Source organism: Varroa destructor, unplaced genomic scaffold (genome assembly GCF_002443255.2).
Source record: "Varroa destructor unplaced genomic scaffold, Vdes_3.0 BEIS01000007.1, whole genome shotgun sequence".
NCBI classification, from domain to species: domain Eukaryota; kingdom Metazoa; phylum Arthropoda; class Arachnida; order Mesostigmata; family Varroidae; genus Varroa; species Varroa destructor.
This window is the reverse complement of record NW_019211460.1, coordinates 25,675,096-25,747,184: the sequence shown is the minus strand read 5'-3', so window position 1 is coordinate 25,747,184 and position 72,089 is coordinate 25,675,096. Positions and strand designations below refer to the sequence as shown.

The window sequence follows — 72,089 nt, the reverse complement described above, 5'->3', positions numbered from 1 at the left end:
TATACGAGCGGAAATGCGCTTCGAGACATCGCAAAAGGAACATCGCCCTCTGTCTATTTCCATTGCAAAAGCCACTAACCACTGCAGTAAAATACTCTTTTTACGGTAGTCAATGACACCATACCATAGATGATCTACGCATAGAATCGCTTGTTTCTAATAAATGTTTATATATATGGAATACCAGCTCGTATCTAGAGCCCTAGGCAAACATGACTTATTCTATTGCAACAAAATAGTTTTATGTGAAAATGAGACTCTTTGTAATCGAAATAAAAAACGAAACAGAAGATTACGGCTAGCATCGTAATTAGATGAAATGGTCAAGCTAAGGTTTATGTTATCTTGTGGTGTTTGATACCGCTATTATAGTGTCTAATACAAATTTTTCAATGCCGTAATCCGCGATCCATATCGGCAAAGGTACCAACATAGCTTATAAGTAAAATTTAGGTTTTTGCTGGTACTAGTAAAGATAACTTTCTGTTTACTTCAATGAGCAACGCAAATTTAACCGGAATGTATATCCTATTGCGACATTACTGCTACTATCCGCTGCGAGAAAATACGAGTTCGAAGAAGAAACGAATGGTCTGTCGCGTATCGGCCACCTCTGGTTGAACTTTTTTCCTATAGGGTTTACGAATGAACCTGATACTTTTAAATGGTTGAAAGAATCGTTTCGTAACGCTTAACTTTTCCTCTATGATTACTTACATAACATGACTGGTTGCCGTAAGGGCTCTCTGCTATGGAAAATGGGTGTACTCAATTACACCCCTGTACCGCGCTATTCCTCCTCCACGCTCGTAGTTCACTTCGACCCACCTGCTAACGTGAATGTCGTAGTGCGGTTTGTTACTTAAACCGAGTCAATTACTAGCAAATCTTCGGTTTCCGATTTGCCTCTGCCAACCCGCTATTCTGCAAAGGAGGCACATTGTGGGCGAAATCAAGCTCATTTTCGTGAAAAGGGTGCTTGAGTGTTATTAGTGGCGTGCATTGGTTATCCGATACGTTGCCGGTTCATTTAGAGAGTACTGATTGTCGCAGATATCTAAATACGTGGCGAGCAATCGCAGAGATAGAAAACAAGCTAGAGAAAGGAGTCAGTAAATGACGACAACCATCTCCCAGCTCGCCTTCCCTATTGCATACTGCAATGTAGCAATCCGACTACCGACAATAAAACATCTGCGACAAACAACAAGCAAACCGACGCTGTTTATAGCACAGTGCGTTTGCCAGATGATAGCCAATTTAAATAGGTGCGGTTAGATCCGTATGCTGTTTCGTGGTCCAGGCGACTGTGAGCCCCTGCGGTGCAGCACGGTGCGCCTAATTTTCATGAGCGTGCAAGAGCAAGCGAAGCGACGTTGAATTTGAGCGGAACAGTTCGTTGTCTTCCTACTACGACTACTATGTTCCTCGCTACTTCACAGTCTAGACAAGGTATGAGGATGGGAGGAGAAGATATCTTTGAGGCGAAGTCTTTAAATACGGCACAATGGAACGCGTGTGAAGCTCAGCCTGAGCTCGCATGTGAAACACGTCCCCACCGAGAAGCTGCTGTTCTCCGACTGTTCCGTCCGATCAACAGACGCGAAAAAGCTAACTACGCGTTTCGGTTGTCTGCCGCGCACTTCTGCATCTGCAAGCGGTCGTGCCTGTTAGATTTTTCCCGCTGTTGCTGCCTCTAAATTAAGGATTTGTCTAAGATAACTGGAAAATGGTTAGGTAGGCTCTGAGTAGTATGGGCCGCAGGCTAGGTGAGACTAGGAAAAGAGAAACATTGTGGCTGCTTAAGCTATTCGATTCGAGACATACTGTTTTCCATGCTCAAATATCGGGGGCGAAGCGATTTTGGTTCAAGGATAGGACTCGTGTGTGGATACGTAGGATTCTAGTAAACGGCTAGCGCCTGCAAAAATTGGTAAAGCGTTGCGGCAGGCTCGTTTATGGTCCGAGCACCTATTGTATTATTATTATCGAATATAATTTATTGAACCGATGTGTTTAGCACTTATAGAATCTAAATGTTGTACTTTTGCAATGGTAGGGCGCCAGAGTGTATGGGGGAATAACGATTATTAAAGTACGTATTATTGGAATTCACATTATCTTAGCAGTCGAGTTTTGTAATCCTTAGAGAAATAAATTCAGATTTGGGTAAACATTCGATGAACCGCAACCTTTACATACACCCGTCCTTTTAAATACTGTGCACATACATCATCTTATGTTCAGCTGCATGTGAAACGGCAGATTTGTTTGTATAAATTGCATCATAGTCCATATCAGGCCGTCCTCTCACGTAGCCAAAAGATTCCATTGTATATAAGAATATCATTCCATTGAAAAGCCGAAATTCTACAGAGGCAGCATTTAGATTACATGCTTCGTTCACGTTGTAAAGGAATCGAGGAAGACTCCTCATCAGTCGTGTGCTAAAGTCGACGACGTAGACTGGCCTGATTGGCATTTTGGCGGCGGTGTGCCAACTTTAACTTGGACAAGAGCAAGCTGCCGACCTAACCCGGTTTGGTTATTTAGCTACCCCCTTGGCGCGGAAACTGAATGAGGTGGCGATGTTTGCTTCTAATTTGGCCACCACTCCCTCATGAAGTGAGCTGTTGGGCTCTGCTTTGAGGGGAAAAAGGAAGCCGTTTTCCAACTCATCTCATGAGCAGAATCCTCAAATCTGTTAGGCTCGTCCATGGAGTCTTGTAGCATGCTGCTTCCCAGCTCTTCTGCCTACCTCTATCACAGGAGCCTTGGATATCATGATAAACTCATGCGACAAGCCAACAGGATGGCGGCCTGGGCCGGAGGTCCTGTTCGTCTCTCTTCTCTTTACTAACTGATCCCTCACCAGGGTGAAGGCCAAAAAAAATCAGCCTTTTGATCTCTTTGAAAGCTAAACGTTCATCCTTCCCTCCAGCGTCGCCGCTTCAGTAGTGCTGTATCTTTTTGGATGAATTCAAGAAGCTTGGCGAGTTGCTCGTTCGCTTGGCCTATCTTGTCAAGACGTTCGAGAAATCAGGGGAAGTAAAGAGGGACAGGAAACGTATCGCGCAGGCTTAGTACCTTTGACAGAAGTAGACTCAAAGACACAGCCAGTGACCGGGAAGAGACGGCCAATCACGAAGCAGACAGGCCTTTAACGATATTTTTCTACTGCATTGATCGCGACGGTTGTTTCTCAACTACACATACATGGCCACTAAATCGAATGATGGTTTTTTTTTCTTGCTAAGGCCGAGTTTTGTATAGCAAACTTAAATGCAGTACTAAAAACGTCTCAACAGGTGGCAAACAGAACCGAAGAGATCAGTGATCACCAGCAGACTATCATAATCAGCGCTCAGACAAACACTCAGGTCTGTGCAGGTGAGGTTATAGGGATGGTTACTCAGTGTGACAGAGCAAGCAGTAAACATGTACGCTGAACACAGTTTGCGTTTGTTCCTCCCACACAATATGCAGCCTCTATTCGAATTTAAATCAATGCTGCAAACGATTATAAAAATAGCCAAATGATTTCTAGGACACGATAGAAAGTGCATACGTATATTCAGTTGCTCCGGTTGACCAGCGTCGACAAAGGAGACGATACTTTGTCATCGTTCCTGAATATGGCTTATATCTTAATTGTAGTCAAAAACAAAATTATACCTGCCCAAATTATAAATATAAAATGATCGCCGATATATACTCTATGATCAATGTTTGTTATACTTTGAGGGATTATAAATTAGCTATCTTAAATAGGCTGTCTCCAATGTGGACGTCAAGGACAAGTATTAGAACGTACTTTCTAAATTTGTCCCGGTGCTTATAAATTCGCCCGAAGGCAGACTTCTCTGCCCGTCGTAGACGGGTACCAAGCTCAGCCAAAAAGGGGTGTAATTTTGCTGCGAAATTGATTATTTTCATCCAAGTCGCGTTTATTTGAATGGGTGAGCAGGTCAACCCTTGAGATCGGTTAAAGCCGCTGAAAAGTGAGGAACGTAGCTGAGCACGACGGATATACTGGTTTCTGATGAGTCTGCAGGAAATGCACGCACAACTGGTTCCTCGGTAGGAACCGAAGAAGCGGAGATTCGCCGACCAATTTGCCACAGTTTCCATTGGCTTGAGCAAGCGGCGACACTGATGTGAAGCGTTTTAACTTTGTTAATAGTAAATAGCCTGCAGCTTGTCGTTAGCAAACAGCATTTCAAGACACTTCTTAAGCAAACCATTCGAAATAGGCTAAAGAAGCGACAAAAAACATGCATGATATTGTAGGGAAAAGACTAAACACACCTAAAACTACAGCATTATCGTAAGTGAAAAACAACATATTGTTTTTATGGTGTAACTTATTTTCTACAAGTATAAACAACTCTTGTTACAGTTTGATACTGAAATTCATGGTGGTAAAATTACGATCTGATGATCGTGCAGCGGGCCGTTTTTGTCTGAGATTAAATGAAGTGCGTCTACGATCAGAATAAACTATGGAAGTTGCATTGAAAAGTTCGAAAAAGTACACATCACAATATATTTATCGATGACTTACATTCATCCGTACCAGCGTCTGTCGTATGTGAGTCAAGGCGGTTCATAATGGACTCTCTATACTGATTAATAACTTTTAAGTTTAGTCCGAGACGTACTACTGCCTACGAACACTACATTATTGATACCCAATCCTTTAGCATGAAACCTACCAGAAATCAATTTTAATTCGAATTAAAGGATATTAGATGTTATTACTGTGGGTATCGGCTAAGCCGAAGTAAAGGTCGAATAAAGGTTGCAGGAAAGGTATAATAATACTTAACAGTTGGCCTTCTGTTTTGTTATTGCAATTTATAGGAATGACCCTATAATTAAAACGACCTTGTCAACGTATGTAACAAGAGTATACATAAGTAAATCGGGAGAACTGGTACATTCACAGATAAAACAAAAAGGAGATTTACAGTTGAAGCGGAGAACCCTACGGTTGATTCGTAGGTCTCAGATGCACTGCGCGAATGATAATTTCATTTCAAAGTTCTTCCTTCGCCCGCTACTCGAAATGGTTTAAACGCTGTCACATTGTCGTCTTCAGCAGGCAGATGAGATACAATTGCACAGTTTTTCTCCCACGAACGTCTTTTCTTTCCCAGCTCCCTAAAGGCTTCGTACATCTTTCCCTTAGCAGCTGCACGAAGTCTCCTTATAGTGGCATTAATATCAGTGACTGCACAGCCCTTCCTTTCTACTATGTTGCTACCTCTATACCTGCCAACTGATACATCCCGTTCCGTCGAATAATCATTGCGCTGCTGGTGACGCAGGGAACTGTCACCATGACAATTTCGCCCTAAGCGTCCCACTAGATCCAGCGCGTGCCCTCTCCTTGTCTCTGAGACAGAAGTTTTGATGACAAAGGGCCTTCTATTTTTCTGTTGGGTTTTTAGTCGTCGCCGATCGCTAGCTGGCTTTTGAACATCCGTGGTCCTCCTTAACCTCATCCCTCATTGCATACGCCCCACATCAGATCCCCTTTCAGCGTCCACAAGCCCGTTCCAAAGAGCTTCAGTTTCTAGCCTGGGGCGCCATGGAAGGAGGTCTTTCCACCAGCACCAACCAATGGAAGCGGGTAGCAGCAAGCCTCGGTGCTGTACTACGTAGCTGCTTTTGTCTTGGGTCTTTGTTCACTGAACGACCGCGACCAGCGGGTCGGCCGAAGAACGTTTCCCCTCCGCCTCTTAATGGAGAGCGTTAACCGTTCAGACTAGCTAGGCCTTTGATCGCCCCAAGACCAGTTTTCTGTTAGCTCTCTTTTTGCCCCTTTCTCTTTCTCGGTCGTGCTTTTTCTTCGAACGCGTCAGAGAACATAGCGACGTCCGTCCTTAAGGTGGCCTGCTGGTCCGTATCCGGTAGCTTGTACACCGAGCTTTGTACCACCACCATCCAGGGCAAGGATACCTACGTGCATTTAGTATGGCAGCCGGCAAGGTACATCACGCCTTCTAGATGGTTCCAAAGAGGGGTGGTTTTGCTTAATTGTAGGTATTTGGAAAGAAGAAAGTAGAAGATGGAGAAAATGTTCCGAAAGAAAAAAGTTCGACGGAGGGCTTTTTTTACTTGTGGCTAAATAAAATGAACAACCAGGTTCGGTCCGCGTTCGTTGAAGCGAAGCTCGTTCACTTCTCTATCGTATACGTACAACTGTAGCTGTAGAACGTATTTTTTTAGATAGATATCAGTGTGCGAATGTTCTCAGATCAAACGCCTGTTGCCCAAGGTGCGTACAATTTTCCGGCCATCCGACCAGTCTTTTGGTCAGTTGATCAACGGGCCTGTTGTTCTACAAAAAGGACAAAGTTATCGAGTTAAACACTATCTATATGATTATAGGCTTTTCACCTGTTACAGAACCATGTTTTATCGAACAACTAAGATAATAGAAAGTCATCTTATATTTGTGATCTGTCATTTACGTTTTTTTTTTCATGTTCTTAATTCGCATTTTAAATCTAGCTATACTCTGCTTTTTATTTGTCCATCCTTTGTTCGTACTCTTCCGACTCTTGTGTAATATTTTCACGTCTTTGGCCCGTATTATGTAAGCTGCAAACTTGAGCTGTTATTTGAAATAATCGTCTTTCCAGGTAAACCTGTAACCTACAAACTATCACAGTGATTTTACAGGACCTATATACGTCACTGCCTTGCTTGTTAACATCTAGTCCCGTCAACATATGTTTTTCGACGACGACGACGACGACGACGACGCTGCATATTACGGCTTGGTACGTTCCGTTGCCGCGCTATGAATTGCTTTGTCAAGCGTAGATAAGCTTCCGCTACCCGAAATCATGGTGGGACGCGATATTGGGGAACGTTCTTCCAGTGGGAAAGGCCGGCTACTTACATAGCAACGGATAGCGACAACGCCTAGCCTTCTAGAGAGCTAAGTTACTTATACTGCTGTGACGGCCGTTGCTCATATAGTAAACCCTGCTGTTTCTTCGCTTCGAAAATCAAATTATGTCCGTCAGTGAATTAATACAACCGATACTCAGTGACGTGCTTCAGAGTTGACAGTCGTCAGTAAAACGCATTAGAGTAACACGCAGGCATGCTGTTATAACGGGTTTTCATAGGTGTAATGACTACGTTCATTTTGGTTTAGATAAGCATCTAGTGTACTCGACTAATAAGAGAACGTATTTTGTAACTTTCCCACTCCGTTCCTGTGTATAAACATAACCTCACGTAAGGTCACCATCGGATACTTACTGTGCCTGATCGCTCTAGTAAATTGTTATCCAGCTTTATTTGACATAATTATTCCTAGAACTTGTTTTGACGGTGAAAAAGCCCTCGTTTATCGACATCGACTTGTAGCAAAGAAGTTGGAATTGGAAGTCCAATAAAATTCATAATAAATGTGTTTTTGACTAAATGGAGAATTCCAGAATGCAGTTCATCAAGAAGATATGCGAGTGTGTAATTACGATCGAACTTAGCAAGGGTTTCAGCCGATGCATACACCGCAGTTAGTCTTAGAAATAATTCCTAATATTTTTCGGTAAGGGTACTCAAAAGTTACTGCTGATTCGAGATACGATGTTTACCTTTTAAATATTAATGCAGGAAACTAGTAAATCCTTATAATTAGATTTGCACGTTCTTGGTTTCGATGTTTTTCTTCTTCTTCTTCCATCGCACCACATATTATATGGCTTCGCTTAGTAAGTACCTATGTCCAATGCCGTCTGCTCTCTATGCCAGTTGAGCTTTCCGGAATGAAAAAAACTACCGGTGTATATCAACGCGTACGTTATTGCAGGATAATTATGGCCGGCAACTTAGAAACGCTGCAATCAGAAGCAGTTTTACCGGGTCTAGAACAGTTAATCTGCGAGTACATGATAAATACAGAGCTTGTCGGGCGAACGCTTGTTCGAAAAGCGCCGTCGACGACAGCGCGGAAGGCGAAGCAGCAAAAGACCGGAGGCTTTTGCCTTAAAAATATATACAGCATTTAAGACTTCTTTCGTTCGAACGCCTCCTTCTGAAGGTTTTCACTCGAACTTCTCTTTCTTCCTACCACTACTAAATCGCTACTCTCCCGAGGTCTCTCTCGCCCTTTCTCCCACATTGCTAAAGGTTAAAGATAAGCGACATGGTTTGCTGCTGCGTCTTTTTGGCGGGCTGACGGCCTGCAATGTTCGCTGTTCAAAACGCCATCGGCACGGCGCCGCGTCACCGGGCACGCAACTACAGACGCGTGTGCGTATTCCGCTACAGCTGCTGCGTGCAGTAGCGTGCCGTGGCACACGCTCAGCTATACACACTTTTATCGCTTCTCGTCTAGCGGTTGGCGTCTTCCGCCAATGCTACGCGAGGCAGTCGATTTAGTAAAGGAGCAAGAAGCAGATCAGAAGAAGGAAGCGGAGACGGCCGCGGCTGTGAGAGGAGAATGGCAAAAGCATCGAAGGAAAAAGACCCCTAGTCCATCCGCGCGAACAAGAGCACGCAAGCTCTCGCCTCTGAGCTGAGCGATACTCTTTGGTCCGCTGCCAGCAGCAGGAGCACCATCACCAATATCGCAGTTTGATACCCCCGACTCGCGGTTCTTGTTCCCTGTATTATCCTCATTCCCAAATTTCCCTCAATCTCTAAAACCTCGTTTTGGTAGTCAGTTTCGTTGGTTGGTCCTTGGTATTTCGTTTTCGATCGCCGCCGAAAGGTCTTCAGGCTTTGGCGTTATGGCACCGTTCGTGAGAGAAGGCGAAAGAGCGAGTGGAGCGGTGAAACGTGCAGCAGTGCACGAGACTCGTAGCAGCGCCATTAAACTAATTTAGCAGCCATTTGGCGCGCTATCGTGCTGGCACGCTCTCACAGCAGCTTAGACGCTGGTTACAGCAGTAAAGAAGATTTCGCCTTTACATTGCCTTTCCGACAGAGCCTACGAGTAGGACAGATACGGCAGAAGGCAACTAAGGTAAAGAGCAAGCAACCGAACGAATAAAGGAAAGGCAGAGCACCAAGGGCTACGAAGCTGGACGAGAGAGCGGCGGCCATAGTTTATAATTTGTGCGCTCTTCCTGAGCTGCGGCTACCAAAATATTCTCTCACTTTGCCACGCTAAAATCGTGGACCTTTTGCGTCCGAGCTAACATTGAAAGTAATGAAAAAATAGTCGACATATATCATAACGGCGGGCACTGAAGTTCTTTTTTTTGGGGGGGGGGGGGGGGAGGGGCAAAGGAAAGCTCAAAAGTAGACCGGGAATGAAAAATCCAACTAGTTTTCTCACTCAGCACTAGATATCATCGTTTTAAGGCAGCCGAAAGAGAAAATCGAATAAGAAAGACTCGAGCTCATAAGCTAAAAGCGGTGTTTTGTCATCTGGCCAAGTACTCTTTCGCCGAAATCGCCTTCCTCAAGCGGCTCTGTAGATGGGCCGCCTACCAACGCGTTCTTCGTTTGAAATTCTCCTAAAAGAAATGTTTAAAAGAAAAATGGCATCATTGGATTAAATGTGTATGATTAGGTAAGCATATATGAACGGACTTGTTGCATTGTAAGCAAGAAAATTATATTGATATGTTTATCTTAATTTGTAACAAGCGTAACAATGTGTAGCGTGTTGTAGACTTCGTCGCAGTCGCAGTTTTCAATTCTTCAAACCCTATACGAGAATGCGAAGAGCGAAAGTAGCGTTAAAACCATCGAGTGGTAAATATGCTCACCCCGTGAGTTAAATGCTCCTCATGTTATAAACGTTGCAAGTAATGCGATTGTTACCAACTCTTATCGTTTTCTGAGGAATAAAGAACAATTCTCCATATTTCATCAAAAAGCACAATAGAACCGCCGGGCTCTCATCGGCGAGTCGTTACTGCATCATATCGGGATACTTTTTCGTGATTTTAACGATTAGACGTGAAATACCCTGCGTTTATTTCACCCCTTTTTTTGTAGAGTTCTTGTTCGTGGTATTATAAGATAATAGCCGCGTTATGGATGTTCCAGGGATTTTCCTGCTGTATAAAGTTTTTCCTCAAATCCTGTTCCGCGCACCGACGCACCAGTTATAGCCGGCGCTTTGGTTTGAAGACCTGAGCCACAAATCGGGCTTAACTGCAACATATGCGAGCCGAGAATTATATTGAATGATATTTAAATGAATACGTATAATTATCTCGAACAAAATTCATTATTAGCGAGCTAAAAAGATCTCTCTGAGTTTACAGTGTGCTAGATTATCGTGTGAATCATCGTGGCTATGCGAATATTTCTAACTAATTCAGGTTTTCAGAAAACAGTTGCCTGATGAAAAGGAAACTTTCCTTTAACATTGAACGTTCCTTGCGTTTCTTTGTACGAGCGATTATATGCCTAAGGTAACGAACAACGACAATAGTAGTTGTTTTAACAATATCAATCATCTGGCCATACACCGAACCGATGTAAGTTATAGGTGCTTAACTGATTGCCCTACGGACTTCATGCTTCAATCTTTTTCTAACGTCCTTCTTTTCGTAAACATAACGATACTGAAAGCCAGCCGAAATAATTACAAGCCTCGATGCATCTCCTCCCCGGCGTCAAGCTGAATCGTGGCTCAGCTCTTACTGAAGAGGCAAAATAATCATACATTTTATGGTAGGTTATATGTATCCATGTGCTGTTTTTAAAGGCCGCTCCTAGAAGATGGTCGCGTAACTGTTGCTGTTGTACTATTTTCAGCTAGCAGAATAACTGTACGTGCGAAAGGTGCTGACGCCTCAGTGGCCTTGACGGACGTTATTCCGAGTATGTCGGCGAGGTGTACTGAGGCGTGGTGGAGTGAACCCGAGCAGCTCTTCATTAGAAGGTTTTCGATAGGCCTTACATGTCGCTCTTGTTTAGGCCAGTCGGCGTGAACGTTTACTGACTTTCGGCTCTAATGACGCTAATGTGTACGCATAGTGAGAGTATATGAAAAAGTAGGCCTGATATGTGTGAGGGAAACAGGTCACAGAAAAATAACAATATCCTGAAAATGTAAGTTAATTGAATGACACAGAAAAGATATCCACTCTACTATGATGATCGTAATAACAATAGTAGTAACTTTGACAACGTAAACAACACCAGTTAACAAGCGCAAAATCAAGTATGAGCCATCTGTTAGCAGGAATACCGATATATCATCTATTCGGAGAATAACTATCGTGTTGGATTATATAAAAAATGAATAAATACATGTACAAGCAACACGAGCGCCCTTATTTCGTAATTACTGTTAAGGTAATACTTCGTGTTATTTAGGCTTCGGCTGAACGGAACGACCGGATCGAACAATCTTAATGATTCATTGCGTGAATAACTTAGAACTATAACCTGACTCCCTCGTTTATCTCGACAGTATTCTAAAGAGGATATTGTGGGGGTCATTGAATCCAGACGCTGCTGATACACAATCAAATTCATCGCTTACAATAACGTTACTGCGGTAAATAAAGCAGCCAATGATGAAGGCAAGGCACAACTATACTTTGCGTTGAGGCGTAATTATATGCGGTGGAACATTGTTCAACGGCGCGAACGCTTACGGTGACTATCAACACGTAATTACCCGGAGGGCTAACCTTCGCAACCGAAGAAAGTTCTGACTATTATAAAAGACAAGAAGATGTATAGTTGAATTTTTTTAAATAACATTAGTGCACATATTCAACGTAATTCAATTGATTATATGCAATATTATTATATGTAATATTTATGTACGATATTTTCCCTAAAAATTCAGATAATGTTTCGAGGGTTTGTGGTTCAAGATGCTGTCAACATAACCTACGAAAATTCACTGACTCATCGTAAGCGATATTAAGCTAGTTAACCACTCGTTAACGTTTGACCGATATGACCTAATCTAAAATGAGGTCGACCTGCAAACAAATAAAATTAGGGATAGATAATTACTCACTATGGCTAAGTTTATTATTGCTAAACCCTCAAATTTCATGTCTTTGTATAATACTAGTGAAAAAATAGCCTATGCTGCTCCAGTGGCCGATGCTGTGTTTTTTTCCAATGCCATTTTAAATTTCGTTTTATTCTATGCGGGTCTGAAGAAACTGTTTGCCGCACTTTCAGCTAGGACGGTGGTTGAAAGCTGGGATTTTGCCAAGCCCTGAACTCAAGCTGGTTCCTATCATCATTCAACTCTATGAAAAAGAAAATGTGGCATGGCATGTTGCTAATTTAAGCAACTTCATTTAAGATTACGTAAACTGTCGACTCGAAGACAAGGGGGGTGGAACTAATTAGAATAGGTCCACCTTTATGTTTACAGCATAGTTTACTAGGGCAAAGCTGATAGGCCCTGCGACGGCCTTGCTCAGCTTCAGTGTGTCCGCAGCGTAAAAGATGAGACAAAACAAGCATCGTAAGAGACAATATGATTCGGGAGATCAGATATGTACTACGATTCCATTTGCCCTGTCAGAGATATTTATGCTTTTAGCTTGACATAGTTTGAGGAGCACAGCCTATCAAAAAGTCTCAGTTTGGCAGCCCTTAAGGATCTGACTCATCACATAAAGCATAAGCAATGAGGCATGACTTATGTATCGTGTTGACGTAAAACAGTTGATTTGTTCCCAAGCTGAAGATGGCTTTAGGCCCTACAAATGATTAGAAGAAAGACTATTACCCATTAGTTTGTGATCGTTCACCACAGCGTATCTCTGCAACCAAAATTCCTAGCTCCTGGTTTTCATGTTGTGTTTAGTACTGAATCTGTGTGTGTTTTTTATTAAGAGATAGAGTACGCCTCAAACCTCAACAAAACACGCAAATGTAACAAGAACGATATATATATATATATATGTATATATTTTTTTTTTTCAGTGGCGTTGCAGCTTGCTAAACTATGATTCACCTAGGAACATTGAGCGAATCAGCTGAACGAATTACTATTTACCGGCGCCGACGGAACCGCTGAAATTAAACAGTTACCTAATTTTTTAATCAATGTTCAAACCGAAGATAAGATGGCTTCTTACATTTTTAAAACATGGCCGGAAGCTCGCATAAGTTATTACTTCGTCAAGTAGAGTTATTGACAACAATAATGACAGTGATTTTTATTATGATATAATCTTTGACAAACCTATAATCTCTAAACAGGGTTATATGCAATATAAAATAATACTATTTCTTAAATAAATCTATTTTAACAATGCTCTTTATTCATAATGTAGGTCAAATCTACGATTTTGTAGGTGAAAGTATTTGTATATTTATTTAGGGCTATAAAAAATGTAGTGTTTAAAAGGTGTGAGAAGAACGCTGTGACGAAAATTTAACAAAATTGAATAGCATAACTTAATAAAATGCTGTTGTGGATAAGTTGAGGGAATAGCAGCTAGATAGAAACGTTTTTGCTTTGTCAAATCACACTCTAACATTTCAACCTCGCCGGAGACTAAATTCCTGTCTCTCAGTTAAACCCGAGAAAAACGGCGCTCACCGCTAATCTCACCGTAAGCGCTAACGAAGTCGCTAGGACGATAACAACACACACCTGATTTTGCTTATGATCTCAAGCCATTGCGATTTTGCTCTCAATCTGCTCTCAAAAAAAACGGATTTCGATTATCTGTGTCTTACTGAAAGAGCTGCGCGCCATAGCTACGTCTGCAGCCTCGTTCAGGACAACAATCGCCCACACGCATGAACACCTAGCTTTGAAGGACCCGAATTCATTGTATTGCCTAGACCTTTATCAGCACGAATCAGCACTAAGGTAAATGTTCAGGTTAGCCTTAATTCTCTTAACTTCCTAGCTAGAAGGCGTTAGTTGTGCCTTCGATTGACTATCCATGAGATGGTTTTAGGTTGTTCAAGCAAACCCTTTACGAATCAACTCCTGCTATAAGGTTAGTACACGAAAAGCTTTTCAGTTTCTTCTATTGAGAAGTTGAAAGAAGTACAGAATGGTAAAACCTCATGGGATTTATTTCACGAGTCGCGCTTTTCAAGTGTGGTCTCAAGCTGTCGTTTTGAAATGGTTAGGTCATTCCTTCCCGCCTTGTGACGTTTGCTGTTCGACGCAGAGCCGTAAGGTACGACTCGCACATTTATTCCAATACAAGCGCGAAACTTGTATTGAAAACAGTGGGACACTGGTCTAATTGTGTTGAATCTTTAGCACACAATCGATGCTGGAAGCAGGCTTCAACTTCCGTCCTGAGAATCAACTTGCACGTAGATGTTTAACTGGAGCTTGCAGACTCCAGGTGACGCTCCCGGACGAGTACTTCTTATAGGAGCGTATCTAAGATTAGAGGATTTGATAGATCGGCTTACTTTCGTAATGGCATCCCATGATAGGGTATTATCTGCAGCTGAAAAAAGCTCTCACGATGTACTAATTACAAGCAGCATTGACAGACCGAAAATTTGAGTATTAAGGAATATTATTTGATTGTTTCGTGCATTTTGACGTTTTAATAAGCCAGAAGTCAGTTTTGTTCCCAAAAAATATCCTTACTTTATTACGGCTGGATGACCTTTGCGTGGGTTACCTTGGCGTGTCTTGTCCTGAAATTGTCCAAGTACCTAAATTATAAGGGGCCCGCTCTAGATTATTTTTAGCAAAAGCTTCACCACCGGGCAAATTATACGTACCGGCCACGTCAACTCAACTCGAGCCTTCTATGAAAATCAAACCCCCGTTCAGTACAATGGGTGTTGTAAAGTCACTTTTCCTGTCACAGAAGGAAGAACCTTTCCTTCAGCTGGTTTTTTTTTTATTAGGCGAGACAAACAATCTATACACATATACGCTGTTAGGAATAGAATATTGATTAGTAGCAATTGGAAATGTTAAGCGCACCAAAAATTTACTAAGCTCATCTCCTAGTTTCGCACGAAGCTAACATGTAAACAATAGTCTGGGTGCTATTTTACTAATCGTGACAACATCGTTCATTGCTGTTTGGAAAAAGTAAAATTTATCAGAAACTTTTCTTAACTGTGATCAATATCTTTCAGTGATAACCTGAAACTTTTCCGTGGCTCGCATCTACAACAATCTACATTTTCTAATGAGAACTTTTAGAATTATAATATTCGTTGCTGTCTGCTGTAAACCGCAGGACATATACGCCAACCACTACCGCTTGCAGAGTACCAGAATGGCGAGCGCTAGCGTCCAGTACGTAAAAACAAAAGTTCATATTTCGTATTGCTTTTAGGCAATAAGACGACACCATATAAGATAACATAGAATGCTGAACGTACCAACGTTTCGGTATGGTCAAGGCCGACAGCTTGCACGTTTTAACGTACACATCACTATGAACAGGGCCTTTTCACGAAACACATTCAGTTTTGACGAGGCACTAGAGAAGAACTATATAAGAATTACCTACAAATTCATACGTCGAATAACTTCGTTATCGACTCTGAGCCGTTTATGAATACTACCTCATTAATACCAAGTCGACTAGATCAGCCAAACGTCAGACCGCTCCGAACTTCTGTAAGTCGAACTCTTAACTAAAACAGACTTATGCCTTTCTCGAATATAAATCCTTCAGCTTTACGGCCTTCAAAACTAGCACTGTGGCTGATTTAATAAAACGCATTAATTAAGAACACGCTTCACGATTCTCCAACTTTTCGTGGACTTGAAACAACCGATAACGTATCAACGCCAGCATTGTTTGTAGCGTTCTATACTGAATCACCTTTGAACACGCGAGTCAACTCTTCCCAACTCACTATTTGTATCCGGGGATGGGTCCCCATACCGTCGTGGATCGATCATGCAATAGTCTTCGCCCTGTTCCAGTGGACGAGATACGACCGGCATAGGCGTACAACGTATCCTATTCAATAATGCTTCCGCATGCACGTCCTTCACTCAGATATAACGTCCGCACAACACTTCAGCCGTGCGGAAAGCATACGTGTGTCTCCTATATTTCGATGCTGCCTGCCGATAAACAACTGCCAGAGCTATGTCGGTCCACTAATCGTTTGCGATGCCTTCATATAACTACAGACCTACTAAGCATGTAGTCGTTCAGTTGTCTAGTGGGATTTAGAGTGAGCTTAAGCGCGTAACTCATGAATTTCATATGCTTTGCACATGGATTTATCTACATTTAGGAGCCTATATAACATCGTGTCGATGAAAACCAATTCCCGCGAAGCGTCACAGGGCGACCGGTCCTTCAATCTAGCAACAACACTGGTACACGCTCAGCCGAATTCATGCGATACCGCCAGCAAGCTGTAAAAGTCTTACTCGACTTTTACTCGAGTTGCAATCAAATTCGAAATCCAAAATACAAGGACCTTCGATTATAATGTCGCTACGTGTAGAACTTGGCTTCAGCAAATTACAACATCCACCTGTATCTTCTCTGATTATATAAGTTAATTGGTTACTAAAGAATCGAAGACGATGGCGACGTGTTCTTGCATTAGTGTGAACATATGCATTGTTATTTATATCTGTCTTTACGAATGTTTTTGAACAGATCATTCAAATTTCCATCTTTTCACTCATTTTAATGTATTTTATAGCAAAAAATTACTGCGGTCCCTAACAAAATCTATAGAAACCGAGTTAATGCAGAACCTTCGGCCGAACGGCGTAGGTCCACCGTCGAAGATGTACCCTAAATGACATTCACATAAGATCTCCGCCATGTTGCGCTCCTTGTTAACGCCATCGGCTCGTTAAGGTAAAAGTATGTATTATACAAAGTGATTTCAGAGTGATATTTTAAATGAACTTAAACCTCACAAACATTGAAAAAGTACACATATATATATATATATATATATATATATATATGTGTGTGTGTGTGTGTATTGAGCAACATATGCCGAAAGGCAAAAAAACTTAAAAAACAATGCTACTAGCTAACCCAAAGGCCTTGAAAAGAATCTAAAGGAACTTGCCATTGTAGTCTTATTTGTGGCCTATCAGAGCTCGTCTACCCAATAGATAATTTTACGCACGTTTGCAGTACGGCGCAGTTTTACGATTGACTCGAAAGGAGACTATCGTTTTACAGCTTCGGCAAAATTTCCAGCGCTGGCAACGATACATTTTGCGGTGAAATTATTCGAGGTTACCTTTGTTACATTATATTGTAGTTAAATATGAGCCACCGGTCCGATTTAACTAACTTCGAATCCCTAACAACGTTACCTAGTCCTGTTAATACTAAAATTCTTTCTCACTTCTTGGTTACCAAGAATCGGTACGCCTTCCATTACCTTCAAGTTCATCAAATATTTTTATTGATAGTTTTGCATTGTCGCAGATGCGTATGAAGCAGAGAAACGCCAACATCTAATTCAATTGGTATGCCTTATGAAGCTTTTGGATTACTCGCTACAAAGTTAATGTTTACTTCTACATTTATCACATTTCGACGCTAAAGACTTGCAAGCATTCTGTTATAGTTTGAAATACCATGTCGTTATATAGATATATATATATGTGTAAGGACCGACGACTATTAAAATAACGTTTTAGTAATACGGTGTTGCGTAAAAAGCCCGAGAGCTTCATGACGCGAACTCCACATATCCACTATGAATTGCTATCCTAAATATGTGATGTAGATATACATTACCCAAAATTACCATTACCGATTAAAGCCACAAACCTAGGCAGCCACGATGGTAAATAAATGTAAGAAATAGAACGCTAGATAAAACAGCAAGTAGCTCCGATAGATCTGAGTGTTCTCTTCGGAACGGTCATTACGAGTCCCAATCGCTTGTCGAAAGCCCGGCAATGGCAAAATTGATCCTCTGAACGAAACTAGGGCGTCCCATAACAACCAATGCGTATGTAGGTGCCCATTTCATTGCGGTCGAGATATTTTCCTAATTTTTGGTTATGTACAAAAACAAACAATAACCGGAAATTTAATATCGCACAAACAAAGCATACCAGTAGCTACCCGGAGATTAACAAAGAGCCTTACATGTATTTTCGTAGTCAACGCAATAACTTCGTAGCGTATATCAAGAACAAATATTTACTAAAATAGTTAACAGCGTCGAATATTAAATACTGTATCACAACTAGACACATTTGATTCCATATATAACTGAGAACTCCTGTGGCTGGTGGCGGTTACATCCTTTATTGAATAAGGATACACTAAAAATATTAAAAATACATTTTACTTACCCGACCCTTCGGTCTCTGTTCCCTTGAGGCAGCAGACCTGATAAGTCAGGTCAACCTTCGGTGGGGACATACGAGTTCTTTTGGGTGGGTACAACATGCTAGGGTGTATATATTGAAATTCGGAAGCATGTCATAGGGAACAAATGGAGCGTGAACATTTAATGTCTCTACGCACTTGTCCATAGCATACGCTTCAAGTAGATTTACAAATATGTGCATTTCTCTCACAAAAATACTCCTGTATGTTGATACATTATGAACCATAGTTCAACCAACCAATTATTGTTGCAACTAAATCTATAGTGTAAACATTTGAGGCTGAAGCTGGCTCGATAGCTGTTTTTTGACTCTTTTTTTTTTTTCGATTCAGCTTATTAATTAATAATAGAATAGTTCCCAAAAAAGTCGATTCGGGAAAGTTCAACAAAAAATCCAAACCCAAAAAAATAAATCAGAAACCTTAACAACTGAATAACCCACCAAAGAGGATTTGAAAAGCGCTCACTTGCATGAGTATTGGCAACAAAGATTCTACTAAATGAACCAAGACCCTCGGACCGTTTTGATCGAATCGCGGTGGGAGCACGCCGTTACGACAGCCAAAAGTGTCGCAGATCGGTTGATGTCCACGTGTTCGAGCCGTTGTGGCCGTCCGGCTTCACGCGTGCCAATATTTTTGCTATCCACGAAAGCAGCTTTCCTCTAGCGGAATGGGTAAAAGAAGGTTATGGACTGACGTAATCCACGGAATAGTCCCTTACACAGTGGCAGTAATAGAAACAACGCATGCTGACTGATACACATGTTGATAATTATAGGTAAAGACCAAGCCGTTGTTTGCATTTGCCTGTTTTAAATCGTCTGCCGACGGCTGTATTTGTCGTGTCCTGTTTATTGCTTGCTGTAGAAAAACGCCAAGTATTACCGTGGAGTATTTGCTTCAGCGACAGCTTGAATGCATCCAGCAGATGTTTTTGTGAAAACTTGAAAGACTCAAGTGTTTTCCTGTATTATCTATCCTGTAGTTCAGGTTTCTTTAGCGTAAGTACAACCTAGTTGGCATAGCGACTGTCGTTCAGCCAAGGAAAAGATCGCGGACTATAGTCCGAAAGTGAGCAAGTGAACAGTGCTTGCGTGCAGCGTCTTTCAAGATTGAAGTCACGAAAACAAACCGGCGTACTATTTTTACGGGCTAGATTACTTAGCGGAATTAAGTCTATGTGTTCCAAAGGAATAGTTCCTCAATGCGAGTTAGCGTACGTCCAGCGGTTCCAATAAAAACGTTCTAGATATGGACCTTTTAGTGAAATTTCATCTGTACTACATACTTTAAGCGACTAAATAACATTGCAGTACATGTGGGTACTAGTTAATTTGTAACTGACGTTTAGTCATTAATTATAATTAACTAGTTTCTCAGATGGTTTTTAAATAATCATGGCCGGCAAGCTTACGTAAGCGTATTTGAGGTGCCAATTCAATTGCTAGCGCTCAAATGAGCTCAGAAGAACGTACCTAAATGACCATATTGTCAAAGGATGGGTATCTGTGTGATCAGATCGAAGGGCATGTTCAGCAAAGCCACTGCTAGCATGAGAACTTTGCAGTGTATCTAAGTATACAATAGAAAGCTATCTATACCTTTATGGATTGCCAGTTACATCACTTTTAGAACTAGCCGACTCGATTGTATCGCGATAGATTACTCGTTCGTATAAAACTCGACTTAAATTCGATCTGGAAGCTTAGAAACCTAGAATGTGGCCTCGAGCTTTTTGCAATACTCAGCCTAGGTAACGGTGCATATTGCTAGCCAAGTGACAACGGCTAGCCATTAGACGCGCAAGTCTGCAAAGAAACAAACAAGAACTACTTTTATGACAAAAATACTGTAACTCAGAAAGTTGACACATTAAAGGAGGAAAACGTCTCTAACTTCTGCAGTTCAACTTGGGCATTCCTTTCACCGAGAAACCATAAGAAAAACTTGAATGATTCTAGTGTAGAAAGAACACATTGTAGACAAATGGATGGCTGCTTGTCTGGCGAGATCATAAACGTTTATTATGTATCTCGGCTGTTTCGCTTGACACCACGTGCAACTTACCATTATTCGACGTTAGACAAAGAACGTCAGGAGATGTAAGTTCACAGGTAAACTTCTGGTGTAACTCTCGGTCATTTTCGGCAGGCATAAGGCGCGATCCTCTCTTGTTCTTCTTAACTAACTACGACGAGCTTTAAGATCACTTGTAAGACGGTCGTCAATTGGCTTCTAGCGTGGTTTTAGACCCTAATCATTCTTTGGATCAAACATGATCATAAGTAACTCTATTTATCTGAATTCTGCGGTTACTTGTTGTAAACCGCATATAGAAGTTCAATTTGAGTCACAGTAAGAGTTTCGACAGTTGGCGGTGAAAAAAATAAATTAACAATGTGAGTTGCACGAAGTAAAATTTCGCAATAGGCTTACACAGATTCGTGCTGATGATATGAAGATCTTAATTTCCCTGACAACGCCATTTGGCTTATTTGGTTAACTAGTAGCAAAATCTCTATGGGTAGGTAGTAATAGATGTACGCTCGTTAAAGTCATGGCACTTTAATGCTCCTAGTTCAGAATTGTAACTAAGATTCGGGATGGTAAAATTTACCATCTTTAATTCGTTATTTTGTACCAGTTGCACAAATAATGGTTCATTATACTAGTCAAGCAGAGGCTCTCCTTCACTGTGCAATGGTATTTACGCCCAAATGAGTAGATCATAAATCGAAGGTTAAACCATTTGATATTTTGTATTGTACCTTATTATCATCAGTAATGTATCTTTTCCAGCGACGTTAAGCTTTTTGTATTCTTCGCAGACCTACAACGTATAGGTGCATATTAGGATCGTGATCCTGTATGACTCGCTGCAACAAACGTGAGACCCACACAGAGAAACCGTAGAACAGTTCCGCCACGACATGGCCTATCTCAGCTAGTACTCTAATTGTAGCATTATGCAAAGGTGTTCCTGCTCAAGGAAGCTATTTGAAAAGTATTAATTTCTCTGTCTTTCTGCACACATCTATTTCGAAAAATACCGGAACTCACCTTCGAAACACACAGGTCTCGTCGAGTGTTATTAATTACTCGTGTTAGCTTCGAAGCCGTTTCCAATTCTCTACTGCTGCATGCGTAGGAAAACATCCAGCTTTGGATTTCGCAGCTGCTTTGATTGATACTTTTCCAGCTACAGCTTTGGACAACGTTAGTAGAACGACACGTTTGGCGATCTAAAAATAAAGTCATGAATTAATACCAACAAGCAGCACAGATTTTGTAGCGTCGCTTAATTAAAGTTGACGCGAATAACTTCTCATATTCATACCAGATACGCTTACATATGTTACCATGACGTAAGTTTTAATTGCATATCTAAGCATGGCTTGAGAAATATCTCTACATGCATTCGTATGTGCCTGACTGTTATAGAATAGACGGAGCTAAATTCTAATTTCATAATATTGTGATATAGTTGAAGATAGTTATCCTACATTCGCGTTTCGTGCAGTATTATTTATGTAAATGGTCGCATGTATTACCGTATCCCACGTCTTATATTTGTCATGCTTCGCTTTCATTCAAGCCCTTGTAGCCTGAATAGCAGGACGCTGTACACAAACATTCCATAAAAACTCACGGGTTATTAACATCGCTTAATATATACCTTGAAGTACAAAACAAACGTTTTTAGGTTGATTTTACTTCATGGGTCTCTAATTACGCCTGACATGCTCAATAGGTTTTACCAGTTTGAACTACTTATATTTGCACTATAACGATACGCACTAACGAAAGCAGGTTGAAGGTTAATATGTCACATAAGAATAGTTTATTAGAGTAGCCTATGAACTCAGTGAAATAAAATACAATCTAAAATACAGAAAGGACGTCCGCACACAGAACAGGCCGATTTGGGTAGCCGAAGCGGGGTACGTAAAGGAAGCTCATAAGTTAAAACGGGTCGATTGCACCCATAGGATCTATCTTCAGTCCTTCTATGAGTCTTTGGCGAGCCTGCACGATAGCGACGGTCGAAATCGCGAGCACAGTACAACAAATTACAAATGCTATCACCATTCGCTTCATCATCGACCAGGATTTTGGCTGACGTGCACGTTTATATGCTTTCTCTCGCTGAGATGCTTCGGCTTTCCGGCGGTAGTATCTGCGCCATTTAAGGATCAAGGCTCGATCCAAAGGCGTCGCTTCCCGAGTGGCCATGCTGTCAAACCCTTTTTACCTTGTTCATTTGGACTTCAAATTATTTTCGGCCAAGGTTGCCGGGTCGGAAAGCCGAACACACGAAATTATAGGTCTCACAGTCAAGACGATGTTGTACTAAAAGCAACGAAACGGTCTGGTATACTTTCACAGGAAATATGACGGTTTAAGGTAAATAAAAACAGCTATTTCATAAAACTATTCGGAAAACACTTCGTCTTTTGCAAAGTCTGACGGACTGCTGGGGTAGTAGTCCCTTATGGACCCTCGCTGCCAGATGCCCCTTTAGGTATCTGACGACTTCAAATACTAAAAAAGATGGATGAAGTCAGCTGCATCCCATACGCGAATATCTTTTTGTCAACTTATTAGCTGCGCTCCAGTAGCTACCGTTAGCGGCTACTAATGTCGTTTCACCGTAACATCAAATGCATTTGTATAGAAAACGTCGCGAATCTGATCTACAGAATGTCAAAGGAGCTGATCATTCAACAAAGCTAAAAGCAGTATATATATACTTTTTTTTCAATTTGAATCTAATGAGGTTCTGGAAAATGCTGCTAAAGCTGTTAGAGGCAAGTAAGCCCGTTATTTTGCCTTTTTATAATCTTGTTCCGTAGTAGGACCTGTTGCAGATAATCCCATCCTCTTGAAACGATGTCCGTGTAAAGGTTGTATAATCTAAATTATACTAAATTTCAGACACATACGAGTTTCGACGAAACCCACAACTTGACAACATTAATTGCTAAAAGTAACTTTAGGCTATTGAAGTGGCAACGTTGTTTTAAACTTCATCCCGGAAATTATGTCTGTCAGTGGAACTGAAATAGTTTTTTTCAGTGCACAAACGAAAGCGTTGCATGTTTTATCCAAATACAGCAAATTTAATGTAATTACTCAAAGGAAAGAAAACCACGGTTGTAAAAGTCAAATTAAAATTTAACGCATGTCTTTATGATTTTGACGCTGCCTCGTATGGCCCAGCGCTACATTTATATGTCGCTTCGCCTGCGGCGTGTCCTGTTGAACCAGCCGTTCAAACCAGCGTCCCGACCTTTCGATAACATGCTCTTGCATGACGTACACGCAATCGAAGTAAGGCGTGCGCTCTCACTCATTCAGTAAGTGATTATAGAAATGAAACAAAGTGACGCCCTCTAGATAGATTTCGGCACTTTTCAAATACCAACATACTTCATATAAGTGATAGGTAAATATAATTTGTTACAATAGATAAACACGTTTCAATTTATAGCTATGGCAGAAGATTAGAGGCGTCTAAATTTCGAACCGATGCATTGACAAAATCGCCTGAACCGTAGATTCGTCTGGGGCCAAACGGCGTTATTAACTTGAATGTACTGCATCCTGTAGGTCGCCACAGAGTTTCACTGCTCGTTTCGATGACAGGTGATATGGTCTAAACAGACAGTATATCTACGTTGTTAGACATGATAGGATATAATATTGTCACTGATATATCGGAAGACATTCGATACAAACATCAACCTATATTCACGTACGACCTACCTGTAACGAAACGAGATCTCATCTATCCACTACTAAATATGTTATCGTTGCCGGGAGTTTTTCATGTGGCAAAGTTTTTTCTCCAAAGAGTGAGAAAGCTTAAAGCTGGTAACAAGCCAGTCTTAACGTCAGGACGTTATGGCAAACGCTTAGTTTATGAAAAAAAGTATTTCTGTTTTACCAGACTCAACTATTTTTGCGCTTATGAAGCTTAAATTAATAAGAAATACTCTAGTGTTGCAGAGTTCACAGGAACAAAATTTAGATGTAGTTCTATAAAAGCTCCTATAAAAATTCTCTTTAACATAAATTACTGTTCAATGTAATATGTTTGGTAGAGTTGGTGTGCATTACTATATCGTTTATAAACCGCCATCAAAATCAATAAATGATGTAGTCGCTGATAGGTCTCCATATTGATCGACCGAAGCGGCCGAATGAGTCACTTGAAAATAAAATATTGTCTGCATACTCCAGGTTGACGAGGGCTTTAACCAATGTAAATGTAATTGTGGATAATAAATTACTTGCAGAAATGCGGTAACTATTATTATCTTCGCTGAACAAGTGCACACTATATCATTTTGAAGTGGTAAATGCACTCGAAAAACACATTTTGGCTCATCTATCAAATAATTAATGCAGGACTATATCGACAGTCTGTTAATAGCAAATATTCAGCAATATTTAATAGCAAAATGGAAACGCGCTCATTTCCTATGCATGTTTCAACCGAAACAAATAATATTACAGCTGAAATATATTTTCACTACAATATTGAAGAGCATTAATATTGAAAGACAGTCTTTAGATTGGTGTACTATTAAAATCAGCGCTTATATAGATACCAGGTCGGGGAAAACTTAGTATCAATGACGAAAATGAAAGATCCAGTTGAAATGAGCAGAAGTCAGCGTACAGTTATATTCAACTTCATCACAACATTTTACCATGCTTCTTATATTATAGTAGATATAATTTTTTTATATAGATATAATTTTTGAAATTATTCAATCAATTATTTATTAATACTGCTTGCATGAACTACCGCACACATTGTCTGATGAGTGTCCTGTAAGTAGTAAAAAAATGCTAAATGAAGATAAAAACCTTTTATGAGGCTGAAGAAGAGAAAAATTTTACAAACCTTCTCCAGTACTATATAAATAAAATCTATTTAAAGAGACAGTGTGGGAATGAAATTGAGGGCTAATGCATTATTCAAACTAAATCTTGCTGCTAATGTATTCGTCTGCTTCTGTGGAACTTTCGCCTATTAAATTCATAAGCCATGGTTTGAAATTGATTTAAAAAAGGGTAGTAAGGATTGGTGCCTTCGAAAATTAATTAAGAACGGATAAAAGGGAAAATAGGCTCGTCTTGTTGAAAAAAGCAAGTTTCCGCGGAGTGTTGACGTATTTTACCTCACACACACACAAATATGTATATATATATAATTGGTCGTATATAACCATCAATCATTAATGCGACTATTTGGTGCAGTTACCGATCATCTTTACACGAAATTCATCTTCAAAAAATACTCTTTCCTTAACTAACGGTACCATTCATATACCAACAAAGCGAGCATCATAATCGCGATATTTGATGTTCTGAAGGATGCTATAACACAGAACACAAAGATTTCAAGGCAGATGAGCTTCACTTGCTTCTCTATTCAATACAATTATAACTAGAATCGTATAACTTGTTGATTCCTATTTGAAAACAGTTCATTGAATTGTCGAAAAAAGCATTTGCACTTCAAAACAACTGAAGAAGCATTTGAGAATGATTCCTACAGTACGCAAACATGGCCATCTGTAAATGGATAAAAGAAATAATGCTACCTCTAATGATACTGCTAGTTTTCTACAAAAAATATCATATAATTGGGATAGAGTTTAAACATTCTCTGTTGTCAATAAAGGACGATTCACTTTCTTTGTATTATATATTATGCATGCACAGACACATCATATATATATATATATATATGCTTAAGCAAGCATTTTTTTGTAGAGAGGTCGTGCTTATTTGTGCAACCTAAAAGCATTTCGCAAATAAAGGTGAGTACATACGCAGCTACTAGACTACACGTGTCATAGGGAACTGACAACAAACAGAAACGAAAATGGCTTCCTTGTGTTCCAATATTATAGCATTATAAGAGCTGAATAACGTTTGATGCTGTGGATGTCCATCCATAGTTCGATATAGAGTCGGAGTATAGAAAAATGTATAATTTTTAGATCATTACTTATAATCGCATCCGTTTTGTCTAAAGCGCTAAGGACCTCACTTGGTGCATAGTAGTGGCTAGAGGTGCATTGAATAATATATATATATATATATATGTCGACATAAACTGTTAAAAATTTAAAATTTATGTCGCAGTCCGGCAGTCGGACAACGTACTACGTTGCTCCTATTGCTAGACTAGGGCCTGTCAACTTGTGGACTGATGTACTAAATCGAGTACATTTAGTAACATATGGGACAAATTGGGACAAGTAGTCGTCAGTAGAAGCATTAGCTAAAGAATAACATAACGATACAGAAACACCCTATGCACACTATAAAGCTATTCGAACGCAGATTGTTTTACCCAACATGGTCCAAGTGCGAAAGGTATGGATAAATTCGTTCATTCAAGCCAAGCTATTCAAAGCAAATTCAATATTTATTCGCTTAGTTTTGTTTGACTCAAAGCACACAAAGAGTTCGAAGAAATAATCACGGATGACTGAATTCTATAACGTTATAACAAACGGTACAACTAGATTAATTAATGCGCATGTTTTGAGGTGTATTCAACAATTCTGCAAACCTTCTATATTATATATGACCATTTCCTTTTTCAAACTTTGTCATTCTATTGTCCCTCAACGTCTTTGTCTTTCATCGGTCCAAGCTTCCGTCGCGCCAAACGTCAATCGTGGTGTCCTCTAGCGTCCACCGCCTACTTAAGAAATCTATTGGTAGCTGTGAACAATCTGATCTTGAGTCCATTGAACTAAATATGTGTTAGCGTACAAATGACCGATGCTTTGCTCTTTTCAGCATACCCTAGCATTCATCCCTAAAGCATTACTCAAACTTGGAAGAAAAATATGAAAATTTCCATCATGGATTGTGTATGGCAGGAGCTAATGATAATCCATAATGGTTTTCTAGGGCGCCTTGTAATATCAATCGAACTTCTGCCATATAAACCCTTAAATGTAAACCAATTCACTGTTTTAGCATCAAACGTATTAATTTCGGCTTGCATGCATGAGCATTTTTCTACATACAAGTTGTTTAAAAAATTAGATTACGGAAGGCTGAAAAACACAACGTCACAGACATAATATAAAAACACTTCAAAAAGATTAACTTGAAGACAGTAAAGACTCACATGTTTCATATAAGATCAATATTTTTGTAGCATAATCAAATGTGGTCACCTGCGTTCCTGGTCAAACAGATGGCGTGTGTAAATAAAGACCTTCGAGCCAACTAAAGAATGTAATGAAAAAAAAACGCACAATGTATTAATCAGTACAAATAGAAACATCCGGGTTTTGATTGTGGATTGCTAGACTACACGAAAATTTGTTTCAGATCTAATAATAATAATAGAATATATATCGTATTATGTAAATGTATATCATGTCTCGTTCGACTGCATACTGGCTACTTATTCGGCCTGAAGCATTTGATATTATGTAATCAGAACGTGCAGCTATGGCAACCCATAGGTGTTAGGACCTTCTCGATGCACAAACCTGAAGAACAAGTTAAAGGAACTGTTAGAGTTACGTTCTTTCTAGTATAATACAAGCTTCAGTTCTGAGTTCGGCATCTTCTCGGCGTTGATTTAGCTGCCTGCGCTCTCAATCTGAAGAACTGAACTGGCGTTGCGTCAGGATCAACGGCCATACGTCTCATATTCACGTATATTGTCTAAGTATGCATATGAGTATATAATTATCACTGATTTTATTTACGTTTAGTATATTGGTCTACATATGTGATTTGCGCTGTGTAACAGCCATAAAAATATCCATATCCGCCATAAAAATTTCCATATCGCGATTGGTAACGACGCCATACCGATAGGCTAAAATGCCAGAATTTGATTGATACTATCGCTGTTTTCGAATCTACTAATACTAAGAAGTTGGTCATGGCCATCCCTGAGAAACCTGTCAGCTATGTGCATGTCAGCATTCCCGTCTCGATGGTGCGACCGAGTTAAAGCTGGCTGTAGCTAAGACAAACTTGACGCCTAACGATGTTGCTGAATGTATAGAGATGTGTTCTAAGAAGCGCTTTTCTCTTATAGTTTGAATATGATTTATATGTCGTACCCTTCCAAGTCGGCAAAAGCGAACAACAGGCGAGGCATTTTGCCTTTATGGTGGGACACGTTACAGATGGTTGATACTGCGCTCTCAAATCGCGCTTTAAATTGTTTCAAATATAAATAACAACTCGCCTTGCTAATGAATATCGTTCAATTTCTTTTTATATAGGTTAAAAAAAAATTATGTGCACAGCACGTTTTTAAACTTTATGCCCTTTATTGTGCACAATTCGTTCGGCTCATTAGACGCGTGTTACGCTCTGCGTCGCTGCGAGAACCCGCGGCAGATAGTCGACGACTGTCCACCACCAATAAAACATACAGAATATTTCACTCTGGAATGTATTATGTGTAGTTTCCTATTTGTCGCTTATCACAATTGTTGTAAAAGCTGTAGGCTGTCTACAGGCATTACGAGGACCGTCGTAACGAAGTTTTTGTGCGGCGCAAAACGACAGGGACCGATTAGAATATCCGAATTTACGCCAGTCGTTTTTTGCACAAACGATTGACCAACTCAGACCATCACTAAATCTATGTCGATAATCTAGAAACAGCGATTCCTAATAATATATGTAGGGACAATATATTTAATAAAAGTAATAAATAATAATAAAATGATATTGAAGGAACGGAGGAATTCTAGTTAGGTATATGAAAAATTGTTTTCTGTGTAATACCTCCAGACGCGTAGTCACCAAATGTGTATTTTAACTTCTAGCTAACTTGTTGGCCCGACCCAATAACAAGGTACCTACGATAAGGCAAGGAATAGGCGAAATCGGTTGAATCCGCTTATTTGACCTTCTAGTCAACGGTAACAATTTTAGATACATATGTATCTGTTCTTAATTAATTCAACAACAGGTAGTAACAATAGTTTATTAGTTAATCATCTAGCGTTAATAACCTAGCCATGCTTTTCATTTTTCTACTCTTCGTTGTTTTTCTGTCCAACAGATTGTCAATAATACAGTAGACCGAATAGTCACCGAATTGCTAATCACGATACATTGAAGGTGCACAGGTAGCTGTCACTCATCTTCACACGATGATAGTATAGCAGCTGAACTCACAAAAGGCTTATGCAAATGCACATGTCACACAGACGTAGTCGTAGGCTATAACAACCAGTTAGACGTTTGAGAAGAAATAGAAAAAAAAAACTAGTTAAGGCCTACAGCCGTACATGTCTGCTTTCATGTGGATGGAACCATGGTGCACATTCATGTGGATTCGACGTATTTTTGTGTTTCTACACATACCAATATATCCGTTTCCGCAGATATTTGATGGTATCGATAAGTTATCCTATTTTGACTTTTATAGAATGCTATAATAAAGTGCTAAGGTTAAGGGTCTTTGACGAAGTCCAACGATACGGAATTTATGCAGAATCTCCTGCTAAACGGTTCCGGTCCGTCGTCGAACACGTGGCCTAGGTGGCTATTACATTTTTTGCACAGCACTTCGGTGCGGACCATTCCATGGGTGCCATCGTACTCACGCTTCACGTTTGTGGTCTCTTCGGAACCATTCTGTTTTGTGCCCATTGCCTACAATAAACAAAAACACCCTTCGTAATAACCTAACTGAACGACCGCACGGCATGCCAACACGCATATGGCAGCAAAGTACAATGTAGATGATTCCCATAGTACAAACCTGTCTGAAGCTAGGCCATCCGCAGTGATTAAATTTGTCCTCAGACCGGAAGAGATTGGCGCGACAGCAAATACAGACGTATGTCCCCTTTTCGCTATGCCTCAAATATTTGCCTGAAAATTATAGAGAATTGTATAAATATTGCCATCGCAATTTGTCAACCAATTCTCTAACCCTATTAACCCCCTCAATTAAACTATATATTTGAGTGTCCAAGTCAAAGATTGCACGTCAACTTGATTACATCGCTGATCTCGCAGGCATTAAAACAATATTCACAGGCAAAAAGTTTTCGGTCGGTCACTGAAGCTGTCCATGATGAATTCTCATGAAATTTGGCAAAGCTTCGTTCGTTGTCATTTGATATAAATTGATTAGCTGGCCAATTAAATGAGACCAAACTGAAGTTTTTACGATGATGATTTTTTAAAGGACTATTATGGAATTCATTATTCATTGCATGTACAATATCAAACATTTTACCCCTACACCACCACCTATTCAAATAAATACATATTATGGCGGGTAATACATGGATAAAGTACATGTGGCATTGAATGAGGAAATCAATCTTTTTTCATAATCTGTAGATGTGTTTTTTGCTAATTTTTTTTTAGATCAAATGAAAATTTGTCGATTTTGCTACTTTCAATGTTTGAGTAAAACCCTTAACAGGCTTTCAAGACAACATGTTTACTTTAACTACAATAAACAACTGCTAGGACAACGTGTGAAACTTAACGGTCTTTTTCTAGTATGGAGGTATGGAGTAATACGGAAGAACGAACTTACCCGATCCAGGCATTTCTGTGCCTTTGAGACGACACACTTTAAACGTTTCTCTGTCCAAACGTTTACGCCATTCATCTTGCGACACTTTTTTGAAATCTTCCGGTGCCTAATAAGAAAATATAATACAAACTTTAGGACCACTTTTTACCTAGTCCGACTAAATCAGATGCCTAATGTACCGCCTAATCTAAATTGGAAAACGAGATATTTTGGAAGTAATTCCATTCTTCAACTACAGCTTGGTCTATCATGGGATAAGGATCTGCAAAAAATATTCTCCAAGCGTCAAACATGCCATTGCTAATTCGTACGGTTCTGGCTTGCTTTCGCACAAAAACTCAAGTTTTTTGCAAAAGTTTTTAGACAAACGCCACGCGTATACCGTTGAGATTTTACCCTGCCCACGAAAAACATTACGGCTGCCGCTATAATAACGGTCGAACAATTCGTCTCAACAAAAAATAGCGATTGCTCCCATTGGAACTAATGGGGAACTTCTGCGCATTAATATATCTCATTTTCCACAGCCTGGGTAAAATGACGCTATAGTGTACTCCGTGGTGGAGTCAACTTGGTGTTACATCAGGGACATTTCTAATACAAGTTTTTAATCATCGCCAAGCTTCAGACTTCAGGCGAACCACAGATCGTCTATTTTCACTAGTTGCACTTAAGAAGTTTGTGATAAAAAGTTCTAACAAAACAAAACTTAGGTTGTAATCGTTGCCTTTTAGATCAAGCGAAACACTACACTGGGAAAAAAATAGGCAAAATAGTTCCTCATATGCTAAATTTAATTTCGATGAAAGAATCTAGTTAGCGTATATGCATTGAGCGCACCACCTAAATCGCAATTAAATTGACGACCCCTAACGAAGCTTTGTCCAGAATGGCAGTGCGCCCAGTACGTCATTCACGATAAACACGACCCCCAATGGCTGTGCAGAAACCGAGGAGACCACGTTCTTTGCCCAGAACAAAACGTCAGAAGTAAGACGTCGTAAGAACGACGCCTGGTGGCGAGTGAGCCGTAGCTGAATGGTGGGCAGGTGGATTTTTATTAACAAAACTTTGTAAGAAATTACTAGAATTTATATTAAAATAACGTACATCATGGTACAAAATAATCATAATAGTTAGCAGTATATCGCATATATGATAGGCAAGTTGCCGAAAACAAGAGCTTTCAATGATCATTTCTACATCCAGTTGTTGATTATGTATGAAGTTGTGTGACCGTTTTTACAACATGCGTCAACCCAATCGTCATGTTTAATATCAGTTTTTTAAATTGTCGATATAGCGATATTCTTTCAAAGCGTTTGTTACGAGGAAGCTTAAAACTAACTCAGGGATACTCGGACGAATTTAGAATAAATGTGCATTCAATGACTTCATTCGGCTCAAGATGATTCTCAGTGGTTATGTAAAATGAAAAAGCATAAAGCCACGATGATTTCGACATGCTTTTGTGTCTCTGAAATCGTATTTAATCCCGATGTGAAATCGCTGGGCCGCAGTTGACGCCAACTAGAATGGAACAAAAAGGTATTGTTCTAGTGAGAGAAGATTTGACTGAAAACGCTGTCACTGTTTGTCCTTGATAGGCCCTTTGGCAATGCCCAACTCCTAGGTTCGACTCTTATCCAACATGGATCGCAGTTTGTAAAAATGTATAAGATTTCTACTATAGGCTGGCTGGCTTAGCTTTTAATCAACAAACAATTGATCTTTATCGGATACAACGCTTCACAATCAAAGCAAACTCAATAAGTATCTTCAACACCTATCTATCTTATCTGTGCGAAAAATAAACCTACGGTAATAACTGAAGTGACCTAAATTCAGCGCTTCAATAAGACCACCTGCGCATCTACTAAGCATAATTGTTTAGATGAGCGTGTACGTGTCGTGCGTAACATGTCCTTAATTTAAACCGGATCTTGTAGAGAAACATTGTTTAGGACACGACACAGCTACGTGTATTTTTAGATAGTTCAAGTATTAAAAGTAATTGAATGTGGCTAAACTTGATTTAATTAACGTCTGTTTTATCGCGTTAGTGGATGTCTTGGTAATCCGTTTATGGGTTCATATCTGTCTATGAAAGGTCTGTGACCAGTAGTATGCTGAATGATATAAATGCAAAAGGAAGATGAACGATCATCCTTGTCAGTTGGGCAGCTAGAGTAGAGTATCATGATAGTTTGCTCAAATAGGAATGGCTCGAGGAATAACACATGTTTCCAACATACATTTAAAGTTATTTAAGCTTCAGTAGTGAATATTTCGTAGAGTGGGTACAAAAATATTCCCTTGCATAAAATTAACAAGAAAGAAAAAACTGTACCTGTGAGCTCATTTCGTCAGTCACGTCCTCGTTATCCAATGCTGGTAGGTCTGTCTTAGAGCCCTGAGCGGGGCTCTCCTTTGAACTTTGGGACCCCACCGTGGACAGTTGAACTTTCACTGATGAACTAGTCGATTGTGCACAACATTGTCGTTGCAATATTGAATGGGCTCTAGAAAAGACTAGAAGATATTTGTTAACGTTTTCGTAGAAGGATGCACTGCAACTTCTAAATAGATTCACCCTCCTTGCTATTGGCAAACGCACAAAACCATAATCGCTGGTGTTTTGTTCACTCTGACCACCGTTAAACAGCAAACGTGAACAATTAATATGGCTACGAATACGCGACCCATTAGCAATCGATCTGGGAAGAACGTTACACCAGCCCTTGGTCGTTGTGTCAATGGCGAACACCTGTGAGCTCCCAAATGGACTATGGTGTTTTTTGCGGATAGCAGTGATTTGAGGTACTGCGAATTTTCGGTGCAACGCAAATGCACTCGATGCTAACTGTGTTTTCGTGGCAAGTCCAACAGCGCTATTATCTGTGTTGAGTTCCCTCCTAGGATGTAAACAAGTTACTATCGAGTATGATAGGTACGCAATTGCCTTAGTTCCAATGTTATAACAGCCGTTGCGAGTACCACTAATAGCACCATAATACCAGACAATAGCACCGTGGCAAAACATCCGGAATTTTCAAAATCTATAGCGGCAACTAGATACCGCAGATGCTAGAACGGCGCCGATAGCTCACGTCGTATCGGACCAACACAGAATACGGCGATGTGAAGACTTTTTTGGGTGTCTGGGGCGCTGCTTGATCTGACGTACGAAGGACCAACTGTGTAATGGATAGGGTAGCCCGTCGAGACAACTAGTGTAGATGAGTCGTCCACATTTGTTTGTACTCTAAACACTGCTAGGTATCACGCGAGCTTATATCAAACGTTAGAACATAGCATAAAAGTAATGAATAAAACAATTTGCTCGTACGATGTATTTTCGCGTAAAAGTCGCGCTGATTTCTTCTCTGCGACAGTGTTTAGCATTCCTTCAGCATTCGCAAGTCCCTCGGAGGCACGGAATAAGTCGAACTGCTCCGATTCCTTCAAAATATCAGCTGTAAATTAAAAATACGTCATTGGCAGCCGTGCTTTCTACCGGTATATAGAGATTGTAATGCCAAATGTATACTCCTAATTATACAGTGTACAGTGTTTAATATATTTAAATATAAACTTGTGTGACCTTGCTGTTTACGTGACCCGTTTCCAGCTGGTAATAGTGCAACAAGCTAGTGGATGCTTAATACCCATTCCAAGGGTTAAGTTTACATAAAATCCGGCTAAGCGAACTGGGTAAAACTCATTATGAGTAAGCGATTAGCGGACAACCAATCATATAATAACGTTTCGTTAACGCTTGACGTTCGATGCGTTATTAATACGAAATGTTCTGTTCTATCTAGTCCCGCTAACTAGCGCATTACCTTTTACTCATCATTGACTCTAGTTCTTTTTGAAGTGGATTCTATTTTTTTGCTTCTAGACTTACCCTGTTCATACCATTGATCAATCTGAACATTGCCTTTCTTTATGGACGCTAGTTTTTTTCTTTTCTTTATGTTTTGCAACTGAATCTTCAACACAGTTCGTTACAACACCTAGAAACGGGCTAGGTGCAAACATCTGCCAGTGACACTTCGTAGGTAGAGAGTGAATGGGTAGAGAGGAACTTACTAGGCGCTAAGATGTGAAAACTATGTTGCTAAAGATCTCTTACGCGTCAAATGTGGTGATAGTATTCTACAACAGCTAATTGCATTTTATCCTCTAATACCTGACTAGCAGAGAAAGATATTCATTTAAAATTATATACTTAATGCATCGTCTGCTGCTAACACAGAAAATGAGTAAATTTAAGAGCATTCGTTCATCAACTCTTACTCTAAGCTGTTGCTATTTGCAGTCCTGAAACGAAAGTTTTCGCAGTGTGCGTTCACGCAATAAATGCAAAGCTCTGCTTATGAAAGTCTATTGCCAGTTAAGCATAGCAACAGTCAAACGAATTTCTGACGATTTTTTGCTTTTATTACAACACGTACGAATATTCTGCCTTTTAGTGTTGTGAACTCCCTTCTACGAAATAAATTTTCAGTCCATATACGCGACTGTACATAGGCCAAGCACTATTACGATTTATAGTCTTTGGAAAATAAAATACTAGCGAAATGATTTCATAGGCAATCTATTCAAGCTTCTCTTGCTAGCATTTGCATATAAAAAGCGATCGGCGTCTTGTGCTCTCCTTCGAAAGTTCAGATTATCGCAAGTATATATATATATATATATATAGAATGGAAAAATTTACATCAAAACAACGGTTACAACAACGCTCAGGCGTACTAATATCGCAATGGTTTCTCAATAATAATAAACGTGTGTTAAAGTATGTCCTTTGTATGTAAATCACCTTTATTTTGTAGATGTTTGTGTATAGACAATTATAATATATAAGTTTCTATTGAATACCTAATAATCTTTTTTAATTTAACTTCGCTTACTGATTGACCTGCATATTTTCTTGCGTAACAACTTGACTGCCGGTCCATAGTTGAATTTATTTAGACCTAAATTATAGTAATACCTGAAGACACTTTTAGATTTTCGGATACGATTAAGCCTATGCCTATCCGCATTGCTATTCCGTGCTGAGACTGATGAAAGGGTTATAATTTTCCATATTGAAATGGCTTTGTATGCCACGCGCCGAATAAATTTACACTGTACATATTTGACAGTTTCAATTTGTTCTTTTATACAGCAAAGTGTTTGTTTTGATAGAATGAAACATGTAATAAGACTCATATAGAATTCAGGATTTTTCATAATAAACGAACGAGAAACAGGATTATACTGCACTAGTAGTAGCCCGAATTCTGTTGTTAAAATTCAAAATGGCTGTTACAATGATATTAACATCTCTGACACATCTGAATACATGAATAAGGGCTCCATTTATAACATATCGACGTTCACTCGCAGAGAACAGCAAACAGAAGTGATCAGATAGTTTTGTTTCCACTATGAGGACACATTTTTTTATAACCGTTTGACGTTTCTCAGGAGTATTAGAGGGACTGTACATTTCAGAATTATATACATTTGTTTTTTTGCAAAGGAGGAAATCGGTAGTAGTCTAGAATGAAAATTCGTTTCAGGGCAAGACTCTTGCAGGGCACCATATAAGAAAACTCCTTATCTATTAAAATTATTATCATGTTTAATATGAAACTATTTGTTCACAACTTACTAAGATACTAGCTATGCGAGTAAGTTGTGAACAATATATAATAGATAGGCTGTATGTCTATCGATGTTAATCCATCTATTTGTTTGTCTAGAATGACTCATTCTATCTAACTTCTCAGAAAAATTAAGGCATAAACAATGAAATATGACTCTGCTGATGTTGTACATGGCTTGATCTTGCATGTATTTAAGTTACTAAAATTTTGTAAAGAATGAAAAATCTTGGATTGTATTTTAGTTTGCTAAAACTAGGTTGATCTTCACCTATTGAGCCCACGAATGAAAAAGGAGTTAACAAGGTTTTTTTTAAATGATATAGAAGCGGTTATCAGCTATATGACTTGTCTATAGTGGCCAATATTCACTCAATGCAGTTCTTATATTAACTCCTTACAAACGTATAGAACAAAAAGCTTGCCTAAAACCCCGGTTTAAAGGTTCAATGCCCTCTTTGATCTACCAAACAAAAAATACAGAGGTTCCGATCTCAGTTCATAAACTATACTCAAATGCTACATTACGCCTATCAGGTAATAGCTTCATTTTTTTCTATTATTCCTATTTGAGAGATCTACAAAATTGATTAGGAATTAGATGGAATGAACACGAATCATCATAATCGTATGCGGAACACAAAAATGACTGAGAAAAGAACCCACTAAATAAGGTCCTTACTTACACTGATTGGTTTTCGTTCTGTTACTTTCGTTCTTGGATCCAGTAGCCTCTTTTCTTAAGAATTGGTTATTGCGAAAAAGATTATGTAGAAGCGATGAAATTTAAGTTCTTAAGTTATTCCGAATCGTCTTTCGTAGTTTTAACTAATCATTCTGCTTTATTGTCCTTAATTCATCAGTTGTTTATCGGTCAACTGCTAGATAAACGAGTGCTGCGTTTTTGAACGTGTCTAATAATGTAACGTTCTGCAGGTATTTAAAACTGACGACTGCTGCGGGGGCATTAGAAGGGTTAGTAGAAAGTCCAAATTAAAGTTTAGTCTTCAGCTGAGAGTCAGTAATTCCAACAAGATTATCTGTTGTGTTTCAGGCGGATGGCTTTCGCAGTTCAGGTGGGTCGTTAAAGGACAAGGTCTTTCGATGAAGATCTGAAATCCGCTCTTAGTGGGCCCTGATTGCTGTATTGTGCTGCTATATTTTGACTTAAGATGATCCGCGTGGCGTTGGTCGACCTCAGCGGGACATTGCACGTTGGAGACAATGTTACACGTGACGCACCAGGAGCTCTCAAACGGTATTGCGCTTATGGCTGATAACTCGACTGGATCCGTGTCCATCCAAGAAAGGCTCCACTGCAGTTAGTGAACAGAAAAATGCTCTCGCTCTGCTTGCAAATGTGTTCGGAACATTGTAATCGAAAAGCTTGCTGCTCGTTCAAAGTTCCCATTGTTTTATTCTGGAAAGGGTCCTGACAAAGACTAGTTACTCTTTTGTTCTATCCAAACGCTTGTAATACATTGAAATCACTTTATAATGTTCCTAAATTTACTTTGGTACTTTGATTTTCGAAATATGCATGCTCATCTCATGTGGCTATTGTGCTAAGGTAATATCTTTTATTAACGTTCAGCGACTTTGAATAGAATTTATATGGAATTACAATAATGATAAAATCTTTTAGCGTTTCCTAACATTAATACACCTCAACTATGGGTTACGAATTGAATTACGACGACTAGCGGGTTTTTCAGACATTCCTACAAGCAGGGTCAGGTCAGAATCTGATACATTCGGAAATTGCTAATCACTCGCAATAGCTGACTGTGTTTGTTTTTATTATATAACTATCTACTTTACTAGTCAAAAAATTTTATTAGGGTGGTAGTTGCTCGTTAAGCATGCGGACTTTTGGATAGATTTTCATGTATGGGTCGTATATCGTGGAGTGTCGATACGGATCCGTGGGTGCTTCAATGAAATTCCTACCTGGGCCCGAATGACGCTTTTGATTGATGTGTTACCTTCTTTGTGTGTTAACGAAGGCTTCGAGATGCTGGTGTAAAAGTGCGGTTCGTAACAAACACGACAAAAGAATCATCAACAAAGCTTCATTCACGTCTCCTATCACTGGGATTCGACATCGATCGTAACGAAATATTCTCATCGCTAATCGCAGCTAGAAACTATGTTAGGTGAGTGCAACGAATGAACGTAACCCAGCAAGTCTGCCGCCTCTGTTTACGTAAGAAACCGTTTCACTTTAGGACAATTTCGATTGTTATCAGCTCGTACACTTTACACCTGTAATGTAAACTAAGTAATGAAAGCGTAGCTGAAACTAGTAGCACTTTTCCAATGAGCTAATCACGCCGTCTAACGTATCTTATTATATGTGATTTAGCGCTCCTATGACGCTAGGGGCTGATTTAATTTATTACGTATCTTTCTAACCATCGGTAGGTAAACTCGGTAACGTCAAAGATGACGGCACAAACAAGAAGTCCGAATGGGGACCGCCGTTCTGAGCAAGCTTCCTTCGTATCTGTTTATAAGGGTAGACTAGGAACTGTGAGAAGGCATTTGATAGATGCCATCGACGACTAACTTATGAATGACCAGCATCATTTTTCCGCGCAGCGAGCCTCATGATGGAACTATTCCGATCACTAGGAGTGATCTAAGTTGCGCCGAAGTTTCACTTTATTAAGATATCAAGAAGGAATTGTATATAGGTATTAAGATAACTAAGCATGGGCAGCCTGAGCTACGGGTTCAAGACATAGAGATATGTTTAATAAATTAGCTCAACTAGTACAAAGTGACATCACCGATCTGCTGAATGGCAGCTGTTATTGTTTCTACATAACATATAATGGACCGGACGGGACGGAAGGAGTCTGCAAGGAACTGGGAGAATCGCTGTAAAGGACTATGGTAAGGCCGCTTCCGACTGCTCATTTGAAGATGTCCCTCTAATCGAAAGGTTTCGACTTCGACTCCCTGAAATCAATAATAGAACAAGCCATAAAATTTCAAATGATTAAGGTAACATTAAATGCAATAGTGTTATTAATACATGAATTAGTTGATAATATTTTCCGTTCTAGCAGGGTTGGGATAGCAAGTAGCTTTAACCTTGACAAACTAAAACGCACTTGTCAGCCCCGATAGTCCTGTTTATCAGTGATATCGTTTGCTTTGCCCTGTCGCAAACAGTTGGGTTATTAACGTGTCAGGTTAAGTAGAAATGACATTAGCGTTTATTTGAAACGTGGATAAGTTTAGCTCAAAAGGCATCGAAGGCAGGCTGCATTTACTCCTACAAACAGGTTTGTAGATGAGAGCCAAAACATTTGTTGCGTATTATGGTTTTTTTCATTCTGAAGTGGAGTGGGAATGTTTATTACGCATGTATAGACAGAGAGGAGACTGCTTACAGTTCTATTTCAAAGTTTCGGCCTACTGTGCCGGATTGAGAACAAGTGAAAGTTGTTTTACAGCGTATTACCTGAAACAACTAGAATTGCGCGTTTGCCCTCAACAAAATAACGTACCATTGAAAGAAAGGGAGAAGCTGGGCGTAAGCGAGCATGCAATGGCAATCTGTTATACACTAAGCGACCTACGCACTCGTTTCATGTAAATAAAATACATGTTTACATTCATTACGTGATGGGCTATGTGACTGCTTTTCTGGTTTATGGAGAGGTTGCCTGATAGATGCTGTGTACTGCTGAAAGATTACTTTGGTCGCACTTTTAATGTTTATGTTTTGACTTAAGTGATTGAAATTATGTGATGCTGAACGAATTACATTCTATACTACCAGCAGCTCGTCTTCTACTGTTTACTTCTCGTCCTTAATTAAATTTTATAGTAATTAATTGTATCCAAATATGTACGTGAAACGCGCTCATAGATAGGGCACCCTTATTATTTGATAGTATGGAGCCTATGACAGTGTCGCACAAATAGGACTTGCGTCTGATATTACGCTCATTGCTCACAGGCACACATTGGTTCAGATTGCACATCTTAAAAGTTAAATATGAAAAAATGGGTTTCGAACTGTTTGCTAACTTGCTTTGCCTATTTTACTTCATTGATTCAAATATTAAAAATGTTATGTGTACAGATACTGTCCAACTATTATGTTAATTTCGCATCCTGTTTAGTTCATTAATATATATACATGAGATGGATTATTTATGTATGCACGTATCGGCATTTTTACTCAACCTAAATGGGCGCGATGTAGGAAACATCAACTTCGACCGTATCTTCTCGTTCACGACGACGCAATGGAGGACTTTAAGGAGCTGGATGGACAATCAAACGTAAACGCCGTTCTGGTTGGACTTGCTCCGGAAAAATTTACCTACGACAAACTCAATGAGGTAAAATATGTCTAAAAGCCTCTTGTGGTATGTATACAACTATCTCTACGGTTAATAAACCAATACGCTTTTGTCATCGCTGACTTTTCCGGCTTACTATGTTGTCGGGTGCTGCAGTAGAAAAATGAACCCGACAAATTGACTCCAACTGTTTAAAGATAAAGTAACCAACGTTACCCTTATGGATTGTAAAGGATGACTAATAACACTATTTTGTTAACAACAGGACTAAGCGTTGTTTGTTGTTGTGCTTTAGCTTTAATTATCTAATCACTTCCTTTTGCAAACAAGATAGCGTAGTATAAACTACATAGACAATGTGCTCTTACAAAAGCTCCAATGACGTCCTCCACGAATTTTACGGAAATGAAGGCTTTTCAGATCCTCCTAAACGGTGGTCAGCTAATCGCGATTCACAAAGGTCGGTACTATCGAGCTGATGGTGGATTGGCGCTGGGACCAGGTCCATTCGTTGCGGGGTTAGAATATGCCACCGGAATCCAGGCCGAAATAGTCGGAAAGCCTAATGAATTGTTCTTCCGACAAGCGCTACAAGGCATGGCAGAAAATCCTAGCGAAGCAGTCATGATTGGCGATGTAAGCTAGTTTTTTTTTTTAATTATAATGTTCTGTACATTAACAATTTCTTCTCCAGATCCGCTGTTTACCATTACATGTGAATGGCTATTTATAAGTACCTTCAGCAGATTGTGCTTAACATGGATACACCAATTACAATCGCTTCGGTTAGATCGCTTCGTTTACTGGATGATTATACATACTTGTAAATAAAGCCATGTTTAGTAGCGTTGTTCTTTTTACTTTTTGCTCTGTAGGATATTATGGACGATATTCAAGGGGCAATGGATGCAGGAATAAACGCGATTTTGGTAAAGACAGGTAAATACTTGGCCGGCGACGAACGCAAGTCGCGGAAGCGGCCTACGGCTGCTGTAGATGACTTCAATCAGGCGGTGGATTTCATTATACAGCACAATCGGGATGAAGGTACCCGTAATACTAAGTAGCCACAAAATAGCTAATGTACAACGCATACATTGAAAAATATAATAAACCCACCTCATCGTATGGGCAATATCTATGTTTACCTACATACTGGAGGTCAAGAGTGTCATTATTTTGAGAATGATTTATAGTTGTATGTAATATCGAGCACCCTATTCTTTCTTCTATTACTCCGCTACAGACACATACGATGTAGCGAATCTTTGTAGATAACCTCAGCCAGAGAGCCCTGGCTGAACATACAACAGTTTAGACTATTTAGGCAATGCCGTCATGAGCAGGAAAAGTCTGTGATAAGGGATTGATGCTAGACGGTTTCATATAAACTTAAAAACAGGATTCTTTCAATAATGTTTATTAGGGTAAATCTAAAGGGCTCTGTATGAAACCTACTTTGATCGCAACTTACGTTTAGGTATTAACTACTAGTTCACATTGACGTAATTTGCTCATAGAGTGGATTACGATTTGATTAACGAGCAGACTTGGGCGGATTTAAACGACAACTACATGTTGGCCGTTGCGTTGCAACGGTATCCGTCTAACCGTATAATTTAGTAAGTAAAAAGAAAGGCACCATCAGTGTATGGACCGGACTCTCAAACAGTTGAATTGGAATACGCCAAACGAAAAGGTCGCTCGTCCCAAACTATACTGTATTATAGGGAAAGGCATACACCTCCAAATCGTAAATTATTGTCTCGACTTAACTTGACTCCATGAAGTTGTCACCTTGAAAAACTCCCTACGAAAGTTTCAAGTCGTCCTGAAGCTTTCGTTTTACGCCTTGGTTTTTCCTTAGAAGAGACAGGCGTTCTCTATGAGTACTACTACCGTGGCATCGCGACTACAGAAAGGTCCAACTGCTTCGCGTCGCCGGCAAGTTTGTTTCCGCTAGATAAACCACATAGTGGGCTCGGGGATTTCCATCCCCCCTGCTGCTTCTTTTCGTTTGCTTGCAGCTCCTGTCTTCAAAATCAGTTTCGGTGCGGAATCTATACTGTGAGGGTTCTTTCACCCTGTACTTTGCCCAGGTTTAGTCAACGCGCCTGAGGAGCGTCAGCAGGTTCACCCAGTCTCCACAGTTATCTAGAGAGATAAACTCGGGAATATTTTAGCCAATTTAGATCATTTAAACGTGGCGCTTACTTACGCGCGGCCGAACGACCTACCTTTGGCTCAGAAGAAAAGTTGCTATTGCATCACCGAGTCGTTACGAGTTAGCTTTTTGAGTGACGATATCAAGTGCAGCAGTAGGGACGGCGGTCCATATTTTGTTCGTAAAATACTTCTGCCACCCTTAAATTATTTGCTACAAAGTCTGTCTACCCCTTTCGTAACCTTTTCGGTTGTGTCATTGTTGTAACGTTTTTGCTTCATGTATGTGAGAAAAGATTGTGAAGGGCGTACATTAAGCCCATTTTGTTCCTGGTAGGGTACAGACTAGTCATCATTTATCCCTGCATTGTGTATCTAAATTTGGATGTTTTTTCATGTATTGTTTCTATGAGTGTATTTAAGTAAATATACGTCTTTTCACGAAATGTTTTGCATGTGCAAGAAATGTCCTTCCTCACGGTCATGTTTACTTAAAATAACCAGCATTCACTGGAATTACATATTTACTTCAAGATCCCTCACTAGTTATTTTCAATGCCTTTTCTATTCCGCAAATAATTTTTGAAATCATTTGCGTCTAACAATACTGGTAGGTGTTACCTTGCTAAAATGTCGTTTGAATTCTCTATGTATAGAGAATGCCGACAGAACGAAATTCTCAGTTGATAGCAAGCCAAATGTCTCAAAAATGCAAGGGCTGGAAACGACTAGAAAATTCAAGGGGTGCAAAAGGCGCAGAAAGTCGTAAAAAAACTAACCATTGGGTCTTATCTCGACAACCTAATCGACAGTTGATATTCTACTCTTCAAATGGTTATTAATTTTTAAATGAAAAATCCGAGTAAATAAATGTTTTTTTAGCCTGATTAAGTTCCTCAGGCTTATAATATATCGATTTTCCGCTTTGCCTTCTAAAAATCGCTCTCGAATTTTTCAGAGGCCGCATGAAAACTGACTATAACGTAGATAGTCTATTGCGGCTAAAAGAAAAAGTTTCTAGTCTCGGCGAGAGTTTATCTCGCATAAACTCATTCGATAATAACTGATCTTCTCTTAAATTCGGAAAACTCTTTACTATTTATTGCTATGGTGACCTTTCCATTTTGTATTAAGAATAGCAAGTGAACGTATACCCGTCACGATCAGCAGCCCACCAAAGTTCGTTCGATATTAAATGTTCCACCTTACATATATGTATATGCATACATATAAGCATCTTGCACGCAAATATGGAATTTGTATGAATGGATCGTTGAGGATTAGAATATTTAAACGGGTTAGGGAACTATGAAAATATCAAGTATCAAAATATGGATGTTAAGGGTCACTAAGGGTAGAGGTTTGTTTATGTGCTACATGCACAGCCGCCTTATACTTTGGCCTCGTACGCAACATGAGCGAAAAACGGCCTGTTATTTAAAGTTTTTTCCTTGTAAAATAGCTTACTAACTAAGTTATGTCATTTACCAGAAAAAAAAAACAAGAAGGGCAAATTTAGCTATATGTATATAGAACGCAGCGTTGGAGGTGAGCTAAAAACAGAATTTAAGTTTCGATGGTCAACTTCAAACTTTTCAAGATAGGCTCTGCCGTTCTCAAAACTTAAAAATTTCTCTCCCCAGAGTGTACTAGTAAGCATACTATGTCACCCCTTTAACAGATGCAAAGCTAAAACTTGCTTATGCGGTGTCCAATTTAAGTTGACTCGCTCACGGCTACATGCCGCCGTCTGCATAAGCTTGCCGCGGATCTAAAACCTTGCATAAGCGTTTTTTCATATTGATTTAGACGTTGTATTTGCTGCTATTACACTGACTACTGAGTAGCTCGCATACTTTTTGCAAAACAAAGGATCCCTTTTGTCTTAGGCGCGCTCAAGATACCGGCATGTTTGGCGCGCAATTTAAAATTGTTATGACCTGTTGTTGTGAAGTGCTCCATACCCATATGGCGGCTAAAGAGTAATGAGCGAAAACATGACCCTCTTAATGACCTTGGAAGAATCACAAGGGAATTTACCTCCCACACATCTGCGACGCTTCTTCAGACAGCCCTGGGTATGAACGGCCAAGCAGGTTGCTGAATACTGCAGGCTTTCAAAGCAGTAAGTGATGGATACGAACAATGGCGTGAATTGTACGAGAAACTGGTGCCGGTGGTGGCGAAGAGGTAGCGTGTTTGCATAATAGACTTGAGAAACACGCAAATGATTTGCGTTCGAATCGGCGCGCGGGCACACGGTCCGCCTCGTGCTAGAAGCCAGTCGTCTGATGGAATGCCTAACGGCGGTAGCGGACTTGAAGCTCTTGAATGATACTAACCGAAACGCGTAACTCTTACCTACGTACTCAAATAATTTTTGTGTTGACCACACGAATCAAGTTACTGATCGGCTAAAATAGAAGTGTCGTATCACTTGATTATTTTTTTCTGTTAGCGTTTATCTTAGATATACATCGACAAGCTTAGAAATCGTGATTTTTTGTTTTTTTATTCCTAGGAGAAAAATAGTTTGTTGCTTGTATAGAACGAATTATAATGTACACTTTACAAATCATGAACTTTTAGTAAGCATTGTCAAAAAACAATGCATAACACTGTGCTCCTATACAGAAATTCTAGCTGGTCGAAAAAACCAGTTTTTTTAAAAATCGGCGGTTTATTTCTTAACATTTGTTTCGAATATAAATGGATAGTTTTCGCAATATAGGCGCAACTGCCACGTCTCGTGAAGCAGAGAAGTTTTTCATCGAAAACGGATACATTTGCTAGTTGTAGGCACGACAAATCCATCGGATATTTATCGACGTGTTTGCGATCCTTCCCTATTTCACTTATCTGTATATGTGTATTTTTCATCAAAATGCGATTCATATTGTACTCACAGCAAATGAATTATATATATATGGAAACTACGTTTGCGTTCTACCTTGTGTGCCGCGTGTTCTTCTGCGTCCGAGTGGTACTAAGAGCGATGGAGTGGTTTCTACTCATTTTCAGCTTTCGCCAGCTACAGTATTCCCGTACTGTAACATTCGCGGCTAGTGCTTGCGAGCTGATGAGGATCGAATTCACACAGGTGGGCTTTGCTTCGCATACTCAGAAAAAAAACAGCGACGAAACAACGACAGGGGCCTTTTGCCTTCAGCTATTGTGGCTCACCCACATCGCAGTCTAGTTGTAGGAAAAGGTCATTTGTAATCGGACCATTCTTGTTGCAAGCACCAACTTTTATGGAATCGACTAAGTTAAGAAAATGATCGTTCTCTAGCAGATGAACGTATGTACAAATTTCGACATTAAACCCATTAGTCCAACACTGTCTTGTCTTGTACATACTTTTGGAAGGTGTTCATGGTGAAGTAAATCTCTACCAACGTGCGCGCGTTGCCAAGCAATAGAACGGGTGGGCACAGCACGGTACGGCACGGTGGTCAGTTAGGTGACAACTATCTTAATACGAACTTACTATTTACAGAGATGCCTAAAGGTAGTACCGCACGTAAAACTTGAAACGTATAACCTAGTACTCTCATCCTACAGGATTAGCTTACGATTTCTTTTAACTTCCGTTCCCTAAACTTTAATATCATAAATCATTAGCCTCAAGGCAAAGGATAGCGCAAAGGACAAAACAATAGTAAAGCTGTTTTAAGTCGTAGTCCATATATACCAATATCCTTATATTATTTGACAGTAATCAAATCATTTCTGGTTACTAATTGTTTTATCATGTTTTACTGCCCTGTGGTCAGTCTGCAGGAAAAACACTTCCTGCAAATGTTAATCATTTTAAGGACGGTACTTTCTGTTCGGATGTTGTATATATTGTGTTTGAGTTTGTTTCAAGAGTTGCGACGCCATACGCACAGAAAACTGGAATGGAACAGATTCTTTCTGCCTTATTCGTTCAGGCACAGTGCAGTCCTTTACAATTTCTGAGTAGGTCAAAATTTTAGGAAGCCTAGTGTCCACGCCTGTCGTTCTCACCTAACTCTTTTATTTACATACACTTCGAATCATAGCCAATGGTTACTTACTCGCATAATCAGCTGCTAACAGTTCGTGCAGAATACGTTTCATAATTTTGACGTATAGCAGTGAGGGGAGTGCTTTTCCCATGACGTGGATTCGATTCGCGCTGAAGGCTAAAAGGATTTTTACATTAAAACGGTACTTTGGTTTCTTATCCCACTTGGTAGTAGCAGCGGCCGTAACCGTGTATCACTTTTACGCATGAAACAGCAGTTGCTTGTTAGTGCCGACAGTTGTAACTATTGCAACGTTCAACACGTCCTGCACGTCTCATCGTTCATATGGGTACAGGCATCGTGGATCCTTATCTAGCTTCTATAATACTTCACATTAAGGCTATATTCTGCAACGTCAGCCTGCGGAAGGCTTCAGCGGGCCCAATCGTACCGTAAGCTTCTACTGGATGAAGCTTGTAGTAAAATTTTGCTGTTCAGGTTTAGCGTAATTTAAAATACAGAAAGGAGGGGCTGATACACAATCGCAGGCTAACAAAAAAAAAACCTTTGAATTAGGTAAATGTAGAATGAGCACACTAAGCTTAGATACTCATGGGAAATCAACCTGGTAGAGATTCACGAAAGCTAAGTACTTAACAGAGTAATGTTTCGCCATTTTATATAAAACTGCGCGCATTCATGTGCACCCATAGAACATGCATACGCAAGAACGACCGTTACCACTCATACTGATAGAAATATTCGCCCATAGAACAGCTTTACTATCTATCCTCACTTCAACCTACATCCTGAGAGCGTGTTTCCGTCTGCTTTTATCTTTTCTGGCAACTCTCTCGGTTCTCTAATATGTGCCATAATATCATTGTTCATTAACCTTTTTCTTTCGCTTCTATCTGCTATGATTTCATCTCGTCGATTTTTTTGCTACTACTGTCGTTATTTGTAGTTGTTTTTGATCATGGTGCTGCCATAGAAGTCATCCTCCACCGCTGTTCTAATTGCTACTAGTACCAAGGTCATCATAATGATCATGATCGTGATTCTCAGTGGTTCGTCATTTGTCACACTACTCACTCGTTTCGAAGTAGTTGTCTCCCGTTCAGTTCCGCAGCCATTCTCGTTCGTTGCTGCCAGCTCGGCTATAGAGTCCCTCTACGCTAATTCTCTAGATAATTTCCACTGTCTAACCTCCGTTTAAACGGCAAAGTTTCGTTGTGTCAATCTTTGTGATCATAGGGCACCGGCCCGTTAACATTGTCGTCGTAGGCGGCGTACTTTTTGTCACATGTCTTCTACTGATTTTCTGCTCGTTATTTGCCGCTCTTCTTAAGGAAAGTTCTTTGTCTCTTTTCTGTATGCGAGCTCCCCATTCGTATAGTCTAGTCGCCCGTAGTCCGATCCTCGCAATTCCTTGACACAAATCTCCATCCCGTCATCGCCTTCACAAGCCTTCCTTTCCTTTTCAGTTCTTTTAGTAGAAAAGGTTCCTTGTACGGTGTCCCTGTTGCCGACTTGGGGACGATTGATGTTCATCTCTTTTTAGGCGTTCGACGTTCGTCCGTCTCCAGTGGCGCCGCAAAAACTCATCGACCAGCAGGTCATGGCCACCGCAATCTCGTTGGGTTATTTTATGGCGCCGCCGCCGCTGGCAGCTAGTGCTTGGTTTAGATTCTTCCATGTGACCGAACACTTCGTCCACCGACCAGTAGCAGCAGCGGCGTCTTCGCTCTCCCGAATCGGCGCGTTCGCTGGGCGTTCTTGGCTGCGCTATCGTCACCAGCGTCGTTTCGTTCCCAAGTTACGTTACTACTCTATGAGGAGCCAAAGAGATGTAAAAGAAAAGAATTTTCATTCCTAGCGCATACCATCGCTGCTTACCACCGCGGCAATTGAAATAGCAGCTGGAGTAAGAACAGACACCGCGGGAGCGGCAAGGCATTACCCTCCTCCCGCCGCTGGAAGACTGCTGCTGTTGTTGCTCCCAGAATCGCTAGTATCACCGGCACCATCTTTCACATGACCGTGGCGACGGCTGAAACTACTACCCCCGTCGTGCTCATCTTATAACGCTATTCCTAGATCAGTTGTCTTTTCGATCTTACATTCCCCGCTGTATCGCATTTTCAGCGATGCTATCCAGTGTGTAGTGCTAACTAGTCAACCGACTCAACGCCCATATTCAAATATGTACTCTCGGACGGCAGGGAAAATAAGCTAAGATGTAATTATTGCTTGCTTCCGCCCGTTGCTTAGCCACCGACTTTTGCTGCGCGACTGCAGAACGAGATGGATAGAAAGAAAATGGTAGGCGGGTTCGGTCAAACGAAGGGCTAAGCAACAAAACAACGGTGTAGGCTTAGGAGCGTACTGTTCTGGACACCCTGTGACGAAGAATGTTCGCTATGCAGCGGCGGCTGCCAGTGGTCAACGAACAAACGGAAGTGAATCACTGGATAGGGAAAAAAACATAAAAGGTAGGGAGACGAATTGTTGAAAAGGAGACGCGAAATAAGAAGCACAAACGGCCGATTGGTGGTTTTCTTATTAGGCACCGGCGTTGCTGCTGCCGACATTGACTTACTTCAGACTGGGTAACGTACTAAAAAGCCAGCAGATAAGGAACCATTAATATACACACTAGCATAAGGGATAAACATAGTATCTTCTGCTTACTTTTAAGCAGAACATTTCCCAAAAAAGGGTACAGATGTCTAGTCGTGAGGTGGATCTACAGGCTGATAGCGATCACAGGTTCGATGAATTCACTGTACAAGAAAAGTAGACTCTAGTGGCATTATCGTACTGAAGGCGATGTTGCGCACCCATAATACAGGATATCAGCTTAAAATTGAAAAAACTATATATATGGTATAAAGGCCCTCTGATAGACGTGCGCATGCCGCTAAAAACTACCATGCGAACTTATTCTAATTTAAAAGTACCACTAAATCATAAATACACATGCTAGAGTCGTCTGACAAAAATTTTCAATTTGCAAAGCCGCGTCAATTTGCGCAGCAGTTGTACGCATATGGTTCACGGGGCAATTACGCTTACGACGAACTCCAGCCAACCTTAGTGTTACGTTCTTGATAGAAAATAGCACGATAATGCCCATTGACCTACAGGTACACTGTAACAATATTCCGCAATTTTTACCATTGACGACGAGAGCTGCTCATCCTTTCAGTAATCCTGATTCAATATGTCCAGTAGTTACCCATGGACTTCGTCGGTATTCAGTCGAATTCCTTTTCGTCAACTGAAATTTTGTAAACAGCAGCAGCGAGGATTGGCATCAGCGATGGACAAGATCGTTATTTGCATGGTGGAAACCAATGGCAAATTTATTGTGAGCTGTCACTCGTACTCACCTCGGTCAATTTTATCTCTCAAGGGCCGCCGGGGGTCATGGAGCGGGACGCAGCTACGGGAGTAGGGACAAGACGGCCCAGGGATTGTGAAGGACATTCTAAAACCGAGAACGTCGCTTGTTTGAAACGACCATTCAAGTTTGCCCTACGATATCGCTCTTCGTAGCATTTTCCCTTTTGGTAAAAGCCAATGATTTTCAAATGGGATTTTTAAACTGAAATCTTGAGCAGCACTGCAACTCAGCCGTAGGCAACCTATGGAAAACAATCAAATATCAAGTGAATATATTCATCTCTTACGAATATGTTCGGCGAATGAAAGCACCAGAAATGATGTCTTTGCTAATAGTACAGAAATAAACTTCGCTAGGGGCTCGGGTCGATGAAGAAGAGCCTTCAACTTTCGATCTCGAAAATCGTCAATCGAAAGCTGGCTTTTTCGTGAAAGGAAAAAGATAATCAAACGGAAACTAACTAATTATCGATGGTATCCACGGTTGCAGAAACTTAGGTAGCTGAAAAAGCATCTGCTTATAGATATATTAATATAGGTACCCAACGCAGGCATTCAAGCACTTAGGTCGCTCAGTGTCAAGTGTGAGGTAGTGACCTTTGTCTTCTCAATTATGATCTGTTCAATCGAAGTAGGCAGTATTATGATCCATTGTCATTCAGATAATAAGTTAATTATGTTGCTGCTGTATGAATCTGGGGTAATCAGGTCTATTAAGTCTCAAGCTACAATTTCGACACGATGTCGAGACTGGATGAATTTTTCATCTAATTTATAGAAATTTAAAAATTATATATAAATAGAAATTATTAGAAAAAAATGATAGTCCGTAGAAACAATGCCTAATAAATGCGCGGAATGATAGAGAGCCTTTAGTTGTAACTTCTGCTTTTTCAACACCGTGATCTTTACGACGTAAGGTGAAGCACTGTCATGCAGTAAGAGTGCTTTAGTCCTATTCACTAATCTCGACTGCTTAGTTCTTTGTTAGTTTATCATATCCTGCGATTGTTGACGGTGTCATTCAGTCGTAATCGACAAGCTTCGATTGATAACACCTCAATTAGTCAGCTAAGTGGTAGACCTCCGTGAAGTACTATTGTACAACATGTTTCTTTGCGTTAATTATTGACCATGCGATGTGTGAATTAGATCTAAGAAACGGTATGGTAGAAATACACTACAGTAAGCATCCGTCAACGCTAAAACTTGAGCCAATTACGGCGGCATTTTATGGCATCCACACCGCGCGATTTTGGTGGTTAAAAATAGGTAAGCCTATACTGTATTTTTAAATACTTCGTTACTTATCTACGCAGGGAAGCGTTCTAAATTTCCTAAGTAGAGCTTTCCAAACCAAAAGATTATGGTACTTTTAGTAGTACGTCACTGAATAGAAAAACTACAAGGCGCACTGTTCCCGCCGTTGTAGTTCTAAGATTGAACCCATATTCGTAAAGAGAATCGTGCTATCCGATCGATTTATTATGGCTCACTGCAACACTGCAATGGTAAAGGTTCCAGTGGCGATATCCGATTGAACAGTCCTAGACAGTTGGAAATAATTCAGACGCATATCCAAAACAACGCGGTTTTTCTTATATATGAGATTAATGTTTCTCTATTACACTGAAACACAAAATAAAAAAACCTGTTTTACATCAACAGGTAATAATCAGCACGTGATACTTTACAGATTGATAGGGCTGGTAGCATTGGACTCGTTCCGCAAGGTAGCTATACGGCGTAGTAAAACTTCCAGTATACATTTTTGGGTATCTCGTAGTTGAAATAATTTTTATGAAAATCAAGCAGAAATATTTTCGGACGTTTTTCTATACATATATCTATATAGAATTATACGTATATATCTATAAGGTTGTAGGGTACCTACTGTTATTTTCTACATTTAAATTAAGATAAGCAGTATACTTCTGCAATAAAGGTCGTCAAATAAAGCCTTATTTTTAGCTTTTGCATTTACTCGAATATTTTCAATCTGGAACGAGCAGTCTTCCTAAAGAGTATGTTATTTACTGATGTTGACTTTCATAAGAGATGCTTTGTTTTTCATCGACAGAACGCGGACAAATGCTTATTTTTACATGCAACACAGAGCGAGCATGATTAGTTCGGTTGTAGGCGGGGTAGGACGGGACTCACGTTTTCAAGAAAAACGTGTTGTTCTCTATAACCCCGGCTTTTTTGTCTTGATTTTTCACCAGGGTTTATTGTGGTATTGTTTCAAGCTGTAACTCACGTATCAAACTAAATAAATGCTTCGGGTTTTACTTCTGGTGCTGTCATTCAACGTTACCTCAAACGGCTGGCTCTTTCGAACCCGCGCTGAGAGGTGCCTGCACTGGGCTTCGAGTCTACACCGTCTTACCTATCTCTAGGTTCAGTAGACAAACACGTTGCCGCTGTAATATTATGGGGCTACGTAGAACGTTGATTAAACGATGAACCGCAAAGCCAGTTGCTAATTCTTCTTTTTTAATCTTTACTTACTTGTTTTGCTGTATGTCTACCAGTTCGACTTAAATATTCCGCACATATCTGTTATTTTTTCTCTACCTTATTATTCGTATCATATGAGCGCCAGCCCTACTGTAATTTAGCGTGACCCATAAAACTTAAATCATTTACAAGAGATAGTGGGACCCGTTTTTATACCATAAGTAAGTGTGGTTCGACTCAAAACAAGACTAGATGCCGACTGTATAATGGCTGAAAAGTTCAAAAAGGTTGAAATCGCAGGAAATGTTTCGGGTGGATACAGCATGTCATCTGTGCGTGTACAGCCCATTTATTTCATTCAGCTAGGCCAAACAACAAAAAGCTAGCTTAATCAGTACATGCAGCGCTTCCGCCTGCACTGAAAAGAGAGCTTTCTCATCAGCGTGGGCGATAAGGACAGCGCGTTCTTTACGGGGAGCAAAAATCAAAGTAAAATCTGGTTTAGTTGCGTCTTGCATTATTTATGGTCCTTCGTCCTGCAAGAGGCGTCATTTACGTTGGCATCTGCGCTTCCTTTCATCGACACATTTCAAGATGGAACCAATTTCATAACTCTTCTTCTTCCTCTTTGCAAATTCAGTCATAACAAACAAGCTTTGACGCCGCTTTCGGCTTTAACCTTGTCATCCGCTTATTTCAGAGGGCATCCTCTACACGCCCGGCGTTTGGTTTTCGACTGCAAATATCGTAATCTGCTAGTGTTGAGTATTACTATCGTACATGTCGTATAATCGAAAGAACCACAAGACAACAGGAACAGGATGATTTGGGAGCCCGAGAAAAGAGGCGAGACAGCGAATGAGCAGTTTTAAAAAAAAATAATCTCCTGCACGTTTTTTCGACTAGAGAAATGTTCTCCTAAATGCCCGGTCTTTCTCCTTCGCAGCGTTTTCTCCTTCACTGAGATGACTAACGATGCTCGCTTCCAAGCGCTACCTGCTTCCGTGCACAGATCCTACAGATGCAGCCGATACAACGTTCCACACCGGCTCCATTTGCCAGCCATACTTTACGCACTAACGTTGACTGTACATGGGGGCATCGATTCTTGTGACACCTTTGATGCCGACATGGACTCGTGTTCTTGAGATCATGTGACCAAGTTCGTCTCATTTGCTGCTGATGCCTTTGTTGGTGTCGCTGCTGTTGTTACCGCTGTTATCAGTGGCCTCACCGCTGGAGAGGTGGTATACGCTGGCAATATTAGGCCGAACGCCAGCAGTAGCCTTAAACCCCCTACCCCTTGTGTGTTTCACCCACTGCATTATGGTGATACTTTCCTTTGCAGTTTGCAATGATAGAACGAGTAACGAAGAAGACTGTCTGCCGGAAGTCGTAAGTTTGGTCCACGCTGTTCGTTCTCCATCTGCTATGAGAAAAAGCCGACTTTCACGAGCGGACGAAGGCGAATGCGGTTACGGCGGAACTCGTATGACCGAACTTGTACAACGCGGGGTGAAGGAATGATGCCGTTAGCAGACAGACTACTCACAGGACAGAAAGGACTGACAGCAATCTAGAAATGCAGCACTCCGTGCCCCGACGACGCATAGGCGGCACATTTGAATTTAATCAAATGCGCGTTGACGATACAGGACGAAAGACGACGAAACGGAAAAGCAAACGACGGATTTCCTATGCTTCTGTCGAGTTTGTGAAAGTAGGAAATACATTGACGCTGGAAAAGATTGCGAATATAAGAAAAGACATTGACATACAATGGGTAGCTGATGTGACAGTTACAATTAAGTTGTTGCAGTATGCGCATAAATTTTAGTAAACGTCAAACAAATACTAAGTGCGTTACGGTACGTCTGTTGTGTCTCCTTATTGCCTCATTCTAAGCGGAACTTACCGTTAAGTTTAGCTAATTTTCTATAGAAGATATATGATTTCAAGAAGTTCCTTCTACGGGTGAGCGATAGACACAGCACAGTCATTTGTGCTGCGTTACATCATCTTCTTGAAAGAGTATATAAGTCAAGCCGTAGAAACTAGTAGCCCATTTAAATAAAGTGTGTGAGTCTAGGAATCATCAAATAGCATCAACTTTTATGAATTCCTTCAAGTTATGGCCGCAAAATTCCAAAGGGTATGAGATATATATATATATATAGAGAGAGAGAGAGAGAGAGAGAAATGCTAAAGTGTTGGCCATGCCCATCGATATTAGCTGGGTTTATCATAAAAGCGTATTAATAAACTAACCAACGAGTGTTTTTGTATGAATATCTAGTACCACTATGTTTTCCAATATGGCGATTTTAGCACGAAAGCGTCAAAGAGGGAAATAGGCGTATGCATGCATGCATGCATGCTTGCAAACACAAACAAACAATATTCGTCACAAAAACTTCCCACCATCAATTGCTTATGTGATATAGTGATCTAAAACTTTGTGCAAAAGTCGCAATGCCAAATGAATTACTTAGCAACAGCGTCTATTGAGGAACCGTTTAGGTCTATGATGACGTATACACTACTTTTTTGTACTAACTTATTTATTAGTAAAGGCAATGAATACAGTGTAGCATGCTGAATCAATTTAGAATGCGTCAGAAGAGATAATCGTAGAAAACATCGGTGGGTAGCGAAAGCACTACGCTAGCAGACCGATCGTCTTTACGTAGATTTCACAACAGCGTATCGATCAGCAGCGCCTTCATGGTTCTTTATTCTTACAGTTTACCTTGATACATTCGCAGTAACCTCAATAGCCTTAAATCGCGATACTGTCTTGCAAACGATTTAAAAGCAATGGTTGCATGCACACTAACTGAATAGGTTATGTTTTCAGCAATCAGCACATATACATAGATATCTTTCTTGCATTTTCTTAAAATAGTCTCACACTCAACTTAACGATCACCCACACAGCATACGTACTTTTAGGGGTTAGCTAACGCTGACGTCTTTATGCATAGTCTTCTTACTGAAGACCCTCTGTTTTTGCGTAAACGACTTTCAGAATCTCAAATACAGATGCCACTAAATCACGGCCCCTTTTCAAGGCTGATTCCGCGCCTGCTATGGACCAACAATAGTGCGAAGCGTCTCAGTAGTTCCATAGCAGTTCTTCCAGTGTACGGCAGAAGGATAACATTTACAATACAGACTTGTGCTCGAGAATATACCATGGTTATTAATCGTTTTCAAGGCGTCGTCCTCCTCGGAAGCCTTTTGTTACGTTCAGCTCAATGTTGAACGTTGCTTTCCGAAATCTATTCTCCGGGGCGCGCCTGCGGCCTCATGCACTCGTTATAAGTTGACATCGGGTCGAGTGTTCTAGAGATCATGCTGTTTGTGCGAAGACCAAGCCGAGGCAACCTTCCTGGCTATCATACCGTGGCTGCGTCTAAACAGATCGAAAGAACAGGTTGCAACAAATAAGCAGTTTTGGCGAGGCTTATTTTCACAGCTCGAAACATCCCAAAAACCGTATTTATCTTTAGCTTAGACTAGGCCGAAACATCATCGGTCACCGTTGCGTTTTTCAGGCGCGGGAAAAAAAAGTGTTATTTTGCTTCAGCCCATTGCGAAAACGGTGTATGCATGCTATGCTATACAGTGTTCATACAAACAAATCGTACTCTTAAATCCTACTTGTTAGTAGGCAATGTTTTGGTATGCTGATTATATTTACTGGCAGCTGCCTGCAATCTTCAGTGCAGAACAGTCCCAGACAGGCCAAATAAACGTTTTAAATAATATTCACTTGAACAATAAAGAGTGATATTATGTTCAGAACGAACCAATTTAACTGTGAATCAATAGCCTAATCGAGAAAATGTACAATATCGACTCTTATTCTGCGAAAAATCCACCCTTGCCTCTATCATAAACATAGTTACAGCGTAAATCAATAAGTTAGCATTGGTTGAACAACAAAGCTTTTTTCTATCTATCGCGATTGCTATTATTATTTAGTTCGTATATTATATTATATGAACAGCACATTATCCACAAGTCGAAAAGATCAGCTCTGCGCCCCTTACGCTGAAACACTCGCCTCATCTTCCCAAAGCACTGCTATTGACTGCATCGAGTGGCGGGGTGAGTACTCGTCCCACTATCTAGCCGGCTATCACACCGTATTACTAAAGACCTTCATCTTTCTATTTCCTTCTCATAGCACATAAGGTTTGAACGTACACGCAGAGGCTTTCAGGCAAAGACGAGCCTATGGGTAGCTTGCGTGGAAGTTCATAACCCTGCAAAAAGTTGCTTTGCGAGTTGAAGGCGGCCGATGGGAGCTGACGGTTTCTCAAGCCTTCCAAACACGCCTCATATTCGACGTACATCAATTGGACAGCTGGATCCCGAACGGCTACTGCTAATGTGGGTCGGGCCCTTCTAGAACGGTGCGAGGCCTTATAAATTTACCGGTGCTGGATCTCGAGTTGGCTAACTATGTGCAATGGTCAAGGGTACGTCTGTGGAAACTGTAAGTATGGGGGCGGCTATCGATGCGTGGAAATGTTAGCCGATGGTGCACGGTAGGAGGTTCAGCATCACAACTTGTTCGACGAGCCTATACTACCAACAAACCAATTATGCCTAAGCGCTAATATAACCCTCGAACATTTCGTATCGCTGCGAGGCAATCCAATCAAGGTACAATTTGATGTACTTTCATTAATTACTACATTGTTACAATTTTTGTTATTACTATTACCTACAATGCCAAAGGGTTCGAGGTAATATAACGAACCGGGAAGCAAGTACGCCGTAACAGACGGTTCGCAAGAATCCTATTTTATACGATAGCGAAATAAAAGAATATCGATGCCTACTTTTCGGATCAACGTACTCAATGTATTGCCGATTGCTTAATTGGCTTTGCGTCGGTAGTAACTTTTCACCGATCCCAACCTCACATGGTTGTCATATTAGTTGTAAGTAGCTCCGATGTGCAACTATTAGGCCAAGTGCACAAAATACGCGAGAAAGAGTATAATTTAAGCAGGGCTTGCTATAGTCGAAACGGCATTAAATCAGGTGCTGACACAGGGCCAAGTATGGGAGAAAATGGTGTTAAAAACGCTGGCTAAGGTCCCATAGTACCTTAGCAAACGTTTAAAAGCATGCCACATATAGTTAAACAAAAGTTAACGTCTAAGGCAAGGCTTTTCATAAACATTTTTCGAAACGCAGCTCAACGCGTTTTCGAGCCAATGCTGCGCATGTGTTGCGGCCTAACACTTAAAATAATAAGTGCAAAATTAATATCATTTTGCTAAAAGCTAGAAAAGAATGCGGCGAAGTACAGTGGTGATTAACTTCAATCATCCATATGATTAAGTTAAGGCGGTGCAAAGTTCACAAGTGTTCAGATCTTTCCGAAGAAATCTGAAGAAAACCAATCTACTGCACCCGCACACCTTGTGCCAATAGAGTACAAAGCAGTTCTCTGAAATCCGGTGCCAAATGGTGACCTCGCCCCCCGAGTGCGCTCTACCTGGAAGCCGAGCTGTTGATGCTCTCCCCCCCGGGGGTCAAAAGTCCTTTTTTTTTTCAGAAAAAGCACTAAATGGTGACACAGTGCTGATTGAGGACTCTCCCTTTCCCAGCAAAGCGCAGCTTGGGTCACTATTTAACAACTACACGTGACCAGGCTTAAGCACACGGTGAGGATCGCTAAAGCTCTTCAAGTGTTTTTGCTTATCAGCAGTTAGCTAACAACGAAAACTAATATGCTGCCTAAAAGAAGGACTCTGTGCAGTAAGTATGCATTTAGCTACCGTATTTAGCAGAGATGGAGGCAATTTTTCACACAAGTAAAACGTTCAGATGTATACTATTATGTTATCTGAGTATTGGAATTATATTATATAACGCGAACAGCGTGAAAAACTCGGTGCTGACATTCGGGAATGGTTCGCGACAACGATTCAACAATGTGTGCAAGCTAACAGTAACTATAACAGGGACGTGTCCTTCAGGTGACAATCAGAGCCAAAAGGCCTCTATCGATTTGGCTTTTGGCCCTTCTGTCAACTAATCGGTTTCTAACTGTCAATTAACTGATTTCTACCGTGCTTAGAAAGGACCTTTGCTATTTGTTTGGTTTTGTTCATTGGCAGAGGTCGATTGTATTAAACAAATGAATTAGTAAAGAAAGAATTAATGAATGTTTGCGTCAGTTTCGATAGGAGATAGGGATTTTAGAGGATAGATTTTAATAAAGAAGGTATGTTACGTTAAAAATGAAGAATTAACAGTATCTTCTTTCAGATCGCAACGCTATAACGTGGTTGTCTTTTGACTAGTTACCATCTAACTGTACTATATAATATAAACAATTACGGTAATCATCTCCCGCTTCTAGAACGACGATTGCTAACATCTCAGGAGAAACAGATTTGCGCTAGGGTGTGGTCAATACGGTTCGATAGAGGAGAAGACTGGGCGATTCGGCAGCTGGAGGCCATTGACTGGGACGTTGACCTGGACGAGGTGAAGATTGACGCAAAGGCAAGCTCGCAAGGCGAGATCAAGATAGCTGAATTGGCTCGCAAGTTCGGTAAAACGAATTCCGAGGTATGGGAGCTCCTAGATGAAAACGAGTGGGACATTGCTAAAGTACGGGATAGACTAACTGCGTCGCCCGCGAAAAATCGAAATGTCTATGAGCAGGTTGATGACGGCTTACCTGACTGCCCAGCCATTGATGGTTCGGCTTTCAAACTTATGACGTTTGCGTCTCGCATGAAATCGCGATTGCAGTTGCTGAAGAGGAGGCTAGACTAGTCAATAACACTACAACCTTATACTTTAATGTTTTGAACAATTATGTAGCATAATAAATTTGTAAATACATATCTACTGTGATTCTTAATTCGCACGTCTATAGATAATCCCTATTCCATATTATAGGAAATGGGGTTTGGAGTGAGATATAGAGAACGATATTATATAGTAACGTCAAAGCACGGTATGAGCACACAAACGAGACGCCTTTAAACGTGGGCCAGAATTAATTTGCTCCTGCTTTTTACTTTATAGATGGAGTAGAAATAGCTTACAGCGCATCAAACGTTTATAGTGTGATTAGAAAATCTGTTTTTTGTCTTTATCTCGAGAGTAATGAAGTTATATGCTTAAGTTGCACGTATGAGTGTGACAAGGTTTTTCCTGCCTTTAAGATCTCATTATGAATATTTCCTCTCTATTGGAAGAAAGTCTAGAAGCCATTCTCCTAGATCGATATTGTAATTTTAAGCAAAAAACATTTCGACTGATTAAAGATTTTTTGGCATTAATTAAATCTAGACCGCAACGATCACCGAAAAGTTTTCGCCGTAGCAGAGCTTGATCCATCTTAAAGTGTTCAATTCTTTTGAGTTTAGTCTTTTACATCTTGTTCGATTGTCAAACACTGGTCAACATTACTAAAAAAACATGTAATTAGCATAAAAAAAAAAATCGGCTTTTAAGAAAATGGGGCAGAATTAATTTTTTAAAAGAGAGAGGTCTTTCTAAGTAAGACGGCTTTTGGATTTTCCTTCGATAGTGAATAAGAAGCGTCGTAATATTTACAACATGGTAGCTAAAGAGAATACGGTCCACGACACGTATATCGAGATCTGTAAGAACATTTCAATGCTAATTCTTTAGTTAACTCTTTGAATGCCGTTACCAACGTCAAAAACATAAATAAAGTCAACATCCACTATATACACAACCGTATACTAGAATGTCTACAGATCTGACAAGCCACAGTTACTACACTGAAATTGTCGCGCAGTAAAAATAACTTTCACCCCGTTAGTCCTCATGAGTTGAGGTCCAACTGGTGCAATGCGCTTGTCCGCTATTTCTAGAGCATATGCAACTCGAAGTACGATTTAATAGTTTCAGTTGCTACAAGTTACATGGGACTAGCCGAAATCGAAGCTACCGAGAGAGTTGTGACACGATAAATTACTTCTCCGCTTAACCATGAAGAATAGCAAAATCACTTGAGGGCTGGTGTAATCTACATTAATCCTAGTTGTCGCCATCTTGTAGGAGATAGAGGCTCTTCTCGATCATCGTTCCTCAATGGAAGTTCGCCGGTCGTTTGGTGCACTCTACACGTCCAGTAATGGTGCCATTCCGTTCGCTGTCAGCTGATCCTTGTCTTTGGCCCTTTGCACGGTTGCGTTCACTTATTTCCTCAGATGCGCTGATCGATCCTAGCTCTACTCTTCTTTAAGCCCTCGTTGCCGTTTTTGCTTTCTGGAGTAAATAGGTCAGCGTGCTTTGTACGATGCATAATAATTTCCAATATATTTGGTGCAGTGGTTGGACTTCGGATAGTCCGTAACTGTCAACAGGCAGTCGGTCTACTTTGCGCTAATACAACAGGCGTTAGCTTCTTGTACCGTATAGCATTGACACAGCCATCTACTTAACTGCATTTGACATTCGGTGACTGGATACGATTCCAACTTCAAAGGATCTCCCGCTGAGCACGTTGAGAACTGAACGATGGCTGTGAGGCGTTCGGATGGGTCGTTTGCGGGGTGTCAAGTCAATGGTACCCTTGCCGGACCTCATCAGACTAATGACGCTATCTTTAGGCGATTTTCAGGTGGGTTATATCGGTGGCCATTCGGTGGATGAAGTTTTTTAATGTCTTGAAGTATTCTTTTTTTTTCATATATACTCCAGTTTCCGTTCCCAATGCCTTTAAACTAACTTCTACTACAGATCTGGCTTGTAGATGTAAAGTAATTTACCCCATTGGTCTGGGAGACAGAGAACTTCATAAGATAGTATTAACGCATTGGCCGGTGGCGGCCTTTTTACTGCTTTTGAAAAGAAAGCCGAACCTGCCAGTTCAGAGATCTCATTTGCGTAGAAGCTATTCATAATGATCCAAGTAACGAAGGAACTGAACTAGCTTGCTGAATCAGGCGGCAAAATTTCGAAATTCTGTTTCCATAATGGACAATCCGAACATACCATCTTTGAACTGACATGTCACAGCAAACATATAGCGTTCTTTTATACACGCTCATTCAGCTTTCCGTAAGCCGCAGTGCTGGCCTTTTTTTTTCTAATCGAGATTTGTTGCTGCTGCTGTAACAAACGCGGCTTTCGGTATCTCAAAATGTAAAGGAGCCGCCCCGCCACTATGCGCCCTTTTAGCAAGTGAAACATTTTTGGCTTACCTAGGAGTTTATTGTACATATTTGGCTCCAGTCTCAATCAGTCGCACTCTACAGTTTATCCTATTGACGATCCACCAGCCGGCCAACTTTCCGGAGCCGATGATGCTGAGGAAACCGATAAGATTGACCAAATCAGTGAAGCCGACCCTAATTCTTACGATCCCTTTTTGTCCACCGCATCGTTTCTGTTAGCCAAGTCCGCCCCTGTTTACCGCGTCCAATATCCCTATTGCTTTGATTTACCTTTTTCGTAAGTCTCAGTGACTGCTCTCATCTAAGTGCCTCGCTAAAGCACCCTCTCGACGCTTACCTAGTTAATCGCAGCGCCACCACTTGGCAAGGCGTCGAGTTCGTCTAATTCTTGCCCGGCCTCTTCTCTAGCTAACCTTTTGCCTGCCCCTGTTTTCCCGTTATCGGCTTCTATGTAAATTAAAACCGGTTGTGCGCTGCGACCTATTTTCGTTTTGGAACGTAGAGAAGAGTAGTTAGGAAAAATATAAGCGTACCCGTATATGTTTTGTTTTTATTTGTTTTTCTAGAGTGGCTAAGCACAAGCTACATTCGTTACTCAAAAGGCTTATGATACCCGCTTTAGATACAGTTCCTTGTAAAGCTGATCCGTCGTTTTACTTTAATAATGCTTTAATGCATCTAACGATTCTTAGACGGTATTACAGTCATTAGGCCCCTGGGTTTCACTACGTAGAATATAACCGTTAGGATGAAATATTGTAGTGTTTTGTTTATGGGCTCTACGCCCGATTGGAAGTTGTTAGCACTTTTTTTCTTAAATTCAGTTCTTCGTGAAAATACTTAACACAGACGTTCTAAACATTATTCATAATTAGGTTTAGTTTGTACAAGATCCCCTCGTAAGCTCTCCAGTCGGTAAGCATTTAAGCTAACCCGAACAGGTCTGCGGTATACTCTATATATACGAATGAAAATAGCTCGCCTAGGTCTCAGTAGATATGTTTGCGGAGGGTTGGGCATTGATTAAATCCGTTGAGTACTATTAACCCGTGAATTATTAGCTGAGTCGCCGTTCGCTTTCAACTGGATCATAGGTGTCTCATAAGCCGCTTTTCTCAAACTTGAGACATATGCTTTTCATTCGACCATGGTTCGATTCTGATAGCGAAAGTCATGATGAACTTAAGCAAGCACACATATGAGGGACACCCTTAGGTTGTTCCAATTGGAATACCGCCGAGGAAACCCGCGACCAACCCAGTTATCAGATTTATTAAATCGTGTAATAGTCCTTTATGCCAACTTCAGCAGTAAGTTCCATTGCATGAAATTTTAGTTTTCGGATTTTTCTAATCGAAACAAAGTAGAAGCAAGCAAAGAGGACAACGTACATCGAAGTTGCGCTTTATGAATGCGAACGATATCCTGTGATACAATCGATTCGGATTCACATTTAGACGATGAGTGGAAACACAATGGTAAAATATCCGGTAAATGCATGATATCTAAGCATCAATAATAAATATATTTGTACGTGAAATTCATAGCTATCTAGGTATAGCTAGGAGTCAAGTTTTGCTAACCACAAGTTAGTTTATGTCATCTTATGCAATGATCAATTACAATTGAGTCGAACAAACTTACGCCTTTTAGACCCTACTTCGCTGGCAATTTACTGCATAACCTCTTTAGGATGTTTCACTTTTAATCCCGTGGACCGCCATAAAATTTAATGGCCTCATGTGGTCCCTCGGATAACCGAAGAAGTAAGCCTAAACTTCGGATAATTCCAGCAGTTGCATCTAGAAAGAGAAATCCCGAAGTGCGGGCGCCTTATAAGCCTTACAAATTTTCTCAAGGCATTGAGCACAACAACCTTTTCTCAGGTATACATTGCAGCCTCGTGCCAAATGCAATTCGTCAACCACTTCCTAATGATTGCTGAGTGTATATATATATATATATATATATATATATATATATATATATATATATATATAGGTTAGTACGTTTTATTGACGCAATGTGTGCCATCGTGAATTTATTTACTCACTGTAAGCGCTAAACCCTTTTAGAATCACTATTAGCCTTGTAATCGATGTGTCGCTTGTAACGCATGGTCAACTTATTTATAAATTTATAAATTATTCCTCATACATCATAGCATTTGTTGCACCGCTAAAGTCCACCTCTCATATAGTTCATTGTTTGACTGGAGTTCTGATCAGCCGAATTTTTTTGAACCTATTATTGTTTCAAAGCAGGTATTCTTTTCTGCTAACATTTCTGACGATTTCCTGGTACGTGGTAAATATATTATATGATGCCGAGCATGAAAATCCCTAGACAATACCGCAGAACATCGAGTGACATCCAACATCTGGACAATCTTCACACAATCAGCTTTAACACTGAATAATAGTTCCGGGTTATACTCTCTTGGCCTGACATCGACTTCCACCCGTTTTCACGTAGGTTTAACTTAGTGAACTTAGCTGATGGACGAAACCACGCTTGTTATATGAGCTTTCCGAAAGTACTTACTTTATATGTATTTTTTATGATAACGAAAGCTAGAATTGAAATCGATAATCATATAAATTGATCGACAGAACCTTCGTTGCTATCTTATCGATTAGAACTTTAGTTATGTCTTGTAACGTTGTCGAGCCAATCTCTAATCAAGACAGATATTGGATAAGGTCCAGGTGTGCGAATATTTCACAGTCTATCCCTTTATGATCATTTTCAGTAAAATGGGTATACGGTAAAATTGCTTTTTCAACCTGAGAGCCGCAACGACGGCTCGTTGAGTTGCCGAAGTAGTGCCGCGGTCCATGGGATGATATAAGATAGAAAATGCAAAATGCGAGCAGATAACTTTGTCGTTACCGTTTTTACCATTCAAGGTCATGTTAGCATACTGTTTGGTTGTTTAATCACACCTGTCATTTAGTATATGTCAAATAAAATGCTGGACTTTGGATGCAACTGAAGTATTCGCCTACCTAGCCTGCAAATGTAATCTTCCAGGCATGGCATTACTTCTGTGATGATAAATTGCGCGGTAAAAATTGACAAAAGGCGGTTGTCCGCCTTAAAAATCACACAGAACCTCTGGTGAAGCAGACAGCGAAAACAGACAAAGTGTACAGTCTGTAAAAACTAAAAAATTCAAAAAAGCAAATTCGGTTTTGGGTCTATTTGAATCACAGTCTGATAATAATAGCCCAGTTATCCTATTCCGGTAAAATTATAAAGAAATGTTTTCTAAATGACCAGGCCCGAAAAGTGGAAACTGAACCAACATTCTGTCGCCTTTAATAGTCGGCGGACATTACAGAGCACTTACAATGTAGCAATGATCATGGCCCTTCTAGCTTGGAATTAAAATACACTCAAATTTCGATTCTACGACCATAGTCTCCCACCTTATGGGTCTATATCGTTTCTGTTTCATCGTTCAAAGACAAAAAGGAAGCTTCACAAAAAGGCAGAATAGCAGTAATGTTCTTTTCGGGTATAAATATTCGAGTTCCTTTTTCGACATATCAAAAAAAAAAAAAAAAACAGAAATAACATATAGGTTGGCAAAGAGGTTCCTGAAACGTCCTAAAATAGGAACTTAGACAACAAAAAAAGAGATCTATGCCGCTGTTTTTGTATGTACAAGGCTTTTGCAGACTCATTATAGCAGCTGAAACTAGCCTGGTAACCTCTAGGATGCAGTTTTTTTTTGTTTGTTACGAAAAGATATCCGTGTTGTGAACTGCCCTTATTCATATAAAACCTAAATGTCAATATAATTGGAAAACGTAATTGAAGCCTATATCTGGTTTACAGTAGCAGCTAGAGATTTCTCTATTCGTAGGATATGCTATGTTAATGCAAAGAAAAAGTGTATATCGATCTAAACAATATCTAAATAGCCCGACGAATTTGCTCATAAAGGGTAGTCAACCACTAGCAGACAGCTTCTCGAAGATTTCAATGAGTTAATACGTAGAAGTAATAATTGTTGCGTGTTTCATTACTCTGTCACTTATAAACTAGCAGTTTTGTATGCCTCTTGTGGCTAGGTATACAAATAAAAGTTCAGGACACGATAGATTCAGGCGAAATTAAACTAAGCTATCTGCTTTGTTTGTACGGAAAACTTTTTTGGTGAAATCAAAAATCGTCGGCAGTGCGATGAAAAAATAAGGCCCGTCCTGTTCTATTTGCGAAATGCCGTACGAAATGAAAAATGATCAACTTTGAAAAGTAGGCACCAGTCTCTTTTCCTTTTGGATCTAACAATAGTAGCCGTGGCACAAGCAAATTGTACAAATAGTAGACGGCCGTGGCAGCAAAGCGATAGGTCAGTAACTGCCGTCAAAAGACACCGGTGCCTTCGCTAACATGCTCCTAGTTAAGGTCCACTAAAACATCTTTTAAGATATCTATGATTCTAAGCTATAAAGATTCTACTGAAATACGATGTTGAAAAGAAATGTAGATAAGCGGTTGGCCTCTTGCAGTATAGAAGTGATAAAACAAAATGTATTAGCAATTTGAGGCTGATGTAATAACGGGAAGCTGCACTTTGCGATTAAACGATAGGCCACACCGAAATAATCCCGGTGGTGCTAATAATAACGGTATGTAGGATTATGTATTGCAAAACTGTATAGAGGTATAAGAGAAGAATGGAAAATTAGCTGGTGGTGATCTTGGCGGAATAAAGTCTACCTGCCGGAACCCAATCCCACATACATTCTTTCATGCTCGATAAATAGTACGCCGTCAGGCCCAAGTGTCCTATACAACATCACTCAAACTTTTTTGAAAAAAGGAACAAACGTCTACGTAACCATTACTTAGTTGGTTTTAAAGATAAACATACCTGTAATTATTTATTTACTAACAGCAATACTATGCTGTATACAGGCGGCTGTGAATAACAAGCTACCGACCCACGTCTCTGAGACGACAAGGCGGGTCTCGATATTCAACCCTAGCCAATTCCCTTCCATTTACCCTACCAAGCTCGTATTTCTTAAGATATTAAGAACCGCAATAGTTTTTTTTCGGAAACAACGCATTGACAACGACAGCTGCCTACGTTTGGGAGCGCTTGGGAAAGACGTATACATTCTACATAAGGCTGCAACTTGCGGAATATCGTGATCGTTAACGGATTTTGTCTTTTTTCGGAAGCGGCGAAGTCACCCGGCTGCAATGGATGTCCACCGATATGTATTAGGACGTACAAAACACGCTCTATACATGCTAGGTAAGTGACTTTTCGTTTTATCTTGTATATTTTTACGCATTAGATACAAAGATTTTTCTGTAGGTTGAGAATTTCCAGGGAATCGAAGAAGCAAGGGATGACCATAACGGTTTACGACTTTGCCAATGGCATTTTAGCAATTAAAGGCTAAATGTTTTGAGCCATTCACCGACGATCGCTCTCGTTTTACCAGTGTTAGTGCTATAAAATGATTTAGTTTAGCTGGGGCATCTATGTTGAAACTTGTCGGTGGCTCTAACTAGCTACTATACTGTCGCAGCTTTGAAGCGAATCGGCGCTACACGAATTACGATCTTTGGACAAGTAACTGGACTTCTACATTTACCTATTACTATCAATCTATTGGATATTTGCAGCTGTCCACTAAACGATGGGATTGGTGAACAAAATCGTTCTTACTTTAGCCAGACAGTGTTTACGTGTGTGTATGCGTCTACGAAACAAGTTTGAAAACAATCCAAGAAATAGACTAAGGGAATTGCGCTGGAGACATTATATACGTCTACATGGTGAAACACTCATAAATAGAAAGAGATACACGACAAAGCAGAAATTACTTGACCTGTGACTGAAGTTTCAATCTCGCTACGTACGGCACGTAAGTATTGACTAAATTTGTTGAGTCACTTTTTTGGTTGGATGAGTTTTTCGGCAAGAAGCTCCTCTCTCTTCCATGGTTTGCTATGTCAGCCTGTGGGGTACCATTGATCTGAACCGTCCTGTGCCCACAAACCCACTATCGTACCTAATACAAAACTATGCAAAAGGATTCTGTCAGTGTTTTCAGACATTAGATGCGATCAGGTGAAGCCGAAAGAATGTCAGAAAGAAGATTTTGTCGAAGAACGTTAAATTTCGAACGTGCAGAAGATCACGTAATAGACGAACGTGCAGTTAGACAGTTTGCTACACGTAACAGTTATATTATTCTGGGATCTTGGCTAAGCAAATATTTTTAGCATCAATACGGCTAAATGCGAGCAGTTGTGTTGCGGAAGGATACAAATGCATACACTTATATACGTACCCTACCCCATGATAGTGCAGTGAATCCATTGCTCACTACTCCACCCTAGCTAAGCGGCGCTGGGCTCGCGGTGGCCCAAACATAATCAAGCGCTGCCCACATTTGCTGCCGCAAAGAGATTTCCGCTACTCGAGCTCATGACTTACTGATGCAGCCTTACTGAGGAATCACCAGGCATGCTATATACATTAGTTTTATAAAATAGCTAAAGGAGCGGAACAGGTGTTTGAAGAGAAAATTGTTATTTACATGAGTGCGCTCTCGAAATTACGAGCGACCGGCCAGATTGCAGACATAGCGACATCAGTAAAAAAATATCTTCAAGTAACTACAAATGAATTTCCATGAAATCGTTCTTCAACACTGGTAATTGGCTACGCGGATTCAGATTTAGTTAAACTTTCAATAATTCATAGCTGAAGTGTATATGCACGTTTCAGTATAACCCGTACTTAACATTAGCCTGACCTTGTCCCCTAAATTAAAAAGTAGGATAAAGGCAAGCCCAAATAAAATGACCGGCTTGAAGAAATCTGAAAGACTGATACGAAAATTCATTGAATTAAGACTGTGAGGATACCTGAAATAGGCTTTTTGGTATCCAGTGCTTGGTAAAAACATTCAATGAAACATTATCAAGACGCCGATGATGACCTTATACGATCAGGAAGCTTTTGTATCAAAAATTCCTTTCGCTGTTTCAAGAACATACCCGATAAGAGACCAATGAATCAATTTTGCCTTAGAACAGCGTTCTGGGTACAGTGAGAAAGCTGTAAGATAAATTTAAAGTCATCATAATTTCACTAACTTCTTCAATTATTGCAGGCCAGTCTTTTCTACGATACGAATGGACGACCATTTTCTACGTCCCTCGTTGGCAACAACACATTTCCACCAATTCTATATTGACGGACAATAGTCGTCCAAGTTACGTCACTACCCTGCGAACAGTAACAAGAAAAGACGGCAAAAGTTAGCAGTTGTGATTACAAAAAGTGAGTATTTTTGCTAAGTAAGTCCAAGTAGCAGAAATGGTAATCGAAAAAAAGACCATGACCCAGACCTTACAACTTCAAAGTTGTGCATATTAACGAACGAAAGAGTGGTGTCGACAGCCAATTTGCACGCGCGGTTGATCCTGACTCCAAGTCCGGCCTATCCGGCTGGATCCAGTGGTCGACACGGCGTAACCTATGCGCTCGTTGTCAACTATCGTCGCAATGGCATGAATACTGTCGAAACTGTGCCCGAGCAGGCTCAGCTGAGTCATCCATCACTTACAGCGTCGGACTAGCAAATAGGTAGATAGGCAGCTAGGCAACGCAGCGTATTATAGATTTTCGAATCTAGGTTAGTATGTTGGGTCAAAGTGTTTTGCTCCGGGGCACCTGCTGCGACTAGTGACACTCGAACGGCAGGATCAGGGGTCAACGCCGGCCCAGAGGCTCTCTCTGACCGTTGCTCCGGAGCCTAAGCAAGAACGGGGGCAAACGCTGCCGAAGGCTTCCCCTCTATCAGAAAAAAAGAGCCAAATAAGGGAGAAGCTGAACGAGCAAATAAAGTACGGTTAAAGAAGTGAGGAATTTGTCCACCTAGGTAAAGAATTCGTTTTGTTGGTCTCACAATAATTTTAAAACGGAGGTGCAGATTTAAATGTGTATAGGTGCTCCAAATTCTTCATTTTCCAAATACGATTTGGATATAGATGTATAAACGTAAATTGATAGGACTGTACAAAAGTATCTGTTAATTAAGCAATCGAATTAATTAGTGGGTGGGTTATTGAGCAGTTAGCTTGATAGGTTTGCGCCCAGAGGCGGCAGATAGAAACCAACGTAAATGTGGATATAATGCCCAATACGACAATAAAATTCATTGTTGCAATCTGCTTCACTAACAGCGTAAAAAATTATTATTTTGCTGACGAAAATCCGTGTTGGTGCATTTAGTGTCTGCTACTAGAAGGGCATTGTATTTTGTATATAGATACCCTTATCCATATAACCAAAACTAATGAAATCAGTGAAACAAACTGTAGTCCTCACATACATAAAAGTTTTAGTGAACTCATAGTGATAATAAACAGAACCTTATATATATATCTGCATTATGTAATATTTCACGTTATCAGTGTGATGAAGATCAGAAACAAACCTTTCTAACGACGTAGAGATTGTCTTCTTTTGCAGTACAATATGACCAACTTTCAGATATAATAAGATGAATAGTTTGAGCTTCGCTTTCATACACACAGCATCAAGTTTTGAATGAATACATCTCTGCCGGTAGGATTAGACCCGAACGTTTTATGGTCCTCTTTTGTTCATTACCTAGAAACGAAATCACGGGGTCACTATCAGCAATGCCGGCCACGCCAATGCTGTTATTATGATTGCCTATTCGAAGTCGGCGAATCGATTTACACAGATGATCGTCCGATCGCCCCGTCGGCCGACGGTCATCTGGGGGTTTTGCGTCGCGTTCACACCTCTACGTATACGCGTTTCCTGCGATTGTAGATCAATATGGTTATACGACCGCAACGCATCCACGGTGGGTTATTCCGACATCGTTACTATAACACCTTCATTCCAATAATCCTCTAGCTTGATTATAACGTAACTAAACCTCTATGTTTCGAGTTTTACGTCCGGTACCGCCGTTAGGTAGGCATTCAGTCAGACTGCTGGCTCCCAGCATGAAACGAAGTCTGTCTACGCCTGGGTTCGAACCTAGACCACAGTGTGTCCCTAAGGTTAGCAAGTAAATAGGCAAACTCACTAACGTAGCTAAATCTTGAATAAGGTTAAGTCTCTCGGTTATTAGGATGAGAGTAGAACGCAGGAAACTATCGATCGCAGCTCTAGTACTGTTAGTAATTACAAGGCAGTGAATACAAGCTTCAACCACACGGAGAACTGCCCCTCTGCCCCATTGGACCGTTTCTTCGTGCTGTGGACTTTACCGCAGGATGCTTCACGCTCAAACTAACATTCCCGGTATGGCCTTCTGTAGGCGTATACATCGCATGCACTGATGGCGGACAACGTCTACTTGCCGGCTTATATGCGTTTGCTAGGTTGATTACTAAACAATGTAAGAGCACGGCATAAACTCTGTTTTCGATAGGCTTCTGGCGGCGACTTGCGATCACAATCATTGAGCTTACTGATGGTATTTTAAGACAACTTCAAGAGAAGTAACTGCTTATGTCTAAGTTGCATTTTAATAGTTTAAAAAGCTCGAACATCATATATACAGTAGCGAACATTTCATTTCTGGAAAATGAAGTGTTATAGCTATGAGTGTCTCTCTTTACTACCCCTGTTTCATATTAGGCAGTTCTTCATCTCAGCGGAAATATGTCCTCAGTGCAATACTAGCAGTAGGGCACCAGAAGAGCCCCATATAGCAGGAGAGGAGCTATTAGAAAACGCTTGTCAGATTTCTCTTGTCGTAGATAAATTGTAAATGAAATAAAAATTGTAATTAAGAAATCAGTAAGATCTCTCAAAGATCACAAGGAAATTGACGAGCTGGTTATAAAAGAAATCAAGTACTAAGTAGGGAAAGTACTTATGTAAGTCAATGTATAATGATCACGTTCCAACATATCGAATTTAGCATTAAAAGTTGGTTATGTATGTCTGCATAATACTTTGTTTGTGCTGGTACTCTTCCTTTATAGAGACCGACGTTGACTGCCACGCCTACACACTTCAGCTATGGTGCGGTCCCCTTG

The 72,089-nt window shown here is 40.3% G+C and overlaps 3 protein-coding genes and 2 long non-coding RNA genes across 15 annotated transcripts in view; 3 read left to right on the top strand and 2 right to left on the bottom strand.

Annotated features, from left to right (window-relative positions):
• Positions 1-13,983: 13,983 nt before the first annotated feature.
• LOC147754489 (uncharacterized) lies at positions 13,984-29,087 on the bottom strand. The gene is made up of 3 exons (XR_015316692.1): positions 15,772-29,087; positions 14,537-14,586; positions 13,984-14,320 (listed from the first exon to the last, which is right to left on the bottom strand). It is a non-coding gene; the product is annotated as an uncharacterized LOC147754489 (long non-coding RNA).
• A 149-nt stretch (positions 29,088-29,236) lies between these two features.
• On the bottom strand, positions 29,237-33,868 carry LOC111254220 (uncharacterized). The gene is made up of 4 exons (XM_022814835.2): positions 33,176-33,868; positions 30,826-30,931; positions 30,034-30,146; positions 29,237-29,924 (listed from the first exon to the last, which is right to left on the bottom strand). The coding sequence occupies exons 1-4, from the start codon at positions 33,866-33,868 to the stop codon at positions 29,721-29,723; spliced, it is 1,116 nt and encodes a 371-aa protein (XP_022670570.1). The 3' UTR covers positions 29,237-29,720.
• A 338-nt stretch (positions 33,869-34,206) lies between these two features.
• On the top strand, positions 34,207-41,967 carry LOC111254221 (haloacid dehalogenase-like hydrolase domain-containing protein 2). Of its 6 annotated transcripts, none has more exons than XM_022814839.2 (6): positions 34,207-34,344; positions 37,540-37,743; positions 38,492-38,641; positions 40,708-40,846; positions 41,219-41,443; positions 41,683-41,967. In XM_022814839.2, exons 2-6 carry the CDS (start codon positions 37,658-37,660, stop codon positions 41,872-41,874), a joined length of 792 nt encoding a protein of 263 aa, XP_022670574.1. In that variant the 5' UTR covers positions 34,207-34,344; positions 37,540-37,657; the 3' UTR covers positions 41,875-41,967. The 6 variants fall into 6 exon arrangements, with proteins under 6 accessions (XP_022670574.1, XP_022670575.1, XP_022670573.1 ...); XM_022814840.2 differs by having other exon boundaries at positions 34,288-34,357; XM_022814838.2 differs by having other exon boundaries at positions 34,319-34,459.
• A 16,534-nt stretch (positions 41,968-58,501) lies between these two features.
• LOC111254307 (uncharacterized) lies at positions 58,502-59,709 on the top strand. The gene is made up of 2 exons (XM_022815004.2): positions 58,502-58,611; positions 59,219-59,709. The coding sequence occupies exons 1-2, from the start codon at positions 58,584-58,586 to the stop codon at positions 59,638-59,640; spliced, it is 450 nt and encodes a 149-aa protein (XP_022670739.1). The 5' UTR covers positions 58,502-58,583; the 3' UTR covers positions 59,641-59,709.
• A 7,397-nt stretch (positions 59,710-67,106) lies between these two features.
• Positions 67,107-72,089, top strand: part of LOC111254445 (uncharacterized) — a 37,279-nt gene continuing 32,296 nt past the window's right edge. For 4 of the 6 annotated variants that reach the window (XR_015316558.1, XR_015316556.1, XR_015316557.1 and 1 more), the window contains exons 1-2: positions 67,527-67,915; positions 69,173-69,342. This is a non-coding gene — a long non-coding RNA (uncharacterized LOC111254445). Of the gene's footprint in view, positions 67,297-67,526; positions 67,916-69,172; positions 69,343-70,681; positions 70,901-72,035 lie in introns of those variants that run through there. The other 2 variants (XR_002675026.2, XR_015316555.1) reach the window with 2 other exon arrangements.

Excerpts from the sequence above, each read along its gene's own strand:
- LOC111254221 (XM_022814839.2), top strand. The coding sequence starts at position 37,658 with ATGATCCGCGTGGCGTTGGTCGACCTCAGCGGGACATTGCACGTTGGA. Across the intron at positions 38,642-40,707 it reads GCAGCTAGAAACTATGTTAG|GAAACATCAACTTCGACCGT; the intron begins GTGAGTGCAACG and ends GGCGCGATGTAG. Across the intron at positions 41,444-41,682 it reads AAGCAGTCATGATTGGCGAT|GATATTATGGACGATATTCA; the intron begins GTAAGCTAGTTT and ends TTTGCTCTGTAG.
- LOC111254220 (XM_022814835.2), bottom strand. The coding sequence starts at position 33,868 with ATGTTTTGCCACGGTGCTATTGTCTGGTATTATGGTGCTATTAGTGGT. Across the intron at positions 30,147-30,825 it reads CACAGAAATGCCTGGATCGG|GCAAATATTTGAGGCATAGC; the intron begins GTAAGTTCGTTC and ends TATAATTTTCAG. Across the intron at positions 29,925-30,033 it reads GATGGCCTAGCTTCAGACAG|GCAATGGGCACAAAACAGAA; the intron begins GTTTGTACTATG and ends TGTTTATTGTAG.
- LOC111254307 (XM_022815004.2), top strand. The coding sequence starts at position 58,584 with ATGCTGCCTAAAAGAAGGACTCTGTGCA. Across the intron at positions 58,612-59,218 it reads TAAAAGAAGGACTCTGTGCA|AACGACGATTGCTAACATCT; the intron begins GTAAGTATGCAT and ends TCCCGCTTCTAG.